The 72,089-nt window shown below is 33.4% G+C and overlaps 1 pseudogene; it reads left to right on the top strand.

Moving 5' to 3' along the window:
* The first annotated feature begins 39,356 nt into the window (after positions 1-39,356).
* LOC149529231 (uncharacterized) lies at positions 39,357-42,832 on the top strand (annotated as a pseudogene).
* Positions 42,833-72,089: the final 29,257 nt, after the last annotated feature.

The following is a 72,089-nucleotide window of genomic DNA, read 5'->3' as shown; positions in this document are numbered from 1 at the left end:
CTTAGAAAATCTCTCAATTAGAATGGTTGCATGTACTGCATATGGATTCTCAATATAGATTCATTTATATCATCTAGAATCACAAAAAAATCCTTAAGTCAGCCCAAAAATGGTTTACATAGAAGTTTATACCATTACAAACAACTATTTCCAAAACTGTTTACTTGGCACTTAAAGCCTCTGATGCTTGGCATCCACTACATCTTTAATGTTGTAACTCATCTCCTAAATGACTCGGCATCCACTATTCACTCCACATTTGAATCAATTAGCATAAGTTGACTTGGTTGGCAGTAACTATCTACTTGATACATGCTGGCGCTTGACACATACTATATATTCTGCTCAACTTGCATTATCTAACACCTTACATTCAACATACACTACTTACTTGGCATGCACTTTTAGAATATGACTAAGTGTGTAGTCACTCATATGTCAAACAAAACCAATTTGAGATTAATAATCTCCCCCTTTGAAATGGGTGGAAAAACACTTTGTCATGCATATATATACTTAAATTTAGCATAACTCAGATAATCTATGATCTTTACTCATCTTACATACAAAATTTTAAAACTTTGCAAAACTGATGACTTATCATTCATACCATAAAACTTCATAACTCCCTTTGAGTTGATTGTTTTGTGTTGTATTTGAATCTAATACTCCTGCTAAAGAAATTTGCTTCAAATGCTAGCTTGCTCTATTTCTTCTTGTACTCCCCCTTTGGATATGTTCACAATTTCTATCTCAATTCCCCCTTTTTTGGCACTTATGTCATGGGTGGTACATGAATAGTGTGTTTGTCTAAAACTGTTTGATGGACCTCCAGTATAATCTTTAGTGTTTTATCCCAATTTTTGCATGCCACTTGTAGAGATTGAATTTGTATATCTAAATCGATAGCAAGATCTAATAAGCCTTCATGAGTAGAAAGATGAGCATCTTTCTTCATCATTTTTTTTGCAAAGGATAGTTCCTTGTGCAACACCTCCATTTGTGGGGTCCAAATGGCTTGGATATTAATCAAGGTAGCCTTGGTATTTGCATCTTGTGAATATAATGTAGCTAGTTGACCTTGAGTAGATTAAAACTATAAAAGTGAGTCTGACTATGACCAGGAGACAACTAAAGAATATGACCTGTTGTCTTTAAGTCTCCCTGTAGCTAGTCAATAGTCCTATGTGCTTCTTGTGTGAAAAAGTTTACATCACAAATTTGTGTGTATAGAGAAAATATGTTCTCTAACACCTATTTCAAATTTTCCATTTTGGTTTCTAAGTCAACATGTTTGAGTGCAATGGCACTAGATATATTTTCATCAACATCAATTAAAAATCTCTTCTTAGACCATTCTAAAATTTGGTGTTTGTGTCTATGTTTGCATCACTGATCTTGTCCACCATATTTAGCAGTTGCTCAAGAATAGGTTTATTTGTATTAGGCTCTAGGAGGTTGAATGCTTTAAGAAATATATCCTTGATGTCATATAGAACTTATCTTTTCTTGTGCTCCCTCTTGAGTAACTCTTGATTTTTCTTCCTTGTTAGAGCCTTTTACAATATGCTCATTTATTCTATGGCAATTTTTTCTAAATAAAACTTTGGAAGTTCAATCACCTCATCTAGGTTGACATCTCCATAAGATGTACCTTCTCCAACCTTAGATGCATTAGGACTAGGCCTTGATTATTGTAATGATGTAGCATCTACACTTGGTCTTTGAAGAGTTTGACTAGGAATAGGAGACACAAACCTTGGTAGAGTTACCAATGTTTGGATTGCAATTTGTTAATCTTGTTTCATAGTCAAGACTAACTCTTCAGTCCTAGCCTTCTCCTTCTCTGTGGTTTCTTCACCTTGAATCTATCATTTAGGTGTAAGATTTCCTTCCTAACCTATTTGGACTTGTGTCCTAATCTTCTCAATTGTTAAAACTCCTTGTACTAAAGCATTTGGCACCAATGTGTTGACATTTGATGTCACTTGGTTCTTCCTTTGGTATACCACAATGGACATTGGAATATGAGTGTCAGATGTGACACCTTGTTCTTCTTCTAGACCTCTTATCTCTATAAGTGTAAGGGGCACACTAGATGTGTTAGTGTTCAATGTCTCCCCTACTAATGTTTTGTTAATTTCATCTGTACTAATTAATACAAGATTAGTGCAAAGTTTAGCAGCTAAATCTAAATCCTATAAAATCCTCTTCAAGTCATCCTTTATCAAAGGATTCATGTTCTACATGATAGTATTATCAGAAACATCCTTGATCTTTATGGTATCTTATTGACTAACTTGTTTGATATGAGGAGGACTGGCACTCGGCATGTGTACCTTAGGTACACCCTGATGCTACTGTTGCACTTCTTGAACTATTGCCTCTACCTATGTTTCCTTTTTTGTTCCTCCCTCATGACCATTCTTGATAGATCCATCCTTTGTAGCCTCAACTACCTCTATTATAAACAAATAATACTGAGAGGGTGGGGAGGGGGGAGTGATTCAGTATTCTACAAACTTTTGCCCACAACTAAATATTGTTAATTACTTTGTAACTTGTAGTGAAAGTAAACCAACAATGTTGAACAATAAATATAATCATGCATATAGTGAACTTAGAACACCATTATTTGTTAACTAGGGAAACCCTAGCCAAGAGAAAACCCCAGTGGGGATGATATCCACTAGATGATTCACTAAACAATAGGATCCTATTAAGGATATTAACCTTGTTAGGAATCTAAAAAGTAAATATAGTTTCTTGAGTCCCTATTAGGAGACTAGACCTTGTTAGAAGCCTCAAACTTGTTAAGAGTTTCTTCAACCCTATTAGTAGTTGGTAGAACAAATATAATGTATGCAAAAAGAGCCCACTACCCTAACATGCAATTATATAATTCAGTTCTTCACAAGAATAGATATACATGAAATACTTGTTGTCTATTGTACTTTGTACTTTTTTTCATCATACATAAAAATTCACATTACATAAGGATCACATATCTTTCCAATCATTCACACAATCATTCATATCTTGCTTCACATCTCTTCAATTACTACTCAATATTATAGCTTGCACATTTACAAAACTCTACTCAGTCGGCCTTCTTGTATTCACACACTTGACATAGTAATGTCCACATATTTGGCTTGTCATAACTTAGTAATTATTTTGTAACCAAAATAATTCCTAAGGTTGTACAATCCAATTCTTTGCTATACTTTGTTCTTCATTGTTAAATACCTACACTAGTATTTTAATCATAACTCATGTCATATTGTTTGTACATATATGTGCATTGGCATAGGTCATCATGATATTTTCATGAAGTTGTCCTTAACTATGTATAATCTAACTCTCAATGAGTCATCTATACACTTAACACATGTTTACTGTGTTTTTGTAAATTGTCTAACATTTAGACAATTTTCTAACTCTAAATGCATAAATGAAATGTTAAATGTATGTTGCCATAAATGACAACCATCAAGACATCTATCTGACCATATTTCCAACAATCTCCCCCTTTGGCATTGATGGCAACATTTGGGAAAAAAATTTAAGTCCCAAAATGATGTGATACATAACAAAAAGAAAACAAAAGTAACTACAAAAATTTCCTCCAAAACATAACAATTTTATTCATATTTTGATGGATCATTACATCCCTTATCACTCCTTTACATTGATACACACATAAGCTCCCCTTTACAATATTACTCCCCCTTTGTGTATAATTCTTCTTAGCACTTACAAACATACAATTTTCCTTACATATTACTCTCCCCCTTTGACATCAATGGCAAAGGTACCAAAACCTGTATACAAAAATTTGGGTGTTTTGTTGTTGATCAACCTATTAATCTGGAAAAATAATCTACATACACAAGCTTTAGTCATTCTATCTCTTTCTTCTAGTTGTCCTTTACTATCTCTAAGATGTTGATTAGTGCACAAACTTCATAGGATGCCACTTCAACTGCACTCAAGTTAGTATAGGAAAACTTGTCATAGGATGCCTTACTTGTCAGACATTTGTCAAGTTGCCTCTACAAAATCTTGAATTTTGATGAAAAAAATTCTTTAAGACTAGAGAATCTTCTTGTTGCTCTCTCTTTATCAAATTCCAAGTTTCTGATCATCTCATGTATCTTCTCCACTTTTACTCCATATTCTTCAATTCTAGATTCTGGGAGTTGTAACTTGATAGTGACTAATTCAAGCTCACTTACTTTACCTATTATCTGACTTTTAAAGTCTACAAGATAGTTGTATCACTACACAATATTTACATACACTCTTTTACCTTCATTAATATGCTTTCTTAGTCCTTTGATGTTTCCATCAAGTGCCTTCAGATCATTGTGCACATTGGTACATACTATCTTGAATAGTATTGCATCATGTGTTACCTAACCTTTCACTGAAGCTACTTCTGCTAAAGTTGTGAATTCCTTATCAAAGGTTTTCACCAACTTCATGGCCTTTGACTGAAAGTCTATAATAGCTACAATTGTAGTAACTGTCTTCTGAATTAGGTCCAAGACTTCAGTGAGAGTCTTCTCGAAAGACTTTACTGATTTTTTCTTCTCAAACAACTTACTCAATGTGCTCATCAAACCCTTCTGATCATCATCATCATTAGATGGTATTGGTACTACTTCTAATGTTGCTACTGATGTTGGAGCTATTGTAGGAATGAATGGAACTACCTTCAGTTCTACATTGTTCTTCTCTTCCTCGGCCTTCTTCTTTTCTTCGGCTATCATTTCTGCTTCTTCTTCTTTTCTTCTTCTTTATTTTTATGGTCTTCTTATCTATTCCTCCTTTTTTCTTCCTTTTTCTTTGTCTTGTTTTAACTTCTTTGCTTCCTCTTCTTTCATTTTCTTCTCTACCTATTCTCATTGTATCCTTTCCTTTTTCATTGCCTCTTCTTCTTTCTTCTTTTCTCCTTCCTCATCATCAGAGCTAGAGTAGGTAGTGATACTACCAACAATATTTGCACCATATCATGGGAAACGATTCTCCTTTATATCCACAATTATGCATGTACTATCCACTTGCATGGATTTAGTACCTATAATGTTGTGAGGTGGTGAGGGTGCTTGTTGTGTCTCCTCTTCTTCTTCATTTTCACTAGAAGGTGTATCTTCTTGTACATACATTGGACTATTAGCCTTTGTCTATGCACTCAGCTTAGGTACCAAGGACATATATTTTACTATAGCCTCCTCTATTTCTTGTTTAATTTCCTCATAATTGCCTCCCATCAAAATAATTCTTCTTCTTTTGTTCCTCGACAAGGGTTTAATACCCTTGAAAACTCTATCTAATTCCTCTTTAGATCCAACATCACATAGTTTATTTATTGTTGTGATCCTCATATTTGGATCCTCTTCCAACACTCTCTTCTTCCTATTAATCAATTTATTGTATGTCTTTAGGAATCTTATTTTGTATATTCTCAAATTTCTTCTTCTTCAATATCATATTTCTTATAATAGAATTCTCTAAGTTCCTTCTATCCATATTACTATACATACTATAATATTTATTCAATTGAACAAAATTATCATCATTTATTATCTACATACTCATATTCTCTACCTTGGGTTTCCAGGCTTTCTTTCCTGTTGTTGTTCTTACTTCCTACACATCTTGTTTAATAGGTTTATCTCCAGCTTCATCTTTAGAACTTTTTGAATTTCTTATCTACAATGTTTTTCTCCTCTTTCTTGGTCTGTTGACAATTTTCCTAACCCTTTTCTTGGCTTGTGGTGTAGGTTCTTGCTTAACCTTTACCAATCTCCCTGATTTCCTCTATGTAGTAGGTGCTTCCACCTCTTGGTTGCCTCCTAGTTTGTTCATGTCTTGCTCTCACTAGTTACACTTGCAAAACTGCTTCATAGGGTGTAATAGGAGCTTGCGCCCAAGATTGTGACACTATTACTCCTTCTAAAGGTCCAACCATAGCAATGGGATTTGTTGCCAACACCTTAGTTTGACCATTGGCTTTCATTTCTAGTGAAATTCCTTTAATCTCATTGAACTCTTATCTTGTCATGCCTAATTCCTTAAGAATGAAATCTATCTCCTTTTCAACCTTTTTCTTGCTTTCTTTGCTATATAGTCCAGACTAAACTATTTTTAATCTCTCCTCATAAGTTCCCCATCCAGGGCACTCTATGTCTTGCTTAGATTCAAGTATGATCTTTTCATAACCTTCTATGAGTTTTGTGCTCATCTTATAACCCATACGCTCAATAAATTTGACTCTAGGAATCACTGCTTCCATGTAGGTGTTGACTATCTCCACCATGAAGCATAAATCTTCCTTGTACTTATCTACCATAGAGGGAGGTATTCTATATCTCAATTTCATCTTTGATTGGAAAATTCTCATCATTCTATCAATTTTGTCATCTCTAACATTCTCTGGCTTAGATTTGTAGCATTGAGCCACCATCTTGATTGCACACTTGTTGCTAATCCAATTTATCAATCTAGGAAACTTCCTTGTAACATAAAAGAATATATGAGTCAACAAGGACTCAAATTTGAATACTACATTCTTAGTTTTCTTCAACCCTACAATGTTATCCAATAATTGCATTCTAATAATCTCGCATAAGTTAACCTTTCTTCCTTCAACTATCATTACATAAGCCTCATAAAGAATTCTAGTTGGTACTGAGTTAACCCTTGATCTATGGTTAAACTTGTACCCTAATACCTTGGTTAACAACTTTACTCCTTTATCCTGAATAGGTTCAACCTTCATGTTCCTTCTGTCAAACTTCATCTTTAGGTTCATCTCAACCATTTTCCTAACATTCTTCTCATTTTTAGGATTTGCTCAATCATGTGACCCTATGAATCAGGTCATTATCAATAATAATTGTCTCATCTCCTAGCCAAAACATCATTTACCCTACTTAGAATAATTCAGGTCCAGTCACAATTATCAAATTTGATGTAAAACATATACTTCACCAAATTCAAATTCTTTAGGTGTGCATACTCAGACTTTAAAGATAAGTCATTGTTGCACATCATTCTCAAATAGTCGTGAATTCATCATCACCTATGCTCTCAATATTGCAGTGAATGTAGCTTCTTATATCTTTGACATGTAATACATTTTCTTGATACAAACAATACAAATGGATGCTTCTTGAATTCATAACATGGTCTATCACTTATATCATGCACTTTCTAACTTTCCATTTGAATTGTAACTGAAATTACCAAACAAATTAGATTCAAGATAACAAAATACCTTAAAAACATGATTTAGGGCCTCTACAACTTTCTACTTTTCAAACTACACTTCACACTTTAATTTGCTATCAAAATGCTCTTTAATTCACTCAAGACACTTCAAATGAACAAATGGTACATAAAATCTTTTTTTAAATCCTTAAATCATTTTAAATCTCACTGCGCATTAAACATGTATCTACCATAGATTCAAATATTGTCTCTATTTACCAATAAGCTTGATTTCTCAATTCATGCTCACTACAATCATATCAAGACTTGAGAACTTGAACATAGCCTTCTTTCTATGTCCTTAACCTCTTGTTAACTGTGCAACTTCCAACTCTCTCACTAAAATCAGTTTTGACCAACTAATGCTCTGCTATTGCAAAAGCTACTTAATTCAGGTAGGATGAGTCACAAACAATCTATGAATTCAATGTCTTATTAGGTGCATCAAAAAATTGTTCCTCCAAAATTATATAAGAGCTTTCTAGATCTTTAGCTATCACAACTGCTTCCTTGAATTCATCAACATGTTCCTTAATTGCTTCCTTCTAACTATTGTTACTACCATTCTCATTCCTTCTATCATTTCTATTGTTGTTCCTTTTATTATTTGGATTCATGTTAAGATTCCTTCTGTCCATTCTACAATATCTTGTTGTGTGTCCAAATTTATTACATATCTAGCATATAAGTGCATTTCTTCTCTAATTAGTTCCATTCTAATTCTCAAGTGCTCTACAACTCCTTGCAATATGTCCAAGATTGTTACACTTCTAACACATGAACTAGTTCTTTTCTCCATTAGATGTCTCTCCATCATTAGATCTATTTTGTGATCTCCCTCTTTCATTACCTTTAGGGTTAGTATTCCTAGGCATTCTAATATTTGTATTATTACCATCAAACTTAGGCAATCTCTTTTGATGTGTCCAACTTCATTACAAATGAAGCATCTACCTCTAAACTCACATCTTACTTCCTTGGATGGTTCATCTTGCTTAGGTTTATCAACTTGCTCTAGTTTCTTAGGTTCGTTAGGTTTAGCTAATAAATTAATTAACTCAAATTCCTTTGATACTTTAGTAGATGTTCTTGATTCTACCTTACTCAGATTAGATTCCTTAGGGGATTCAATAACTAGATTTGATTCTCTTTTGATTTCAACTTTCTTGGCTGATTTCTCTCCAATCAGATATCCAATTCATGTCTTGTCATAAGAAGGTCTCTGATGAAATATATTTTGATTTATCTTTTCACTATTAGAATAAATTTTCTCTAATTTTTTCTTAGCTTGTTTCAATTCTCCTTTCACAATAATGTTGTACTTTTCTAACTTGGCATGTTCAATCTTGATAGTATCTAGTTTAGATGTAACTTGACTTAACTAGGATTTAAGGTCTACATTCTCAATTTTCTATTTTGGTTCATTCTTACCACTATTTTTCTTAAGACCTAACTTAAGCTCAACTATTTTCAGTTCATGTTTCAAGATCTCATTTTCCTTCTGAAGATCTCCTACTTCATCATTGTCACTAGTCTAGACAATTAGTTCCTTGCTAGATTCTAAATCATCAATCTTGTTTTTTAACTTGCCAATGTAAACTTTGGCATCTTCATACCTATCTTTCAGGTTATCTCTTTCTTTAGTAAGAAGGTCAATCTTCTCAAGAGCTTCTTCTAGGTTTTTCTTCAACTATTCCATATCTTTAGGAATCTCACTTAAGTTGTTAAACTTCTTCAAAGTAATTGTGCTCTAATACAAATTGTTAGCAATAGAGAGGGGTGAATCAACATTCTACAAACTTTTGCACACAACTGAATCTTGCTAATTACTTTATAAATTACATATGAAATTAAACCAAAAATGTTGAAAAATAAATATAACCGTGCACATAGTAAACTCATAACACCATTATTTGTTAACTAGGGAAAATTTGGCCAAGGGAAAACCCTAGTGGGGATGATACCTACTAGATGATTCACTAAACAATAGGATCCTATTAAGGATATTGACCTTGTTAGGAGTCTATGAAGTACATATAGTGTCTCGAGACCCTATTAGGAGACTAGGCCTTGTTAGAATCCTCAACCCTATTAATAGTTGCTTCAACTCTATTAAGAGTTGGTAGAATAAATATAATGTATGCAAGAAGAGCCCACTGCCCTAACATGCAATTATAGAATTCAGTTCTTCACAATAATAGATATACATAAAATAATTGTTGTCTATAGTACTTCAAACTTGTTTTGATCAAAAATTAGAATTCACATTACATAAGGATCACATATTTTTGAGATTATTCACACAATAATTCAGATCTTGCTTCACATCTCTTCAATTTCTATACAATATAAGATTTCTACTTATACCTTGCACATTTACAAAACTCTACTTAGTTTTCCTTCATATGCTCACATGCTTGACATAATAATGTCCACATAGTCAACTCATCATAACTTAGTAATTATCTTGTAACCAAAATAATTACTAACACCATAAAATTTAATTCTTTGCTATACTCTGTCCTACATTATTAAATGCCCACACTGGTATTTTAATCATAACTCATGTTGTATCATCCGTACATATATGTGCACTAGCACACATGATCATGATATTGTCATGAATTTTTTCTTAATTTTGCATGACCTAACTCTCAATGATTCATCCATACACTTAATTTTTTTTTATTATGTTATTACAAATTGTCTAACACTTAGACAATTTTCTAACTCTAAATACATAAATGAAATGTTGAATGTATGTTTCTATAAATGACAACCATCAAGACATCTATCTAACCATATTTCCAACAACCTCTTGGTCATTTTTTTCCTCACCTACCTCCTTAGGTGCTTTCCGAATAGCTTTTTTAGTCTGCAACCCATAGATAACCTTCCATATTTAGGTAAGCTATTTGACAACTTCCTCAATATAATTTTGCAAAATATTGAAAGCTATGTATTTGGGAGAAAATCTCCCGTTGTATTTATTAATGGCCTTAGTCATAGATGACTTATCTAATTCTAGCATTACTCTGGCTAGAGTAGTCTCCCTAATATTCCTTTCAGTATTTAAATTGAATTGCCATCTTTTCTCAACTTTGTCATATAAACTTTTGGGTAGAGAGTTGGCAAGCTCAATAGGGGTATTCTTGAATGTGGCCATCATTTTTGTAAGAATTTTCCTTAGGGTAGAATTCACCCAAGACCAAGGAACTCAAACACAAGAATAACTATAGACTAGAGAGAGTATGATCAAAATGATGATATATTCATTCAATATTCCATGTGAAAGTACACTAGGAGTGCCTGTATATAAAGGCCTTTGGAAAGCTTCTAGAATGAATAGAAGTCAAAATCATGATAAGTCTTATAACTAGGCACATGTCCATCAGATATGAGTTATCCTCCATTAAGCATGAGAGTAAGTGCAATGATGTGAGGATAAGCCTACAATGGTGCAGCATGCAAAATAATGTTTTAGACAACATGTGCTAAAATAGGAGTGCAAATAACTATGTTATCTACATGACAACTCATGAGAGTGTGCAAACTCCTAAGTGTATCACTTAAATAAATAATAAAATAATGCATTAACCTAAGTAAACTTAAGTAAAGTGTAAATAGTAAATACTTATTTACACCAACACCCCCCCTTAAGTGCAACTTAGGGGAATGCACTTAAGTTCACAAAATCTAGGATGAAATACATAATGAGTCTTGGCTACTAGGCCATGTTAGGTACCCATGTACATAATGAAATACAATCTCTCATAAAGTGGTGAAAGAGAGAAAACCTCATGGGAAAAACCTCCCCAAAAAAGAGAGATGAAAAATCTAGATGCATGGATGGATGGAGTAATCAAGACCCCCTGATTATGACATACATCAAGTATATACAATAGAGAAAAATGAGAAGAGGAAGAGAGATAGGATAGGCTCCCCACCAAAGAAGAATGTCGACCAATGACTGCTCTAATGTAGAAGCTAATCCAAGACTGTAGAATAGTGTTCCTCCCCTTTGGAAGAAACAATACCCTAGGTACAAATGAGATGTTTTTGTTGTGTGTGAAAAGAATCTTGATGATCATTGATGCCTTTGAAACTTGTTCAACTATCCCTATGAAGGAAGAATGTAGAACCTATCCCAAAGAACATATTGTCTCCTCGGCTGATAAAGAGACCTCCTACAACTACTATACATAAGTATCCACTATCACATCAACCTATGCAAATTGACCATGTAGAGAATGGACATGAGGGTCAGAGTGGGCCCTCACAACAACTGTAGAAGGATTTTCCCCATCAAAGAGAAGATGTACATCATCAATAAAGACTGCAAAATAATGTTCTTCCCCTTTGGAAGAAACAATACTTGAGGTACAAATGAGATGCTTTTGTTGTGTGTGGAAAGAATCTCGATGATAACTAATTCCTGTGAAACTTGTTTAGCTGTCCCTATGAAGGAAGAATGTAGAACCTGTCCCAAAGAACATAATATTTCCTCAGCTAATAAAGAGACCTCCTATAACTATTATACATAAGTATCCATAATCACATCAACTTATGCAGATTGATCATATAGAGAATAGACATGAGGGTCAGAGTGAGCCCTCGCAACAACTGTAGAAGGATCTTCCCCATCAAAGAGAAGATGTACATCATCAATGATGTCCCCCAAATCTACTATGTGTGACTCCACAAATAAAATTGAAATTTCTACTATGTAGTCATCACCTATTGCTGAAGCTGGAAGACAAAGTGTATCCTACTTTTTTGGACTTATCACTGTGGCGATATAGGCATGTGGAATGTGCTGATCTCATGACCTCTCACTACAATTGTCAATAGAACCCCACATATATAAAAATTTTGAAGCACTATTGCTTGTGTCACTATTAGTTTCCACAATTTATGATGTGTGGAGAGGATTAGAGGATAAGCTGGGTGAACTTTCCTCAAAACGAACATCCTTTTCCACAAAAAATTGATGTGTCTCAAGATCCATAAGTCTGTATGCCTTCACACTATCTTCATATCCAATGAAAGTACAAGGCCTAGATGATGGTTCCTTACATCCCTTGGAAGATATGTTCTCCCATGCTAGACAATTGAAGACTCTAAAGTGTGTCACAATTGGTTTTCTACCACACCATGTCTCAAAAGGAGTCTTTCTATCTATGGTAGGATGAGGAGACCTAGTAAGTATGTGATTAACACTTCTGATTGCTTCAACTTCAAGTGATGGATCTAGAGATTTGGCTTAAGAGTTTAGATCCTCAATGCTACACAATTTTTCTTGTGCAAACTAAATGCTGGTGGATTCTGAAGATCAATTCCCTCAAGTTTGTAAAAGTCTTTAAGTCTTTTGTACACATATATTCTTTCATTTTCCATCCTTAGAACTTTGATTGCTTTCCTTGATTTCTATTCAACATGAGTCTTGAAGTCTAGAAACTAGTCCAACACTTCATTCTTGTTATGAAGAAAGTAGACCCAAGTATACCTTGAAAAGTCATCAATGAAAGTAAGTATATAGCAAACCTAGCTAACTGATGTCACTACAAAAGGACATGCTAGTACCATGTAAACCAACTGAAGAACAAATAGTGCTCTTGAAGACTTCCCTTTATGTAACTTTTCCTCTAGATGCATATCTACTGAACCTATTGAACATTCACCTTGGGAAAATTTGATCATAGGTAGACCTTTGACCATTTTGTTTGAGCAAAGTTGTTGAAGATAGTGGAAGGCAAGATGACCAAACCACTCATACCATAATTTAATGTTTGAATTGGATTGAGTCAACAAGGCTTGTGAAGGAGACTTGGGCACAAAGTGGGAGAAAGAATACAACCTTTTGTCATGATTAACTTTCCCCACTACAACCACTAAATCATCTTTTAGACTATGAACCTTTACTAAGTTAGGAAGGAACTCAACTTTATGACTATCTCCAAGGTGAGTGATTTGGTAAATTGAGAGGAGATTAGAACTTAGGTTTGGAACATAGAGAACATCTTTGAACTCTCAATTTTCCATCTCTACATTTCCTTTCCCTTGAACTTCCATTTTTGTATCATCTCCTACAAAGATGTGTGGTACCTTTGACTGCTTCATTGAAGAAAAATCTTCCTTTGAGGAACCCATATGAAATGAGGCCCCTGAGTCAAGAATCCATTCCTTTGAAGAATTTGAATTTTCCATGAGTTCTTTCCCTTTGCCCTTTGAATATCAAGAAGATCCTTTCTCCTTATTAGCATTAGGTAGTGGAACATTATGTTTCTTCATGATAGAGGTCAACTCATCAATCTTTTTATGATAACACTCATGTTCTTCATGACCCAATTTCTTGCAATAAGCACACTTTTTCTTGTCCTTATTATTGTCTCCCTTCTTATTTGAATACTCACCTTGTTGATTTGATTGTGGTGTTGTCTTTTTTGCATCCTCTGATTTATTCTTCCACTTCTTATTCTTGCCCTTTCCTTTTTTTGAAGATTGACCAACTATATGTTGAGAACCCTCATTATTGGCCACCAATGCCTTTAACTTAGGTGAATTGAGAATACCCATTGATTTTAACTTATTTTCTTCTTTATCCAACAAATCAACATAATCATCAAAAGAGACTTTTTGATAGGTAGACCCTAATGTAGTCTTTGAGGTGTTACAAGTAGAAACAAATGTGGAGTACTCCAATGATAGCTTGTTATGAATGTGATAGATCAATCTGTCATTTTAATAGGACTCCCATAATTAGTAAGCTTTGTCCTTAGTTCATTCACCTTAATGATGAAATCTTGTATAAAATCTAATGACTTAGTATCTAAGGAGACAAGCTCATCTTCAATTTTGAAAACATACTCTTCAGACACTTTACCATATAGGTTTTGGAGGGTATTCCAAGCTTCCTTGGATGTATGAGACTTCTAAATCTGATACATGATCTTGTCATCAACCTCCAAACAAATATCACCTAGGGATTTTCTATCCATTGTTTTCCAATCAGTGATTTCACTGGTAGATACTTGATCACCTATTGGTTTAGGAAGGGTACTGTCTACGTATTAAGAAACTCCTTTATACATTAAATGACACCAAATTTTAATGGACCATGTAGCATGGTTATGTGGAGTTAATTTTGGAAACTTAAAATGTCCCATGATGTAGAAAATGAAAGAAAACTACTAAAAAAGAGAACACAACACCAAGAACACCCCCCTTTTCCACTAAATCAAGAAACCCCTCCAAAAAAGATGCTTTGGGCACTTTATATGTAGTGTGATTACAATGGCCACTTGCCAATTATGGCCTTAGTGGACTTATGATTTTTCTTTATACAACCTCCTTATGGAGTTTAAAACTGGAATATTATAATGTATCTTAGATATACAACAATTCTAAAGATATATCAAAGTATTACAATGCAGAAAAGGACCTAATTCTAAAAGTGACACTTTTGTCCACACAACCCTATAATCTAATTGTAAATTTGGAAAGTAGACAAAAAATAATGCACTTTAAAAAAAATGAAACTTATTTTTGTGTCTAGATGAGCCCATATGGAGCATTTGAAGTTGCAAAATGTAGGATTGTATAGGTATAGTCGCCAAAAAATGCAAATTCTAACAAATCCATGCACCAAAATTAGAAAAGAGTTGCACCACTAAAAAGTTTTGGAAATTCTACCCAATTTCAAAAATAATCGCACCTAATTTGGAGTCCAGATGATTAAGATATGGCCTCCTAAAGTTGGACTACAAAATCAAAAATCAATTTGGAGAGGGGTTGCATTAGCAAAAGAGGTGGTTAAATTTGATGGTCATACAACCATCACAATATTTCAAATTTGCTTTGGAATGACGGTCAGATGGTTATCAAATTTAGGCTAGTAGATTGATGATGTAAAAATACATGGGCCCCTTGGATGACATCAACATGATGTCAGCACCATACAGATGATAACACTACTTGTACAAACTGTATAGCATCATACAATTTTTTTTGATGTGTATGCTTTCGTGTCAATGTATAGATCTGATTAGGTGTGGTGACTATGCATCCACGTATGCACTGAGTGGATGATGCATTAGGTGCTAACATTGCAGACTTGTCACCCTGTGTCTCTGACTATGCGGGGTGACATGGATGAATGACAACATGGCAGAGTCTCTGTGAGTCACCTGTGGATGTATGGCACCTGTTGGAAAAGTCATGTGTTGTAGTGTGAGGAGGCCAGAGGTTAACCATTTTTGTGGGTGCCAAAAAGAGTACACACACTAGAAATGGAACTTTGTGGGTCATAGTTTTAAAACACATCACCAGGAGTGTGTGGGGTTTATCCCACATTCACCATGGGAAAGCCCTGTGTACCATTTTAAAATAAAACTCTCAAAAGTTAAAATAACAAATGCCACCGGTGGGTGTATCAAGCTGCCAGGTTGTTAGAATTGGCCACCAGTTGGGTCACACTCATCAAAATTGTGGACTAAGCTAGATTTTTATTAAAGTTGGAAATTGGTTGTGTACCCACTGAATGGAATAAGGAATATTTTGTTGAAGAAATATGAATATTCCTTATAGGGCCAGGGTTTCACTGTCTAGTTCTACAAAAAAAATTCTCTGCTAACCCGACTGGGTGAGAAAAATTCAAAAATAGAAAATTCAAAAAAGCAGAGAATTATTAGATCTAAAAAAATAATTATATAGATCTAAAAACGACCATACCCAATTCGTAAATCAATACCTTTGGGTGCTAGTTTACAAAAAAAAATTTCTTTGCGGTCAACTTTAGCCCAACGTAGGAAAATTTATAGTCAATCTTCACCAAATCGACATTCTAGATGCAATGGCTAGGTCAGATTTGGCTCTAGACACTCCCAATTCCTGTAAATTCTCCAGATTCAGGTCAGGGTGCTAAAGTATGAACGATCTTGAATGGCTATGTGTAGAGAATCTTCCTGAGCTCTAATAACATGTAATAATTTTCCTTAGAGCAAAATTCACCCAAGACCAAGGAACTCAAACATAAGCACAACTGTAGACCATAGAGAGTATGATTAGAATGACGATGTATTCATTCAATATTCCATGTGAAAGTACACTAGGAGTGATTGTATATAAAGGCTTCTAGAAAGCTTTTAGAATGCATAGAATTCAACATCATGATAAGTCATACAATTAGGCACATGTCCACCAAATATGGGTTATCCTCCATTAAGCCCGAGAGTAAGTGTGATGATGTGAGGATAAGCCTATAGTGGTGTAGCACACAAAATAATTTTGTAGACAACATGTGCTAAATATGAGTGTAAATAACTATGTTGTCTACATGATAACTTAGTGAATGATGCAAACTCTAGTGTTGTAGACACCATGTGTTGAATTAGAGTTGCTTACTCCAGTGTTGTCAACATGACAACTCATGAGAGTGCACAAATTCCTAAGTGTCTCACCTAAATAAATAATAAAATAATGCATTAACCTAAGAAAAGTTAAGTAAAGTATAAATAGTAAATACTTATTTACATCAACAATTTTGTATATAGATCCCTAAACATTATTCATTTCTACTTTACCAAGTTTATCAAACTCAACATGTGTGAAACCTGACAAATCTGTATTGTTCTTAATGTTATAACACAAGTTGTCTAAATCAAAAAAGGGACTATGGTTTACCACTTGAAATTGACTATTTTCATCTGACTCGGTCCTCTCCTCATCTTATTCATCTAGAGAAATATACTTTCTTCTCTTTGGTGGTTCTTGTTGACTCTACTCTATAGTAGCAGTTGATCTTTTACCTTTGGGTTTGTTAGCTTCCTATGTTTTCTTTACAGTAGCCCTTATGCTAGCCCTAGTGACATGTCCTATTAGTTTTTTTTGTGTTGGCTTCACAACCTTCTTAGGTTTCTTTGTTGCTCGCTCCTTGGCTTTTCTTTTCTTTTTCTTTGTAGGCTTAGGTGCTTCACTAGCTTCTTCTCCCTCAACACCTTCATCACATTCTACTTCCTCTTATTCTTGGTCCTCTCCTTGACCTTGTTTTAGTACAAGAGGGGCTTGATTAGGTTTCTCATCTTCTTCATCCTCTTCTCCCCCTTCGCCAAATCTTTCTTAAAGCTTCTTCACAATCTTATTTTTCTTTCTCACCATAGAAGTTGTCTTCAAATCTATTGTTATTTTGGATTTAGCTTCCTCATAGTTTCCAAATGAGGTTTCACCCTTGTCTACTTCCTTTTTAAGTAAAGTTGTGATGGTTTTTGATGCCTCATCCACATTGATTTCATAGGGAATTAGCCTGAGCAATCTAACCCTAAGAAAAACTACTTGTGCATAAGTAAAGTTAGCATCAACTAGAAAACAAATTACTTGTATCTAAGTAAAGTCAGCATCATAATATTTCTCTACTAGTGACACTAGTATCCTTAGTCTTTATTTCATAGACTTCTTAAAGTCTTGAAAGTAATTTTTCATGACTGAATCAAAATTGTCTCCAAGTTTCTCTATGAAATCTCCAATTTGAATTGCAATTGACCTATTGATTTTCTAAGAAACTTTACCAAATAAAGGAAATGTGTTTTGTAGATAGAAAAATATACAAACCAATAATGAACCAAATTTGCAATGTGCACTCTTAGTCTTTCTTATGGCTCCCAAGTTTTTTGATCAATGCTGGAGTTGTAACTCAAAAAGTCATAAGAGTTATCTTTCTTGACTATCTTGTAGCCCAAATCCATAGCCATACAAGATACATTGTTCAATTTGCTAGATTGAAAGAACTTGTGAGCAATAATTCTCACTACAAATACAATTAGGGGATCTGAAATTGTGTCAATTGTCATCACTCTTTTGTTACATACAGCCCTTGTATTTTTCTCAATTACTTCCTTCACATCACTACGCATGATCTTGGGTCTATCTAGGGTAGGATACCCTATTACATATTGAATGATCCTTTTAGTAATCTTGATAGGGCCATTTTCAACCCATACTAAGTGATCATGTATTCTACTCAACACTATTTTAATCCATTCTAACTTGAATACATTTAGAAAATCTAAGGCATGAGTTAAACCTTTTCTCTTAACAATCTTGTTTTCCTCCTTTAGCACTCCATCAACACATAGTTTTCCATACAAATCCATAATTTCCATGTCTCCAATACTTCCAACCTTACAAGTGTAACAACATCTTAAATCGTCAAAACTTGTGGTGGTATCATCGATAACACACCAGTTGGATCTCCCTTATATGCAATTTCAGGAATAGCTCACAAGGGTGGTTGTTTAATCTCATTGCTTATTAATCAAACATTTAAAACTTCTTTTCCTTCCTTCCTAATAGTAGTAGAACTAGATGTCATATCAAATAATGTAACTTGGCACATAATAAATACCTTATGAATTTGATGATTGGTGATGAGTAGCAATTGAATCCATTTCACAAACACTTGAATTCTTCTCTCCAATTTGTCTTATGCTCTTTGTGCTCTCATTGATCTCAAATGAATGCAAATGAGTCCAAAGTTGACCATATAGCCCTTAAAACTTGACAATAAATGCTTAGTGCTTACACGTCTATAAGCTTGACTATCATAACAATTTCAACTCATTCAACTTACACATGATTTCTTTTTACGCTCGACAACCACAATGAACCCAACTAATACTGTCACTTTTAATAGCTCAACATCGAATGAAATTTTTCATGCTTGGCAACAACATGAAAACTAACAAAACTTATAGATTTCTTCTAGTTTCTAACCAATACATGGCATCTTAATTCATGTATATATAATATTTTTAGAACTTATATTCTTGGAACTAATGTAAAATATATCAATGAAATTTTAGTCCCACATACCTTTTGATTGCCTAGTTGGAGGTGATGTAATCACCTGATCCATTGGATGAAGTGACCTCATCTAAACTTGATGTGTTTCAATCTTCCTTTTTCTTCCATGTCTTATTTATCTACACTTTGGCATTCTCAACATCACTCTTCCCTTTTCCTTTGTTGAATTCACTGCTAGGTTCTTTTGACCTTATTGGACAATTCATGCTAATGTGACTGGTCTTAAAATAGCTAAAGCATGTCATTTGACTCATCCATCTATGATAGTCACTTTTGAAATATGTTCTAATGCAATTTTTAGTGACATGTCTATACTCTTGACAATAGTGACAACTATACCTTGTATCGTAATCCCAATTGTATGGTTTTCCATTGTGTTATCCTTTTGTCTGCTTGTTTGATGTCCACATAGCATTAGATCTACATTCATATGCTCTATGTCTATACTTCTAACAATTATGTAAATGTCCTTCAAATATTTTTATTCTTGTAGTCTTAGTCCTACATTCATGTGCTTGATGTCCTTGCTTGTTGCACTTATGACAGCAACCCATAAACTTTTGCTTAGGGTTCTGATATAGATTGTTGCTCTTGCAAACATTTTTTGTATGACCTATCTTTCCACAATTATGACAAGTAGGTTTGTATTTATTACCTTTGTTTCTTCTTTATTCACCACTTTTAGATGATTCCCCTTCCTTAGTTATGGTGTATCCCAATCTAGTAGTATCATTGTTAGATCTAGGAGATCTCATCAAATTCTCAAAGTACTTGACAGCTTCATCAAGTCTATTGAAGCTTTCAGAAAAATATTTTTCTCTTTTTAGATCATTTTTTAGTTGTTCATTCCGTAACTTTAGGGTTGTGATCTCAATGTCCTTACCATTCAAATCATGATTGGAAATCATGACTTGATTCATTATTTCTAGTTGCATGCTAGCAATCCTATGAATCTCTAATGTCTTCTATTCTAGTCTATTAATCAGTATTCTTTTGTCATCTTCAATTATGACTCTATCTTCCTTAGCTTTATTTTTCTATTTGATCACCTCACATAGAAATACTAATTGGACTTCTTTTTCTATATTAATATTTATGATCTCTTTAGTTAGGGCATCATTCTTTTCCATCAGATCTGTAATTGTTGTATTAAATTTACTTGTGTTACCATCTACAAAAAATTTAGTAGTGTCATCATCTTGGTAATGTGTGTCTTTTTCCTCAATAGCTATCTCTTTCATTCTCTATAATGATAATTTCAAATTATCTCTTGCTTCATTCATCTAATGTAGGGAAAGTTGGATTTCAATATTCTAGTTCTCAATGACTTTTCCCAACTTGTAGACTTCCATCTTCAAGATCTTTCCTCAAAGATGTAAAGATTCCCTTTTTAGAGAACAAGGCTCTAATATAAATTTTGGGAAATAAAATAGAAAAATTAAACTCTAAGAGGGAGGAGGGGTGAATCAGTACTTCAAAACTTTATCCACTAAAACATTTGATGCAGAAGCATCTTAGGTTTTCTTGCAATCCTATATGTTTGGAGGGATTTTGGTTAAGTGTTGAGGAGCATTGAGCTTAGATTTTGGTGGATTTATGCTTTCATGTTTATCGATGTGTTAGAGACAAATTGGAGAAAATTTTCCTCGTGATTGCATAGAGATTGGATGAATTGAGTTAAAGTTTGAGTCATTTTTACCTTGTTGTTGGAACTATGTTTCTTGGTTTCTAGGTGCCTATTGTAGGCCATGTAACTAATTTTTTACAATGAATGAGAGAATTTTTATTTTAGGGATTGAAGAGGGCCTAGATTAATATCTATGATCCAAGGCAAAAATCCTAATTCATTATAAGTTGGGAGACATGGAAATTCTCCTAGAGTATCAATTTTTAGCAGTTTGTGTGACAGGTTTTTGTGTGTGACTTTCAAGATAGATGCATAGATATTATTAATGAATCAGAATTTGTGCATTTTAGAGGTTTTAGAGAACCTAAAGTGTTGTAACTTCAGTGGTAAAGTCTGCAAGGTGATTCTAGATGGTGGTAGTATGGATAACCTTGTTGATGAGGAGATGGTTTAGATACTTGATTTGAAGAGAGTGAGGCATCCTTATCCTTATATGATTGGCTAGTTGCAAGGTGAGAATGCTTTGGAAGTGAGGGAGCAATGCCTTATTTATTTCTAGATTGGGCAATATAGGGATCAAGTGTTGTGTGATATTATGGATATGAACAATTGTCATGTGTTACTTAGTAGACCTTGGTAGTATGATTACAAGGTTATGCATGATTATGTTAGGAATGCATTCACTATTGAGAAAGGTGGTAGGAAGTTTTCCCTAATTCCTTTTTAGAATGAAGAGTTTGTTAGGAGGAACCTAAGTATTGGTAGCCAATTTGAGTTGGTAGATTCTAAGAAGGTTGGAGATCAGCATGGAAAGCAAACCTATGGAACACCTATGGTGGATGTGAAGAAGAAGAAGAAAAACAAGGGAAAGAGTGTGCAATTTAAAGACATGGAGGAAATGTATGTGAAGAACCAATTTGGATTTATGTTCTAAATCCTAGAAGATGTTCTTCTAGTTAATAGAACATATTTTTGAACTTGGGGTGTTTGATGCAGGAGCATCTTGGGTTTGCTTGCAATCGTGCATGTTTGGAGGGATTTTAGTTAAGTGTTGAGGAGCATCGAGCTTGAATTTTTGTGGAGTTATTATTTAATGGTTAGGGATGTGTTGAAGACACATTGGAGAACCTTTCCTCATGATTTCATAGAGATTGGATGGATTGAGTTAAAGTTTGAGCCATTTTTACCTTGTTGCTGGAACTATGTTTTCTGGTTTTTGGGTGCCTGTTGCAGACTGTGTAACTAATTTTTTGAAATGACTGAGAGGGTAACCATTTAAAATATTTAAGAGAACCTAGATTAATATCTATGGTCCAAGGCACAATTCCTAATTCGTTATAGGTTGGCAGATATGGAAATTCTCCTTGAGTATCAATTTTTGGCAGTTTGCATGATAGGTTTCTATGCATGCCTTTCGGGATGGATGTGTTGATATTCTTAATCAATCAGCCTTTGGAAATTTCAAGGGTTTTAGGGGACCCAAACTTCTACCTTTAATTTGAATCATGAGTTCTAATTAAATCAGAGCTATGAGATATCATGATTTTTCTTGGATATCAATTTTTAGGCATTTAATTTATGTCGGAGGCTGACTTGTGGCTCTTCAAGTATTTAATGTTAAGGTTTATTTAATTTTTGCATTTTGGGCTGAATTTTGGGTTATATTGGTATAAGTAGGGGACTTGTGGAGTCTTTTAGTCATTCAGTTGGGGATGGAATGAAGGATAGAAGTGAATTTCAAGAGCTAGAGTTACAATTTAGGAACTAGAGGATCTCTTGGTGGACCTGAGGCTACAAGTGTGGATTCTTCTTGGTGTTCTTATCCAATTGTGTATCTAGACTAGCTAAGGTTGGTTTTGTAAGTTTTATCTTGTTGGATCTTATAGAACTAATTTTGTAATTACTATTTATATTTGACCCTAACCCAGAAGGCCTTACAATTGGGCATATTGCATATAATCAATTATATTTTATGAAAAAATTATTGTAATTTGGTATCAGATCTTGCATTGTTTCTTCTTCTTGTTGTGTTTCCACTATGAGGTTATATTGCTAGTGGCTAGGATATCTCCTTTGGGGATTCTCCTACCTTGCACTACATCAACATTCACCACACATCCATCTCATAATTTGCACATAAAGTGAAATACCAAACTAAGCATTTTCATCCATAGCATGAAAAAAAATAAACATTCATCACATAAACCCTCTAATGAGAAGGTAAAACTAGGGTGGGGATGACACCCAAAAATCTTCACTACTATAGTTATGAAGTTTATCCAATGAATATTACAATGTTTGATCATAGACTATGATCTACCCTGTGAAAGGTCTACCTTGTTAAAGTCTTACAAAGATTGTTAGATCTTACCTTGTTAAAGGATTTCAACACCCTGTTAGAAGGGTTTCTAGTTAAAGGACTTCAAATTACAATGAACTAAGCACTCGGTTAAGAGATTTACACAAAATTCAGCTAGAAGTCGAAACTTGTTAAGGCTACTTTCTTAAGATATTTTATTGATTCACCTATTAGAATGTCTCATCCTTGATCCTTCAGTGAGCACTACTTTGCTAGATAACATATCACATAGCATGTGTTGAGCACTAGTATGTGTGGAGCAAATAGTTAGTGTTGAATCATTCCAGTGTCGAGAAAGTTAGTTTATGCCGAGTGATTTAGATGCCAAGTAAACAATAGATGTTGATTCGTTCAAGAGATGAGTTACAACATTGAAGATACAGTAGATGTCGAGCATCAGAGGCTTTAAGTGTCGAGTAAATAGTTTTGGACATAGTTATTTGTAATGGCACAAAATTCTATGTAAACCATTTTGGGTTGACTTAAGGATTTTTTGTAATTCTAAATGATAAGAACTAATCTATATTGAGAATCCCTATGTAGTGCATGCAACCAATCAATACAAACTAACTTTTCTTTTTCAAAAATAAGGAGAGAAAGAACATAAGTTCATTATGATTTTTTATCCTTAGAAGAGGCATATAATTTGTGTTTTTGATTGACATCTCCTACTTAGAAAAATCCACCTTCTCCCTAGTCTTGGTTCAATATGGAACCTATTATGTATAGCTTGGATGGGGATTTTTTTGTTGAGTGTGTCATTGTGATTGTTCTAAATGTCACCTAGTCGATTTTGGTTCTCCTAAGCTCAGGGTGGGGCCTCACATCAAGGCCTTGGTTGGGAGGTGAGCTCTCCATGGTTATGATCAATCTTATTTGGAGGTTTTTGGATCCTTGTTTGATAGCTTGGGAGTCCTTGAACCTCCTATTTGATTTTTTTGCAGAGAAAAATTATTGTTGGAGAGCTCTCCATTTGCTCTCTTTGTTTTTGTATAATGCAATGAATTGAATGGGTATATTTCTATTCCATTTATAGATCTCCTTACATTTTATGTATCATTAATTTGGGATAAAAATATATTTTTTGATATGATTGATTAAATTATCTTGTGTGGATCAATCTCTTGTTTATTTTTGCATTCATGTAACAAGGAAGGAATTGCATCTTAAGTTTGATTATGAAATTGATCCAATATGGAAAATTGCATACCTATTAATAAGATAATATCATTCTATAAAGAAATATGCATTGTTTTATTGTATAGCATATCCCTTATAGTTTCATGACTGATTCTTGATTTTAAAAGAATGGAAAAAAATATTGGCTTGCATGTTGAAGCTTGCTTCCTAATTTACTTGATGTAAAAAGTTTCCAATCATGGAAGGAAAAAAAAGAATGTAAATTTCATGTTCTTATTGTTCTCATTTAGCTACTAAATACAACTATAGATAGGACCCTATGGTTCTTGATTAATCCAATGCTCATTCTAATAAATGTATTTAAATCTTCATTTTAAATTTAAACTTGGTGGAATACACCCACTTAGTAAACCCCTAAGTACAAGAAGACCTAAAAGAACTAATATATTTAATCCATGGATTTCCTATTTATTGAATTGATTATCTAATTCCTTGAAAATTAAATGGTGCATAATATGTTGGAAATATAAAGTAGGCAAGGTTACTGAGAGGGGAGGGGTGAATCAGGAACCAATAAAACTTTATCTTACTTCACCAATTAATCTTTCATATAATATTCTGATCTAATTACATGCATGAAAGAATGAAAGAAAATAAACATTCATAATAATTTGACACAAGATATGGTGATTTTTCTCACAAAATCTTGCACCCTCGTCCAAATTTTTTACCTAAGGACAACCTTGTGAAACATGGAAACAACCTCCAAGTTGTCAAACTTGAACTATGAGGTCGAGTCTTCGGGAAAGCTGGCTTCCTTTGCTATTAAGAAGCACCTAAACTACACTTGAAGAGAAAAAGGAAGTAGGTATACATGAAAGAAGCTACCTAATCTATTCTAAGGGGGTGATGCACCAAAATAGAGTGTTCAATCCCACCTCTGCCCATATATGCACACTTGAACTTTTATGATATCAAAGATATACGAATCCAAACTTGTTTAAATCTGACCATCATATGTAGATTAGACAACCAACATGAATAAAACAAGGAAGAAGAGAGTTCACTTATATATCATTCATAGGTTAAAAGAGATACAATCATGCAAATTACAAATAGCCACAAAACATTGAAGAGAGGCAAATAGATCTTGCACAATGCATTAATGGTTGAAAGAGATAAGGCAAAATATCATGAATAGCTTAGAGACAAAGGGAATTTACAATGTGCATGTCAAAATATACCAAGGAAAATAGAGAAGAATTGATTAGCACTAGTACATTTGAGGTCATTTTTCGACCAAAATTTTTAACCATTTATTAGATTGGTCAGACTATGGAAAGGGAAATTTTTTTTAAAAATTAATCTATGCCCATGTTGGTCAAAATTTTGACCAACACAAGCTTAATATGTAAGAAGGGAAAATGCCTCACATTTCATTGTATTCTATTTAGCTTCAATGCGTGCATGGGAGTTGAAGAACTAGGGCATCTCTTCTAATCAGTCTATTATTTTTTCCCCCTGTCGAATCTCATTTTGGATGGTGGAAAAATAGGCAAGACTAATAACTGTAGCATGTTGTGTAGGCGAAAATGCTTCCATTGAAAGTTTTCTTCCCTTGATCCCATTAGATATAGATGCGGGAAAACATTCTTTAACACTAACTTTCATGCTACCAACCATGCCTGAATGGTTGAGAGAGATGTATGGTTACTTTTTTGGCCCTTTTTAGAAGAGGGTGATAAATATTAGATGAAAATATATCTTTTATTTATGTAGAATGATCGATCTCAAGGGGTGGTGGGAGATAGATCCTCCATTTTTAACATTAGTTTTCTTCCACCCACTTAGATGCCTTTCATTAAAAACCATATATTGAGGGCATTTGGCAATGGGGCTACATTTAAAGCTTTTTATGTTGACAAATCAAGAGGGATTTTGTGTGTTATTTTTTTCATCCCAACAAAGGGACTCAATTTTCCACATTAAGCACTAGGTTTTTAATGGTGCTAATATGATTATGCAAGAATGGTCTCTTTATTTCCAATCTTTGAGTTTTAGTGATAGATTTGTGCCTTTCTAGATTTAGCTTCCTAACCTAGCATTGAAATAATGAGAACACGGGGTGATTGAGTTTATAACTTATCAAATAGACATCTATTTAAACTGGACTCTTTGTTCTACCATGACATGTAATTTCCAATTAGAGTGTGCTATGTTGGATACGAATTCCCCTATTTTGGAGAAAATCATATTATAATTTGAACTTGGCTTTTGGCATCAAACCATCTTTATTGAATCACATGTAAATGTTTGTCATAGTTGCCATTCTTAGGATATACAAATGATATATGCACTTATGGAGTTTCTGGCCAACCGACTAATTTGCAGTTCCATCTTAATGTTGTTATTCAGTAGATGGAGAAAAGTTCTATTAATTCTACACTTCCTCCATTTTTACTTGTGGATCAAAATATTTCTTTTTCTGTCAAGTTGTCTTTAGTTTCTATTTCTTCCCCTGTAAATATTTCTCCAAGAAGTTTAATTAAACTAATCATCACCACTTGGATTATTATTTTTTTCTATTGTCCATCTTCTATTAAGATCTCTAGTCATAACATGCACTCATTTCTTTATCTAGATTTTGTTTCTTTCTTATTTTCTAATCTTCATATAGTTGTGTTTTTTAAATCTCTCCCTTGATTTTCTCCCTTGGTTCTTATATATCTATGATTTTTAAGCCTTCCTCCCTTTTCTCCATGAAATAGAATGCTTTTCCAACCATACTTTCTTATTGTAGCAAACCTAGAGAAGTATTCTGGAGAAAAGTTCAATATGTTCACCTATTCTAAAGGTGGATTTGGGATGCCTAAATAATTTTTTGAAGGAGAGTTTTGATATTTCTAGGGAGGTACATTTTGAGCAACAAAATCCTCAAAGTAAAAAATTAAAAAATTATTCTCTTCTAGTGGAAGAGAGCTTCCTGTAATTCTGTCACATTCTATATACTTCCCAAGAGAGCTTCTTTTATTTGTATTTTTGTTCTTTGTACTCTTTCTCTGATCTTCCTATTGACATGCCTACCTTGGTGATATAGCTATTATTGCAGCACCACAAAATGTCTTATAGTATTTTTCATTTCCTTAAATAATAGGCAATTAGTTCATGACTTCATCATATCTTATAGTGGAACAACTCCAAGAATATTGGGTAAATTGCTTGCTCTAAGACTTTCTCGTATAGGTCACTCAATAATGTGGGCTAAGTGGTGGGCACAAAGAGGAACAAGAAAGGATCTCTACAAGTGCAGGGTGTAGTAGAATTCAAAAATGAAATTGAAGTGCTCTCATATATTCACCATAAGAATCTAGTTAGGCAAATTAGCTTTTGCTTTAGGGATGGAGAGAAAATACTTTCTTATGACTATGTGCCTAATCTAGCTGTGCTTCTCATTATTGTTTGTTACATTAATCATAAATTAATGTTATTTCAAATAACTACAAAGTTACTAAGAATTACATTCAAACAAATTTGTATGTAGTACTCAATTATGTAATATGGCTATTCTTCTCACTATTTTGAGTTACATTGATCAATAATTAATTTTATTTGAAATAAAATAAAGAATTACTTGAAATTACATTCAATTATAATTATTCGACATTTTAGAACTGATTTGTATGTGATATTCACTAGGTTGAAGCACCCCCCAAAAGTTGAGTTATAGAAAGCTGAAGCAACTGCATTATTCATTATATATATAAATAGCTATGAGATTGCCATGATGTCATGGCTTTTGGGACAAGCTCACAACAAGATGGAAGAGACTTCTAATTGAGAGGTATAATTTAGCTTAATAAAGATAAGGCTTTTTTGCATGACCATTCCTTTCTTTTCAGTGTCCACAGTTCATTTTTAGTAGTTACACTTGACAATGAAATTTTGGTCTAGAATATGAAAACTTCTTTTTTTTTAACTTTTTATTCTACTATTAATTAACTATCAATTTAGTCAAAGAGATTTGTAATTTTAATTAGTGGTAGAGACATATATCTCTTCATTGAATCCATGTCTAGGTTATGAGTATTTTTGTGCAATGGCATAAGCTTTGACACTACAACTTAAGAAGTTAATCCCAGTCAATCATAGGGCATTCAACAGTCATTCCTTTGTTGCACTTGCAGGCAAGTTTTTTCTTTAAAGATCTATTTTAAGTTTTTATCTTAACCAATGGAAGGCATCAGCTCCTTATGGAAATTTCCTTTTAGGTGCCTAACAAATATGGTATTATTCTTCAAAATGATGGGGCTCCTACACAAGAAGCATAATGATCTCTTTATGGGATATATTGGATTTTGCCCAAAAATAACAAGTCCCACAACACAAGTTATTTATAAATAGTATTCTATTTATAAAATATATAATTTCAATTCAATTTAGATAAAATTGTATCAAGGATTTATGATCATTATACAAATGATATTGAAAACAAAACACCCTAAATTCACTTGTATCCATTTCACTACATACTTCTAATAGCTGACCATATTAGGAATTCAGTGGAAAAGCTTGATAGGATTCTAGGAGAGTTGAGACTATCCTCCTCAACTAAACTCAAGGGCACATAATGAGTGTCCAAGTCATTTGGCCCCTTGGGCCACGAGAATGGCAGGATGTCTATCATCTTGTAGTTGTCGTATTTAATGACAGAACCAGTACTGGTGCATCTTTCTATCAAACATTTTCAAATTGATCCCAAATATGATGTTTGATGGAAATTACATAATGTTGGAATATTCAAATATGGAAAGAATACATATGAGAGGGGGGGGGTGAATCAGAAGTATTGTACTTTAACCAATAAAACCTTTTAACTGAAAGTAAATTGCATGCATGTAAATACATCAAGAAAATATGAAACTAAAACATGCACACACAACACATAACACTGGGATTTGGTAACCCAAAAACCCTCCAAGAATAAGAAGGTAAAACTAGGGTGGGGATGATACCCACAAAAATTACTGCAGCAATATTGTTCAACCACTTCTGATGGTCTGCCCTGTTAAAGGCCTACCCTGTTAAAGGCTTTACACTGTGTCAATAGTGACCTGGTTAAAGGATTTCAAACACTCAACTTGAAGTGTCACCCTATTAAATGATTTATTCACCTTTTGATAAGGATCTATAGATAGTTGTTAAGCCAACCTATCTACATAGGATTTCCTTTCTAATACACTGGTAAGAGAGTATTAGATATTATAAACCTGATTGTTTGCAATCCTTGTTTGCTAAATGCAGGTACTTGTTCTGGCTCTTTCTCTGATTTCGATCCTCTGAGATCTAATTTTTGGTTTTCTTCTTTGCTTTTTTCTGATCAACTGATTATTGAATTGCTGCTCTTATTTTCTATGTCTTCTTTCACTGAATTCCATTATGTTTTTCCTTTAACACTGCTCTACTTCTCTCTTTTCTTTTCTTTTTAATGAAACTTTCATCTTCCTTAAAAAGACTTCAAAGACTTAGGGTTTGATATGAATCTACGATCCACATTGATTCTTAATTTCCCACTCAATACTTGCCTTTTTCTGATTGGTTGCATGCCTTTCCAATTTTCAATTGGTTGCATGCAAATTGCATAGAAAATGTAAAAGATTCGTTCTTATCTCTATATCTTTCGAGATTTACCTTATGTCAGCTACAAAAATGGTTTACATCATAGTTTGTGCAATCACAAACTCTTATGCTGATATCCTAAGTTACTCGGCTCCTGAAACATTACTGATACTCGACACATGTTGTTTCTTGGATAGCTCAACACCTTAACAAAACTGTATCACTCAGAACTTTATGCTACTCGGAACTTATTAACACTTGGCACCTTATGTTGCTCGGCACTTGTCATTACTCGGCACCTTATGTTACTCGGCACTTGTTATTACTCAGCACCTTATATTACTCGACACTTGTTATTACTCAGCACCTCATGTTACTTGGCACTTGTTATTACTCGGCACCTACTGTTTGCTCGGCATGTATAGTGAAAAATGGTTAAGTGTATTGACACTTAGCTATCAAAATTATTCTTTAAACCAGCAATCTCCCCCTTTGACATGAGTGGCAAAAACACTTAACTAAGATCTTGGTATCTTTGTCATTAGTGCATGTATTTTTTTATTTGCTACAAAAGTTTTAGGAGTAAATAACAATATACCTTATGACTCCTTGTTAGTTGATCCTATATGTACACTCAGTGATTTCTATCCTGTTTCTTCATTTTGACTAATCAAAATTTGTCAAAAATTTGCTATCTCCCCCTTTTATCATACTTATCATTTCATTCCTGTACTTAACTCACCCATACTTAATCTTTTCTTATCACTCCCCCATACTTATTCTCCCCCTTTTTGACACTTATGTCAAAGGTTCTAGAGGGAAATTCCATACTTAGCCAAAAATGTACTATTTCCTTCAAGGAGTACCTTCAGAGTTGCATCCCAATTTGCTAGTGCAACATCCAATGACTTATGCTAGATGGAAATCTCTGCTGCTAGGTGTACAAGTCCATCAGATGTAGAAAGATTGGGGTCTTTCTTGAGGACTGTCTCTACATTTATCTGCTCCTTGTGAAGTAATTCCAAATGAGGAGTAATTGAAGATTGAATTTGCATCAATTTAGCTTTTGTGGTTGCCTCCTCTACTGCTAAGACAGCTAACTCTCTTTGTGTGTGAAGCGATTGGGAAAAATGCTTCTCACTCTGAGCTGGATTTGTGGGGAGTTGCATGCTAGAAATCTTTAGATTTTTCTCCAAGTTCAGTATCTTCTGGCTAGTGTCCTATGTGAATGTGGAAAAATCACACAACTTGTTGTACAGGGAAAAGATGTTTCCTACTACAGTTTTAACTGTTTCAATTTTCTTTGCTAGTTCCACTTGTGATAGTGCTATATCACCGAATATTTTATTATTTACCTTTCCTTGGAACTTTCTTTCTGAACATTCCAGCAATTTGGCGTTTGTTTCCTGGTCTTCACTAGTCACCTGGTCAACTATATTAGATAGTTGCTCTATAATTGGTCTTGACTCATCTGGAGACTGTAAGTAGAAAGCTTCTGTGAATATTTCTTTGATTTCATTCAAGGTGATCTTATGCTTGTGTTCTCTTCTTAGTGCTTCTTGTCTCTTTCTTCTATCCAATGCACTCTAAATTTCATTGATCTTCTCTTTAGTGAGAGTTCTAGATTCATAATATGGAATCTTTATTTCTTCATCAAGTTCAGGAACTCCATAGTGAAGTTTCTTGACTACCTTTGATGAGCTCGAGCCTGGTGTCCTAATTTGTAATTGCAACCTATCAGTGCTCGGCTTCTGAAGAGTCTGTATTGGAGTACCAAATTTTGGTAATGCAACTAGTGTTTGTATTGCAGACTCCTCCTTCTTCTTTGTTTCATCTTTTTCTTTAGCTTGCATATCCTTTTGATGATCACAAGGTGGGGTTGAACTTACTGGTTGTTCATATGTTTCTTTTATTTTCCTTGCTGTTGTACTCGGCATTTGAAGTGTATAGGAGACTACACTTGGTGGAGGTGGTGGTGGAAGAAATATAATACCAGTAGTTTGTATGGTCGAAGGTGGCACTTGTGTTTTCACCTTGACTATCTTTGTTTTAACTTCTAGATTCTGTAATTCATCAACACTGACCAATATAGGATTTGAACTTAATTTTTCTACTAGTGATGATTGGTCAAGGATTTCTAAATCCTCTGCAGTTAATGGATTGATGTTTGGGTTTGAAGTGTTTGTAACATCCTTGATTTTTATAATCTCTGCAGGTGTGATGGTGGCATGAGGAGGACTAGGAGGGGATACATGTGTGTCTTGCACACTTTAATCTTGTGGCTCAGCTATATCTTTCTCTTCCTCTTTCTCCTCAGTATGTGCCTTTTCTTTCTTTTCTTCTTCAACCTTCTTCTCCACTTGTTCCTTCTCTTTTTCTTTGATTCTTGATGCCTTCTTTTCCTTTATCTTGGCACTTGCCTCTGCCTTATATTCTTCATTATACACATCATCTATTTTCTTGTAAACTATTTTCCACAATCTTGTGGATTTTGTAACTACCTCTTCAATTTTGTTCTGTCGAATGTTGAATGCTCTATGCTTGGGAGTGAATCTATTGTTATGCCTTTTTACTGCATTTGCTACTTGATCTCTAGACAAATCAGGCAACAATCTAGCTAATTTTGACTCCCTTATCTCCCTTTCCATTTGTAAACAAAAATGCCATTTATCCTCTACAATTTTGTACAATTCTTTAGGCATTGATTCATCTAATTCAAGAGGTGTGTGCTTATATTCAGCCATCATAGCATTCACGGGTTCCTCTAATTTATGTTGCTCTTCTTTGGTGAGCTTAGAAAAATTTAGGTTCTTTAAACCTTTCAAATCATCATTCCTAATTTTTGAACATAATTTATCAACAACAGTTTGAGGTTTGTGTCTTACCACTTGAAATTGGCTATTGTCCTCTGACTCTGTCTTCTCCTAATCTATTTCAGGTTGGGCAACAAATTTTCTTTTCTTCTTAGACTCAGCAACAATCTTCTTTGGATTTTTCTTCTTCTCTTTTGCCTCCTCTTGGGCTTTTTGTGCTGCAGCCCTTGTAGTCGGTCTCTTTTGTGCAGGAGCAGCTACTTTCTTTCCTTTGGGTTGAGGAGCAGGAGGAGTTGTGGCCTTTCTTTTTATGACCTTGGGTTCAACTTGTGCTTCCTCAGCTTCTTCTTCTTAGCACTTTCCTCTTTGTCTTCTCCTAACCCTTGAGTCAGACCTTGTGGTTCATCTCCCTTATCTTCAATGTCTTATTCTTCCTCTTCTATTGTTCCTTCACCTTCAACACCAAATTTTCTCTTGATTTTTCTCACCATCTTTTCTTTCTTCTTTACTACTGAGGTAGTCTTCAAATCTATGATCACCCTTGATTTAACAACATCGTAAGTTCCAAAGGCTTTTGCATTCTTATCAACTTCTTTTGCAAGAAGGGTTGTTATTGTTGCAGAAGCTTGATCAATATCAAGTTCATAACCTAGTGGCCTAAGCCATCTTACTTTAGGTATGACTACTTGTATATAGGTATAATCAATATCTACAAGAAAACAAATATCTTTTTCATATTTCTCAATCAATGAAACTGGAATCCTCATTCTTTGTTTCATGGACTGTTTAAAGTTCTCAAAGTAACTAGTCATTTGGGCATCAAAATTTTCACCCATCTATTCAATATATCCATTGATTTGTTCAACAATTGTTTTTTCTAGACTCCATCTTACCTTACCCACTGAAGGGAATTCTTTCATCAAATAGAAAAATATGCATACCAAAACTGATCCAAATTTGCACTGAGCTCCCTTGCTTTTCCTTATAGCTCCCAAGTTTTCATTAATTTGTTGAAACATGAGCTCTGCTAGATCATAGGTATGATCCTTTTTAACTATCTTATATGCAACATCAACTGCTATACAAGGCACACTGTTCAATCTTCTTGATTGATAGAATTTGTGTGAAATGATTCTCACAGCAAAATCTAGTAGAGGATCTATGACTGTATCAATAGTCATTCCTCTATTATTCCATTTAGCACCTATTTTTTTTCTCTATTACTTCCCTTTTGTCACTTCGCAGGGTCTTTGGCCGATCTAGGGTTGGAATACTAGTAACCCTATGGACAATTTTCTTGGTGAATTTTACTGGCCCTGACTCTAACCAAAAGGCTCCATCATGTATTCTGCTCAAAACTATCCATACCCATTCAATTTTGAAAACAATAAAAAATTCTAGGGTTTTGGTTAATCCTTTTCTTTCTACTATTGAAAACTCATCTTTCAATATCTTGTTCTCACATAGCTTGTCATATGCATTGTAAATCTCTAAATCTCCTATGGCTCCAATTTTGTAGTTATAACATCTGCAAACATCTTGGACCATAACAACTTTATCAGGAATAACTAATAATGCACCTACGGTATCATTCTTGTATGCTACTTCTAGAATGGGTTTGAATTCAAGTTGTTTTACTTCATTACTAACCAGCTGTATTTCATGACTCTCTTTACCCTTAGTAGTTCTTGACCCAGATGCCATTGTTTGCCAAACTAGGGTTTAAAATTTAAACAAGTTTATAAACTCTACGTAGCTCGACACTTAAGTAAAATACCTCAAATCGATGAAACTTGTGTTGAATCGCTGTTGAAATCTTCACAAATGGTTTATGAGCTGACCTTGATCTTTTTCGCTCTTCTCAGCTTTGCTTTGCGTTTGAATGGTGGGAAATAACCAAAAATTGAATTATGTACCCTTCAAAATAGAGTAATTAATGCTTAGTGCACTGACAACTGTCTACTTAGCACTTGAAAGATTTTGACATAACTCGGCACTTATTTTATTTTCACTTTGCTCGGCTCCCATTAGTATTTCACAACTCGGCATCATCTATCAACTCAGTCGCTCTTAGTAACTCGGCATCTGAAGACAATTTTGACAAATTTTGTAAGACTCCCAATTTTGACTTGGCATCTCTGCTTATGCTGATTTCTTCTTTGCAGTTATTAAATCTTTTGGGACTGATGTTTGGTGTACCTTAGTTTATCAATCCCACACACCTATGCTTTTTTAATTTGATGAAGTGTGATCACTTAACCTATTAGGTGAAGTGATCTCTGCACTTGATGTGCTACTTTCATCTTTCTTCTTCCATGTCTTATTCATTTCACTTCTGATGTGTTCAACATTTGTCTTTGTCTTTCTATTGCTAAACTCAGAACTTGGTGCCTTTGACCTTGTTGGGCAATTTCTGCTGACATGACCACTTTTTAAGTAACTAAAACATGTAATTTGACTCAACCATCTTTTATAGTTTCCCTTGAAATGGTTTCTTATGCAATTTTGGGGTGTATGTCCATATTCTTGACAATAGTGACAACTGTACCTAGTGTTGTAATCCCAAAATTCATGGTTTGATGTCCTTGCTGGTTGATTTGATGTCCACATAGGCTTTGATCTACATTCAAAAGCTCTATGTCCATATTTCTTGCAATTATGACAGTGACCCTCAAATCTTGATGTCTTAATAGTCTTGGTTCTGCATTCATATGCTTGATGACCTTGCTTCTTGCACTTATGACAATGGTTCATACTTTTAGGTTTATCATGCTGATGGGAATTCTTGCTTCTACATACATTAGATGTATGACCTTTCTTTCCATAGAAATGACATGTAGGTTTGACATTTTTACCTTTGTCGCTTCTTTGTTTTGTACTCTTTGATGATTCTCCAACTTCAGTGTTGTTGTATCCAAGTCCTGATGTATCATGGGTTGATCTTGGGGATTTTAGTAATTGCTCAAAATACTTGATGGCTTCATTGGGTTTATTGAAATTTTCTAAAATTTCCTTCTCTCTTCTTAGGTCATTCTGCAATTTTTCATTCTGCATCTTCAGTGTAGAGATCTCAATGTCTTTCACATTAAGTTCATGATGAAGGTTCATCATTTGGGCAAGTGTATACATCTGCATGTTTGAGATCCTTGTCAATTCAGTACATTTTTCTTCAAGCCTATTTGCAAGATTCCTTTTTTCATTTTCCATCATGAATTTATCTTCAACTACTCTTTTCTTTTGTTCAGTGATTTCACATAACATTATAGCCTGTGATTCATGTTCCATTCTAAGAGATCTTATCTCATCTGCTTGAACTTTTTTTTTCTCCATCAGTTCTGCAATTGCTACATCAAACTCTTTAGTATCTCCATTGGGAAATATATTTGTGGTATCAATCTCCTTGTAGTTTATCTCATTTTCAGCTATGGCTAGATCCTTCCTCTTTTTTAATGAGTTTCTCAACTTGTTTCTAAATTCCTCCAAGCTATGCAAAGCAAGTTGCACATCTATCACCTAATTTTCAATGATCTTTCCAAGTTTGAAACCTTGCATCTTTAGATTTTTTCCTCCAAGCTGTTAGAATTTTTCTTGTGAGAACCTAACTAGGCTCTGATACCAATTATTAGAATATTCAAATATGGAAAGAATACTTATGAGGGGGTGGGGGGGTGTGAATCAGAAGTATTGTACTTTAACCAATAAAACCTTTTAACTGAAAGTAAATTGCATGCATGTAAATACATCAAGAAAATATGAAACTAAAACATGCATTCACAACACATAACATTGGGATTTGGTAACCCAGAAACCCTCCAGGAATAAGAAGGTAAAACTGGGGTGGGGATGATACCCACAAAAATTACTGCAGCAGTATTGTTCAACCACTTCTGATGGTCTACCCTGTTAAAGGCTTTACACTGTGTCAATAGTGACCTGGTTAAAGGATTTCAAACACTCAACATGAAGTGTCACCCTGTTAAAGGATTTATTCACCTTTTGATAAGGATCTACAGATAGTTTTTAAGCCAACCTATCTACATAGGATTTCCTTTCTAATACACTTGTAAGAGAGTATTAGATATTATAAACCTAATTGTTTGCAATCCTTGTTTGCTGAATGCAGGTACTTGTTCTGGCTCTTTCTCTGATTTCGATCCTCTAAGATCTAATTTCTGGTTTTCTTCTTTGCTTTGTTCTGATCAACTAATTATTGAATTGCTGCTCTTATTTTCTATGTCTTCTTTCACTGAATTCCATTATGTTTTTCCTTTAACATTGCTCTACTTCTCTCTTTTCTTTTTTTTAAATGAAACTTTCATCTTCCTTAAAAAGTCTTCGAAGACTTAGGGTTTGATATGAATCTACGATCCACATTGACTCTTAATTTCTCGCTCAGTACTAGCCTTTTGCTGATTGGTTGCATGCCTTTCCAATTTTCCAATTGGTTGCATGCAGATTGCATAGAAAATGTAAAAGATTCATTCTTATCTCTATATCTTTCAAGATTTATCTTATGTCGGCTACAAAAATAGTTTACATCATAGTTTGTGCAATCACAAACTCTTATGCTGATATCCTAAGTTACTCGGCTCCTCAAGCATTACTGATACTCGACACATGTTGTTTCCTGGATAGCTCGACACCTTAACAAAACTATATCACTCGGCACTTTATGCTACTCGGCACTTATTAACACTCGGCACCTTATGTTTCTCGGCACTTGTCATTACTCGGCACCTTATGGTACTCGGCACTTGTTATTACTCAGCACCTTATATTACTCGGCACTTGTTATTACTCGGCACCTCCTGTTACTCAGCACTTGTTATTACTCAGCACCTACTCTTTTCTCGGCATGTATAGTGAAAAATGGTTAAGTGTATTGACACTCAGCTGTCAAAATTTTTCTTTAAACCAAAACATAAATAACTATTAATTTTATGTTCCTTGTTAGGAGGATCAGAGATATTCTTCCTCAACCAAGGCCAAGGGCATAGAATGAGCCTCTGAATAGAACCTTTAGTCCATCCATCTCGTGATTGACATAGTTGACAAAGGAAGACCATTATTGATACATCTTCTTAACAAATTTATATTTAGATTAATAGAAGAGTACTTGCATACTAGTTACTTTCTGTTATATTCTTTATTGTTGATATTTTACACATGGATTATTTTCTAATTCAAACTTGATAGTTTGATTTCCTTAATTAATATTCATTCTTATTTGTGCTCCATTCATGTCCTTGTTGATTAGATTTATTATTCTTCAATTCTACTTGATGCTATCTACAAATGAACCACCTCTCTTTTTGTATCCTTGATTGTGGGGAATATTACATTTTTCACTAGCATCATCTCATTTTGAAGGATGCATCTCCTTATGATCAGGCATTGCCTTTGAATATTGTCTATTTAATCTTAATCATAGTTCATGAGGGATCATAGCTTGTAGATGCATTTAAGTAGTAGTTGATAATTATATTTTGTTTAAACTAGTAGCTGGCATTAATGTACCATTTAGTTGTAGTTGGCCCTTGTTAGAATTTTACTTAGCCTTTCAAACTAGCATCTACCCTTTTCCCTTTTGTTAGTAGGGGCTAGCCTCTTACAATGGATTGCTATTAAATTTAATTGCAATGCCTAGTTTTTATATAATTATAAGTCTACAATTTATAGCAGGGGCTTGACAAGAAACTCTTGATTATGGTCCTAATCTTCCTCAACACCTTACTTGTCAAAAGGTGATTAAGGGTTTCCTCAATGCAAAATTAGCTAGTATAAATGGGTTTGTTGGTAGCAGACAAGTTTTCTCAATTTCCTTCACAACCAAATATCTGAAATTAACAAGTTCAACTCAATTCCTAGAATAGTAACTAAACCAAGGACTATTGACATTTGTGTCTGAACTATCCAACTAGCTTGAAGGCTTCCTTCCCTGCAAAGGTATTGTGCAAAATTGCAAAGATTGAAATTAAAACTGGATGACCATAAATGTTAGAACATGCCCTCTCCATTTACACCTATTTATCTTTGAGTACCAAACTATGCAAGTTGAAATCCCATTGAACAGATGCCCACTAGAGATGATAAGTCAAGCTTAAATCAAAGTGTTCAATCAAGTTTTATAAAAAATCTTTGAAAGATTAGATACCTTGGATCATATTACTAGTATATCTTCACAAGTCCAATCTATCAGTTTGAATGCTAAATATCATAACTTAAATTAAATTGCAAGTCTCTCTTTAGTTCTCTCAGATGCTTAGCCTACTATTATAAATTAGAGTTAATTTACAAGTTTCTCTTATTCTCTTGGATAGTTAGCTAGATAAATTTGCAACTAATTTACTAAGTTTCATGTTAAGACTGAATTCCTTATAGTTGTTATGCTACTCAAAGTCTCTACTTCAATCCTAAGCATATTTTTCCAGTTGCATGGTGTTTTTCTTGAGGGTTCCTTTTGTAGATGTTTTCCATTTAATATATGTTGCAATATTTGGGAGCATATTTTACTTTTTGTACTTTATAATATGAGGGTAGATTTTTAGATTAAATATCAACATAATGATTTTTAGGGACATAAAAAAAAATTAATACGTTGATACATGCATTAGTAGTATTGAAGCTATTTTACAAGGCTTAGTTTTGTAATTGGAATAGCTACAATATGCAAAGTCTAAAGCAGGAAGTGATTATAGATCTTGTTGGACAATGTTGTACTTACAAGCAGCATGTGATGCATCTTGTCAATACAACTTCGTAAGTTACATTTTGTATTTATGATTTTCATTTGGAATCCTTTGTTTTAGTTCTATGATGAATTTTCTAAAATTCTTTTTGAATTGAGTGAAAACTCTAAAATATTGGGATGTCCTTTGTAAGTTATTATGTTGAAACATTGTAATCATTTTAAGTACTAACTTTCATCAGAGACACCAATTCTAGTCTAGGTAACAAGGTCTAGTAGATAGATTTGTTAAAAAATTCTGATTGAATTCATTTTGGATTCTACATAATTTCATATGACAAATTAAATTGCTGTGAAAAAAATGCTACCTCAATGTGAATGCCAAACTTATTGTAATGATAGATATTTATTGTGCAATGTTTAAACAATAAAATTAGTAATCATCATCATATGGGTCTTTAGAAGATTATCATGGGTAAAATGATATTTTCCTTAATGTTTAAAATATTTTGCTTTCAGTAAAAACTTTATTATACTTGATTGAGCGTATGTGGTGCACTCTACTCTTATTCTTATGTTTGATTTACCATCTAACTTTTAAAGTTCATTGCTCTACTATATTTGTATTGTTGTGTAGAGGGGTGTTTGTTATAATTTTGTATTGTTTCCTTATACCTTTCACCTTTTTTTGCCTAAACTATCAAGCCAGAATAAATAAATAAATAAAATGTCAAATTAAAATTTGGCACAAGAGATTTTACATAATTAACATTGAAAAAACTAATTTATTGTTAAGGTAATCAATCTGCAAAAAGGTCATTTAATCTGACAAGCTATAAGCATTTCAAATTCCATAGAGTAACTAATTTTCATAGTTATGCTTGATGGCAATACAAGACATAGTTTGGTTGCTTTGGTGTAACAGCCTCAAAAATTGAGGTAGTGTCGAATGTGTGTGTGTTGTGAGTTTTACACTACTTTTGGATGGGGTTGTTTAAACCAACACCACCAAAGTGGCAGAAGATGCCATAGATGTGGAAGAAATCCTAGAAGGCAACCAAACCAAGGTTTCAACCACTATCTTCAAAATAGGTTTCTTTAGTGTAGAAGGCACCAAAAACTGGTACATAGGCATCTTCTATGCCAATTTCCTTAGGAGGCAGTTGCTTGGATAGTCAATGTTGACCACCCATTGAGGTTTGTAGAATAGAGGGGTTGTCTGATATGACCCATTTGATAGGACCCTTAGAATCTCCATGGTTGAACTAACCCAGAATCTAGGTGTGCAGGCTAACATACCATTAACATAGTTTTTAATGCTTCTCACTAGCAATAAAGCATGTTTTATTAGCCCATTATCTAGCTGGTTCACCTTTATTTTAGATTTAATGCAGGGAAAAGGAGCTTCTTGCTCAGGGTCTTGCATTGAATGATGAATTGGATCGTGTGCTAGGGAAACATGACTCCATTACTACAGGGTCTCCTATTACGTAAAAAAGAACATCAACTCATGCGGCTCCTCTTGTCAGTGTCAACCATGAGGAAGATGAGATTGCAGATAATTTAACACAACTAGCTCGCAGGTAGCTTATCTGTGGATGGCTAGTTCTTATAGAAATGTAATTGTTGATTTAAACAATTGGTAATTTAGTATTTTGTAAAGTGTCTACAAAAGCTTTGCCAAGATTTTTCTTACACATGCCATGGCTTTGTGTAATTTTTAAATAATGTAGTTACTCATCAAATTCTTTCAACTAGTTCCTTTCATCTACTAAATACATGTACTATGATTTGATAGGCTTCTATAGAGAAAAATCAAAAGAGAAATAATAGTATTTTATGCATTGTAGGTCAGGATCTAGTGCACAAGCTCATCAGAGAGTTGATAACATTAAAAAGAATCAATCAACAGGTCAACCCCCATTGATACCTCCACCACCAGGACTTTAATGTATTGATGCTCATGGCTAGAAAACTGAGTAGACAATGGATTTCCTCAGTGGTGATGCTTACGAGTCACCAACTGTTGCAACTCCACCAACAGCTAGCATAGTCAATTAGAAATACACACATTCACCACCAATATCTCTTTCTTAGAAAACTTTTCCATATCCTTTGAATTTACAATCAAATTCTCCATATCAAAATGGAGGTTACTCTTCAGGGATGTCATCAACACAACAAAATGAATACCAGAAGTTTCCACACCATGGCTCAGAGTCATATTTTGACAAATCTATCCAAGGTTTGCAATGGTCAAATCTAGCAAGGGAGTCTCGTAGTCCACAACAATCAATTTTGTTATATGGGCCACAATCACAAAATTTGAAGGCATCAACACAAAAGACTCCTAAAATCCTTCCTCTCACTCCTTGAGAAGTAGAGCAATCACAAAATACATCACAAGGTGTAGATAATATACAAGGACCTCCCATATATGATAGCTGTAAGGAAAATTGGCAATAAAGAATATAACCGTTTCCACATAACCCATAATAAATCTAAAATAAACATGGAATTAAAATCCACATGCAAGAGAATAGACAACATACCCACAAAATTGTGACACAAGATATACCCTGGGAAACCCTCATTAAGGGAAAAAAAACCAGCCTCCAAAAGCATCCATCATCATGTATTATTCAGCAAAAATACCATTTTCATACAACCATGGAAGCCTTCATGGCCATAGCCACAACCGAGCAAACTATGTGAACAAGCATGAATCCACACATCCCATGCCATGCTTTCAACCTTCACAAATGCTCCCTTGGCTAACCTGTCAAGCCTTGTCCCGCTCGACTCTTGTCTTTTTCTTCTCCTTGTCACTCTCTCTTCTCTATACAACAACTACCCTTGTGGCTGCTTATATAGTAGCAAGTCCCACAAAACCAAGTGGTATTACATAAACCATGTGCTAAAACCATGTGCTACCTAACCCACTGACCCCACATTTAATATTGGGCATTTAATTCTTTTTCCCAATATTAAAGAATTACATGAAATATTATCACAATGTTACAATACAACTCATCAAGAATATTCCATGGGAATATTTACATGTTGCACGTCCATCTAGGCACAACATAAAATAAAATAATAAAATAACAATATTATGCAATGTGTGCAACACCCATTATCTCAACAATAGCAATGTTAGAATAGTTATTCCCCCTTCTCTAGCAAAGCACAATCAAAGACAATAGTTTTTTCAGCAGCAACAAGCTTTGTGTTCTAGCCAGTCTACACATGGTTACAATTAATCAACACATGATGAGTTGATATCAAGAATACAAAACATCTTCATTCATGGTGGAACTTACAATGATGCATATCCACAACAATCGTTAACTTCCAGCAAACAAGTTAAACTTGAAGATAAGTTGTTTGAAGACCTGGTTCACTTTGCCAAGACAAAAAGTAAAACTTCACCCAGCAAAAACGAAAGTTTTTAAAAATTAGAGGTTGTTCTTTGGGATGATTTGTACTACATATCTTCAAGTAGCTTGCTACAAGTGATGGTTTAGGTGTAGCATCAGTTTTATTGAAGCCACTGTATAGTCTTTTGTTTAATTGAGGTTTAGTACTCATTATGTGCTATATTATTCCTAGTGCATTGCATTTTAATTTATTTTTTGTTACTTTTGTTTCCTGATATGAAATTCCTTTTGAAGATTTGTATATTGAAACAAACTTATGTTCTTACCTAGAAGGTAAACAATTTTAGTAATAGTGCCAAAAGATCCATATATATATTGCAATGTATTGTTGAAGCTTGTTCTATTTCAAATCTTAAGTAGTGTGTGAGCATTATCTTTTCTTATCATAGTATTTGTGGAAGTAATTGCATGTGTGGCCTTGCATTATTCTCTAGTTCACAATTTGATTGTGGCATTTTGTTCGAAGCAAAGCTTTATAATCACAAATCTAGGATATTTTAATAGATTGTTTACTTGTGTGAGGGGATAAAACCCATTTTGGTGCCCTAAAATAAGATAACTATATATAGAAACTCAATCATTAAGACATTTAGTATGGACTTGAACTATCTTGATGGAACTATTTCTGATAAGAGTAGGAAAGAATGGTCATGAGGTTATAGGGGGTGGAAGGGTATTAATAATATATCCAGTAGTTTAGGTGGTTAAGTCTAGGTAGAAATTTAGGAATTGTTGGGTTCCAAAATGTGTGTTTATTATGGAATGTATTTGCTCACTCAAAATATTGTTGTAACTATTATGACTCTGGGAATTATTGATTCACAATGTCTATTTGGTTGGTTGAAATTATTAGTATTCTGTCAGTGGAAATGCCATACTAATTTGGCATCTCTTGATTGTTTTATGTAGGCACAATTCTCACAAATGCGAAATCTGGTTGGCATGGCACAAGCTATGCCAACTCATCTTCCTATATACCCTCCTAGTGGTCCAGGTCTAAGCCAACCAATTTTCTATGGATAGGGCCACCCACACTCATGCCACCTCAAGTAAATATGATATATATTCATATTTTTTGATATATTTGTTGTTGATGCTATTAATCTGTGCTAATCAATTCAAAGTTAATTTTGATACCTTGCAAATGGCTCTATGCTCATCTTGAAGAAAAGGATGTGTCAACTTTTTCTTTGTGACTGATCTGAAATGAAAAGCTCAATGTTCATCAACTTTTATTTGTTATGTTCTTATATAAGAACAAATTACCCTTTTTAGCATGTCATGCTTGGAAAATTATTCCAATTTTTTGCAAGTTCTTTAGTCAGCATTTTTTTCATTGGTAGTTTATGATCTAATGCCAATTTTGTTGTAGGCTAGTGGATTTGGTTATCAGTAGTAGCTTGTCCTTGGTATTACACCAGGAAATGCATATATTCCAAATTTCTATCTTCCTCTAGTTTAGCCACAACAAGGACATCAATCTAATGTTAGGTGGTCTGGAGCTGCATCCATTCAACAATAGCAATAGCAGTAGCAAATGCCACTTATACCTCAATAGACAAAGCACACTTTATCTGTATTTTTTAATTTTTGTACATCAATCTTGGTTCTTAACTATCTTCCTTACATGTTCAATTCTTCATTGTAGAAGTCAATTGCTATAATGCTTTTCTTTATTTTGTACTTCAAGTGATTGCTATTATTAACATTTCTCCTATTGTTGAAATGTTCTAGAATGTAGATTTGAGCCTCCAAATGAAAGTTTGATTCTTCGTGACCTAAATGACAGGGTTCTTTTAAAAACACCATTAGACTTCATAAAAATGGAACAAATATATAAACATAGAGGTGTGGAAAGTATCTCCTTCTGGTTGCCTCAAGCTCCTCCTAGATATGTTTCTCTAGGATGCATTGCAAGTAAATCTCCCCCAAAACTAGGTGAATTCAAATCATTGTGAATAATCATTGCATTGTATTCGTAATGATTTAGTAATTGGAGCTCAGTTCCCTAATAATAGTATTTGGGACACAACTGAAATTAAATAGACAAGAGAAGACTTTAGCATATGGATGCTAGATAGTGAGGTATAATCTATTGATCACTTTTGCAGAAGGATAATTGAGAATCTTTTTTTATTTTCTTGGAATCTGACCATGTGAGGCAATTTACAGGCTGGTACATTCCTTGTAAGAACTAGAATAAAAAAGCCACCAAAAAGGCCCTAAGACTAGCAGATCAGACCAATTCCCATGAACCAGATGACTTAGTGATTGATGCCTAAGTACAAAGGATTTCAACAACACTTTTTGATGATTTTGGGGGTCTAGTAAGCATTTCATGGGTAGGAATGTTGTGATGTGACACTTCACTTGCATGTAATCTCACAATTTAGTGATGACAATGGCTATGTAAATCTTATATCTCAATAGTTTTGATCTATATGATGATTTTTAAATCGTTGAATCCATCAGTAGTTTGACATTGGTTTTCTCTTTTCATTTGTCCATGTAGATGGTTCCATTGTTGAACATTTGTTTCACTGGCATCATGGCTACTTTACATGGAAGACTCGATCACTTAAATTCAATAGTAAATCTATCATTAGTGACAAGGTCATACAATGAAAAGCATGACTTTTGGGAACCTCTCATTGAACCTGTGGATGGGTTTTTGAGGTATGAATTATCTATCAAGAATGAAAAAAATTATTTAATCATCTTGCTTGCATCTCCTTAGAAGCCTTTTTCACCTTGAGCTATAATTTCTACCATTAGAGGACTATGTTCCCTATTATTTACCAATGAAATAAATGGTTTTCATTTTAGTTTTGAATTATTTTTCTTTCCTTCATAGTGCAGATTCTGAGGAGTTCCTTATAAATTCATAGAATGAATTGCAGAAAAATATCAAACAACACCATATTTGCAAAATATGGGAAGTACATGCTCTCCTAAGATAAATTGTAGCTACAAATTCCTAACTATAAAGAAAGAGTACTCAAACAATGGTGGTTCTATCTATTGCATTTTGAAAAGAAGAGATGTATTTTTTGAAACTAGGGCTATAGGCTAGAAAACAAGTATAATGTTATTTTGTGTCTAGGCACACAACATGTCCTTTTCCTTAAAGAGACTCATCCTCAAAGCTAGTAAAAGTCAAAATGTTGAGTAACAATTTTAATATACAACTTCACAAATGTATAAAATAGGCCTTCTTTTTTAAAATACTGCCTCACATGAATTTTTTGCCACAATTTTTGAAGTCTTGGTAAATAATTCATAATTGAGTACTAGATCATCTATTGCAATCGCTTTTACTTCACCTTCCAAAATCAAATTGTTATCTTTAGCATTAGTTTTGCCTCTTTGGTAGCAATCCTTCTAGGTTTTAATATAACTATACATTATACATTTGTTACTGGGATTTGCTTCTAATTTACTATGTTCCAACCTCTTGTAGACTTGCCTAGGAAGACACCATGGATTCTCTATACTACCCCACCAAGGAACACTCAGAACATAGGGTCAAACATGCATGAAAAACTATTTTCTTTTCTTTTAAATGGGAGAATTTTTTTTGTCTTTAATTGGGATTTTTGTTTGGAGATTGTAGTGTGGAAGAGTGTGCTCGTTACTTGGAGACAATCAAAACATATGAGAACAAGCCAACTGACAGTATTCTAGAGCGTACTGACAATGACTATCTATCTCGAGTATTCTTCATACCTCTATTGAATAAAAGTTGTGCACTGTTCATGTAGATTCAAAACTTAGAAATATTCATTTCTTTTAGCTAGGAATAATAAAGATAAAATGACTAAAAGAAGAAATAGATTTAGAAGAAACTCTTTAAATGAATATAAGACATTTGTGTTAAATTGTTTTCTATTTTGTCTAATTTTTATTATATTTTTGAATGATCAATGGAAAATATTTCTTATATCTGCATAATTAAGTGAGGATCGCCATTGTATAGGACATGTCTCATGTCCCTTCATTTCGTTTGCTAATCACACCTTTTCGTTACAAGTCTTCTAACAATAAGATCAGTTAGTATAACATTTTTTAATAATGAAGATTGTATCCCTTCATGATCATTTCTAGATGCACCTTTTCCTTGTTAGATTTGCATCCTTTCATTCAATAATTAATCAGCCTTTAGTTATTGATTATAATATTCTCCTTATTGGATGCCAATAGTAATAATCTCACTAGTCACTGTGCATGAGCTAGTTTAATAATATGGTTCATTGGTTCAATAGATCTCAAAGTTTGTCATTTTTTCACTTAATCATTATCATAACATAATTGTTGTTCCTCCATATCGGTATCGGTTATGAGTGATGTATGCTTATTATTGCTCAGTCATATGTTGATTGATGTCCTCTTGATTGTTTATGTTTATTTATGCAACTTCTCCTAATTTGTGTATCATCCTATTACATAGTAATCATGGACCATCATTGGATATACATATGATTATTGATCAATTATCACTTGGTTTTTGGTCTTCATAGTAGCTATCATACTTATTAGCACTTGGGAACCAGAATACCCATTACAGATTCCTCATTTGCTATTGTGTATCAATCCATATTGATTTAGTAATTAGTTCATTAACCAAATCACTTCTTATCATGATGTTGATGTGTATTTCCTGCTCTTCAACTTCTTCCATGTATGATGTAGATTGGTATCTTAGCTACTAGTGAAAATAGTTCTAAATGATGATTTATCCATAGTTGTGATTATCTAATATGATGATTTATCCATAGTTGTGATTTATCCTAATGGTATCTATAGACCATTCAATTGTACTATGTATTTTTTGTACCCTTCCTCCAGGAGGAGGATTCAATTGAACTATTTGTCTAGGATTACACATTTTGCATGCATGTCTACCAGGGAAGTTGCAACTTAAACAAATATATTCTCTCAATATATCTATTTTGTGCATATCCAACAACCATGGCTTTTGATGGCCACATTACGTTCAGGCACCCTATCAAATAGTTCACATGACTTATCTATGCTTCCATTTTGCAAGCATGTCTCCCAAGGAAAATGCTACTATGTCATCTACACCGTCTGAAAAAATCCTTTATGCTTTGATGGATTCTTACAGCTTATTCCAAATCTCTCATTCATCAATTATGAGATGATGAATCAAGAGGAAATAGTTGAGAGCTTAGAGTGACACAATTTTCAGATGATCATATGAAATAAAATGCACGTGTGAGTAGAAAGAAACTAGAAAGACATTATCTATAGATGAAGGCATGAAATGGATGATTTTGGAGCACTCAACATAGACACTTAGCATTTAGTACATCATCATTCAAGATCAAATGGGAGTGTAGGATTATACGCATAGTGAATAATAAAGGAGGGAATTGAACTCTCCTTGAGGCTCACATTTGTTGAGGTCCACTTAAGCAATGGCCCTTCCTATGAAATTGTTGTCTAAAACCTTTCTAATGAGATAATATGTTACGAGCTCTTCATTAGTGGGATGGAATATGAATCTATGAGGTAGTTGTGCATCACCCATATCATGACTGTAACTAAAGTTAAGAGCCTCTATTATTGAATTTTCTTCCCTATTTCCCATAGCAAAGGAAATGAATATGGGTGATACACAACTACCTCCTGGATTCACGTTCCATCCCACTGATGAAGAGATCATAACACATTATCTCATTAGAAAGGTTTTAGATAGTAATTTCATAGGAAGGGCCATTGCTGAAGTGGACCTCAACAAGTGTGAGCATCAAAAAAAATTTGATGATTCTACCAAGAATTGGTCAAAATTTTGACCAATGCTTGGTAGTTTTTGACCAAAAATTGGTCAAAATTTTGGCCATTTCTATGTAGTTTTCTCCCATCATTGGTTGAAATTTTGACCAATGCTTGGCAAAACTGGGGCCAACATGTTTGAAAGTTTTCAACCAATGTATTGGTCAAAATTTTTCCCAACCAGTAGGTTGGTCAAAATTTCAACGAGAAAAACTTCAACCAACAAGTTGATCGAATTTGGTCAAATTTTGGTCTAAAATTGGGTCAAAATTTTGACCAATTTTGGTCAAAAAATGACCTCAAATGTACTAGTACAGGCTAAGGGAAGTTACAAAATGTGCTTTTATAGCTTAAGCATAACTAGATATTTTAGACTAAGAGTCACTTCACAACCACTACATCCAACCACTATTGCAAATCTAGAAAATATCTAATCATGGTATAAAATTGGATACTAAAAATTCACTTATCCACCAAACAAAGCTCTGAGAGGTCAGAAATGGTGGCCATTAACTTTTGACTGAGTAGATGGATCAGCATGTAGTAATGGAGTGTTCTTTTGCATTTATCAGACTTGAGGAATGATGAAAGTGGTTGCAGAAGATCAAAAAGATTGGATCTACCATCAAAGAGTTACTTCCTTTGTCATAAGTATGCCAAATCAGCTATGTAATTGGTCAACTAGAGTCAAAATTCATGCCTTGCCACATGGACCAATCATCCCTTATCACTCTGCCACTATGCCAGCATTCAACCTTATGTTTCATATTTGACCGCACGTGGTCATAGCTTTGCCACCACCTTTCTTCATTAACAGTTATCACTTGCAAAATCATGACCAACTATCTATCATTGCTTCGTAGCTTATCTTCAACATTTCCTATTGACTTTCATAACCTTGCAAAACTAATATCCTAACCACACTCGCACCACCACTGCTCTAACCCAAGGTTCATCTCTCATTTTTGTAACCAAGCAAAACAAAGGAAATTTCTTGATCACAACTTTAACTGTAGTTCCTTCCTAATATGCTATGATAATGCACTAGTCATAGATTTGAAAGATCTAATGGTGTGAAATGCATCTTCAAAACACTAAATATTTTTCCCTCATCACACTACTATAACTTAAATCATGGTCCATAAAATCAACCCTAAAACTACGAGAAACAAAGGAAATAGCTCTGTTGAGACCCTGACCCTAGTTGAGACAACTAACTCTATGATGATGCAAACACAATGTTATCATGCCTTCACCACTTGAACTCTAGTCAGTGCTTACCAAGCTACGACTGTGTGAACCAAAGGGTGATTGCATGGCCACAACTTAAAATGTTTCAAAGGCATAACATGCAAATAAGGCCACAAGACTTAAGATAAAAAGATATGGCTAAATTTTTAAATAGATCCTTGTATAACATTTGATCATTTGAATATTTTAAAAAAAGTATGGCCATTGGACATATGTTAACCTATTAAGGCTTACAATTGACCACTTATGGTGATCTACCCTATTAGGAGCAATAAGGATTGTGAGGTCCACCTTGTTAAAGGATTTACAAATAAAAAATGAAGTATGCACTTGGTTAAGAGATTTAACAAAGACTGTCAATTCTACCCTGTTAAAAGATTTGGTTGATGCACCTATTAGGATGAACCAATGGCTAATCTCTAATTTGCAACTCTGATTTATTGGTTGAGATTCCTTGTATTGCAATAATCACTTGACTATGATAGATAAAACTCTATTTTCTATTATACTTCTTGTAGCCTTCTTTAATTCACACTTCTTCTCATCACATTCTCTTCACATACATTCTTGGGTATGATAAAAATGCATTACATACATAGCAATCCAAATCATAATTTACTAGAGTAAGCTACAATACCAATTTCATCATAATCCACAAAGTTGGCCCAACTGTTGTAACTCAGGTTTTGAAGAAAAACTCAATTATATTCTATACATGACAAACACTATCAACACTCAAAAATCTTTGGCACTCGATTGAACTTGATGCTCAGTCCATACTAATCACTTCCAAGTTGCTTGAACTCGATCAACACTATGTGACTCGATGAACTCTAAGAAACTCAATAGCAATTGGATCACTAGGTTGACACTGCATGACTTAGTCAACACTAGATCCACTTCGTTAACCTCATAAGCTTGGTAGATACTATAGAGCTTGATTAATACTATGATCTTATTCACTTCCATTGACTATCTTGGTACCCTCTACTATGCTCAGTTTGCATTGAACTTATTCTTTGAAGCACGATAAATGTTGTGTACCTTGGCAAACACTACAAACTGACTTAAGTACTCAATAGACACTAAATTCTAACTACTTAGCTCGGGAACAACTAAATCACTTGATTAATATTGCAAACAGAATGATAAGCTTGATAGAAATTGTAGAGCTTGGTAGCAATGTAACCAATTTGACTAAGTGTTGAGTCATTGATAGACAAATTGACCTTAGTCTCAACAATCTCCCCCTTTGGAATTAGTGAAAAAAACACTTATCAAAACAAAAATATAATCATTCAAAACTATAATTCAAAACTTCTTTTGCCATTATTTTATGTCTTTAACTCAGTTTTGACTTCCATCTATTGTGGCTCGATAACATACTCTTTTTTTTTTTTTTTTCAAAAATTTATTTTGTAAAGGTATTTTCTTCTTATCCATACTACACTATATTGCTCCCCCATACATACGTCTCCCTTATATACATACAAATGGAGTATAGTATATTTCTCCTCCTTTACATATTACTTCTCCCCCATTTTTATTCATATAATATACACTTCTCATTTCTCTCTCTTTTGGACATAAATATCAACGGTGTATAATAACTATATGTTAATACCAAAATGTGACAAGAATTTAGAATGTACCTTCAGAATAAGTACCATTTTCTTGTCCCAATTTTCTTGTAGCACCTTGCTTGCATGCAATGCAATCTAAACTTCTACTGATAACTCCATCATGTGATCAGCTATGGAGAAGTTGTTATCATGGATGAGTGTCTTTGAATGTGCAATATGTTTCTACAATGCATCCATGTTATGCCTTGGATTTCTACAAGAATAGCCCTAATCCTAACTTTGTCCTTTAATAATTCTTCCTATAGCTTTGTCAGATACCTGATCTTTGAATAATGTGCAGAACTATGGCTTGGGTCAAGTGATAGCTAGTGTGTAATTGTCTTTATGTCTTCATCTATCTTGAATAATTTATCCTTTATCTCTCATGTGAAGATAGATGTGTCGCTCAACTTGAAAAATAATGATACAACATTATTAACAAATACTTCCAGTGTACCAAGAATAGCAGCTAACTCTACTTGATCTATTGCAATTCTTTTTGCAACTTGTTCTAATACTTTATTTTCAAACTTAATTTCTACTCTCTAAAGTAGTTTCTCCTATCCATTCAAGTCTTCATTGAATTTGCCAATAATTTCTGCTAACTGATCAAGAATAGGTTGAGTACCATCAACCTTAATACTTAGATCATCAACAACTAGGCTCTTTATGTCTTCAAAATTTTGATTTCCTTTCTGCTTTTCTTCTCTAAGATTTTGCTACTTAGCTCTCTTCTTCAATAGTTCTCCCATGGTATTCATTTGACCAGGGGTGAGGGTAGAGATATCCCAATTTGGAATAACTATATCCTCATCCATATCAATAGCTTCTATTTCTTTGCCATTTTTTTCAAAATCATGGAAACAATTTGTTTTCCCTTATCTAGGACTTCAGTACTTAGTTGAGACTCTTTCTCAATTGTCATTGTACTTGCTATAGATACATTTGGAATGGAAACAATTGTGAAAACTGATGGACTAGCAACAAATGTTGAAACAACATTAACAATAGAAATACCTTATTGTTGCTCAGTTAAGCTTGATGATGGAGGACCTTGTTGCTCAATAGATGAAGTGTTGAGCACTTATGTCAATGTAACATTCAACTGAACATATTTAGAACTTGGTTGGGTGCTTGGTATAGTAGTTGTAACCACAACCAACTCAGTTCAAGATATCTCATAGCTAGATTGCACTAAGGCTATGCTTGGAGAATGAGGAAATGAGGCCATAACTACTGCTACAATTTTCTTTGCATCAGTTTCCTCAATACCTTGTATCTTTGGAAGACTTCCTCTAGTAGCTTCCTATTCCTCCTTCTCATCATCTAGATTGACATCATCAAGTTCATCATATTTTATTTCTATGTCCTCTTCCTCATCTTCATCATCTTTGTCATTAACATGAACAACAAAGTCACTCAGTTGATGCAACTTGTAAATGTTCTTCCATGTTGTTGTAGCTTCCTTCACTACATATTCAATGTCCTTAAGAAGTATCATACAAGTGTTCATCTTGAGAGTGAACTTCTTTTCATTTTTCTTCAAGGAATCTTTGACCTCCTTTTTATTAAGATTAGGCATGAGTTGCTTTAATGTCTACTCAAAGATGTCCTTGGCTATCTTCTTTGCATGCTCCCATCTAGGCTTTATTGCCTAAATAAGCTCATGAGGAATCTTCTATGGGTAAAAGCACAAACCTGTGTCACCTTTTATAAAGGAGAAGTGATATCAAAATTTAAAGTCTTCAACTTTAACGAAATAAAAGTGGCATTTGTGCTTAGAATTTGAAGATGATGTAAACTAATGAAATGTGTAAAATTGGATGAAGTTTATGTCTATAATTTTTTTTAAAAAAATTGAGTGAAAATTTTCATTATTTTTGAATTTTTGAAGTGTATTTTTTTATTTTTTAAAAATACTAAAAATATAGAGTTTTTTTCCCGTCAAAAAAATATGTGCAAATTTTCATATTTTGGTTTGATTTTGGAATATGTTAGAGTTAACATGTATACCTGGTGCACCGAAAAAGAAAAATTGAAATTCGGCTAATATTTTTGAAGTTATAACTGGTCAAAGTCAAAGTTATCAGAAATAGACAATTTTTTTCTCCCGTCAAACTTTTTCCATCAAATCTACATATTTTTTTTTTTAAATTACATATTCTTGAAGAAGACTCTCTCCTCTAGTGCACCATAAAAAATAAAAAATAAATTAACATGATTTACTATTTTTTTCTTATTTTTGAATAGACATCTTCTTGAATCTTAAGATACCTACTTGTAATATTTTTAAATTATAACATATTATTCATAATCAAAACTTTAAAAAAATTATACAATCATAATCGTGACTCCGAGAACTACAAAAGTATATTTTTAGTTTTAAAAAATACTTCAATTTAGTAGGTCAAATTGGCCTTCAAACTGAGATGTTTACAGAAGTTCTAATTTTTGCTTGTTTGGCTGCCACATAGACTGTTATGGCCGAAACTGTTTCGATCGTAACTGTGTCGGCCGAAACAGTTCTGGCTAAAACCCCCAGTCGGCTTGAGAAACCGCTAGCGGTTAGTGTGACTTTTTGATATATAAAAATATTGTTTTATCTTTTTTAAATAATTAAATATACAAGGACAGCAAAATTTGGAAGAAGATTTGCAAAAAACAATTAATTTTGAAGCAATTTTCAACAACTGTTTTGCAGATTTAATCAATATTGCAAAGGATTGAATATTTTGAAGGTGCTTTTTTTCTCTTCTAATTATTTTTATTTTTATGTATTATATATTGAACCATTAGCTGATATTTAGTGAAATCAAAATTTATTTATTTATTTTTTCTATAGGTTGAATTATTCAATGGGTAGTAAAAGGAAAAGATCAAGGAAATATGATAGAAAAAGAGATGACAAAATGAAAGGCCATACAAAACATGCTCAAAACCAACCTACTAAAATTCCTGAACATGATGAGATTCATGAAGAAAATGAAAGTAATGAAGAGGAAGAAATTGGCAGTTCTATTGATAGAGACAAATTAGAAAGCATAAAAAATTTGATGGATTTGGATGAAGAACTACTTTTTAACCAAATTCCATCTAAAGCTATGATAAATGATAACACTATCAAAAAGCATTGTCAGAACATGTGGGATGAATATTTCAAGGATAAAAGTATATTTGGACAGGCACAATTATTTGTCAAGTTATTTAGGAGAAGAGATATGAGACCTATCTTAGAATTGTTGGGTGTTGATAACAGGAAAAGCCATGCTCATAATATTAATAAAACAATAGTTGAAAATTTGCAAAATTCTTATAACAAAATTGACAACACAACTCAAGGAGGTGATTTGAGTAATGCACATAGAGCATTGATGACTACTATATCTAGTAGAAAATTGACACATAGAAAATAGGTACGTGCAATTTCTAATGTACTACATATATCTAGAAGAACTGTCCAGAGATACATCAAGAGGAGAAATATGCTAGATGATAACATTGAGAATAACTGGGTGACTATTTGTAGAGTTCCTCGAAAAGATAGGATTTCTGAAGAAGTAAAAAGACAAGTTATTGAATTTTGGACCACACATTCTCGTGTTTCTTCCAAAAGGCATGATACTATACAAATTAAAGATCAAGAAACAGGGGGCCAAAATTGAACATCCAAAACATTTCATAGATATAACTCAAAGTGAACTTTTTGAAGCATTCAAACAAGAATTTTCAAATGTCAAAATATGTCAGAGAATGTTTGAGAGTTTACGTCCTTCCTTTGTACGCATAAATAAGATGCGAGAAACTTGTTGTTGTAGAAATCATGTTGAATTTGGTCTACACTTGCAATCATTTAAAAAAGTTATGGCAATACTTGATCCTAATTTGGTCATCCCTAGCAGTACAACACAATTTGTGAGGTCCATATTATGTGATAAATTAGAAGATTCAGATGAATTCAAAGTGCAATGCATTAAAAATCAGTGTGAATTTTGTGTAGATTTACACAAATTTTCTCAAATTATGCAAGTTGAGAATATTAATGAATCCACACCAATTTCATGGATGAGATATGAATATGAGACATACCAAAATAATAGAGGGGATGAATCCAGAAAAATTGTATTGAAGGAGAGTGAATTGCATTATGATGAGTTCATGGCCAAGTTCCGTCCATTGATATATCCACTTATCCAACATTATCATGGTGCACGATGACAAGCTAAACAGTTTCGTGATTCCAAAAATTGTTTTCCACCTGGTTGTATACTTTCAATTGTAGATTTTTTTGAGAATTATACATTTGCACCTTATACAGAGCTCCAAAGCCAATATTATCATTCTAAACAAGTTGCAATATTTGTGCAAGTGACTTATAGACATGCACAATTTGAGGTAGATTAGATAGAAAGATTGGATGAAAATGAATGCATCATCATCAAAGAGATTCATTTCTATATTAGTGATGATAAAGTTCATGACAGGAGTTATGTGGCTCATTGTTTTGCAATGTTCTCTGAAGATCTCAGAAATCGTGGAATAAATGTTTCAGAGCACTGGATTTGGTCTGATGGATGTGCAGGTTAGTATACATGAAATAGTTACACATTTATTTAAATTTATTTTAACTTGTATTTATTTGGACATGTCTATTTCTATTTAATATATGTACTTGGATAATTGTAGATACTTATCATGTTTCACATTCACAAGACAATTCAAATCTGCAAAAGCATTTAATTGGTTAGCAATGCAACATGCTAGAACCAATGTTAAGTTTTTATGGAATTTCTTTCAAAGTGGACACGAAAAAGTGGAGCATGATGGAGCAGGAGCATGTATAAAACGTGTGCTTCGACAACATGAACTTGCAGGTAAAATATATGCATTTTTTAAATGTACATGTTTAATACTCTAATAGCATATATTTTAAATTTTATATATACATGCATATTTTATGTACATACAGGGAATAGGATAGAGAGTGCAAATCAAATTTTTGAATGGTGCAAAGTTCATTTTGCTACTCGAGATACTGAATACAATAAGTGTTACTTTTGGGAGGTGAAAGGTGAACTAAGTTATATTTATTTTTAATGTCTTTTTCAAATCAAGTTGAGTTTTTAATTAAATATTTATTTTGAAATATGACAATTAGTTTTTGTATTTGTAACAGATATAGATCGATCTAATCCTTACAATTGTCAAACGATTCCTAGAATTAGAAGTTTACATCAAGTTATGACTATAGGAAACCATAAACCTCCAGTACTTAAAGTAAGAGAGAAAACATGTTTTTGTGATGACTGCATTAAGGACAATGTAGTGAGTGCATGTGAAAATATTGAGAATGGATATGTTTCACATTGGTATTTGAAGGAGATAGTTAGAAAGCCTCCTTTTGAAGATGTTGACATTGACATTGACATTCATGATCCTGTATATTCAGCTGATTATGAGCGCATTTATGATTTAGTTGTGGCAGGTTTGTGTGCATATATACATATATATAAATTAATATACATGTATATTTGTTTTAAAATTAATTTATATTTCTCTTTTTATATACATGCAGGAGATATTTTTGCAGTTCAAGCCTTACTAGATAATGCAGAAAATGTGGACTATTATCTTTTAAGATGCACAAAAGCAAAACACAAGTTGCTAAAGGAACTATAGACGCTGATGAACAATCATATCCAATTGGATCAATTTTTATTGAAGGAACATATTATCAACAAACAAGGGTAATTGGTAGTGGTATTGAATTTATTGAATACAAGCCTGGAGAAAAGGTTTTACACTATAGTAACCATGTTATAGCAACCAAATTACAATTTGAAGTAGTACAAAGAAAAGGACATCGTGGAAATCAAAAGTGGAAATTGCCTATTGAAGAATATGAAAAACTTCTAGAGATAATAAAAAGTAGAGAGGATCCTAACAATACATTGTTTGCGGAGCTCTAGTTTACCTATGTACTTATTGTGGAGCTCTAGTTGAGTTATGCCTATATAGCTCTTATACTTTCATATTTAATATTGATAGGATATTTGTTTTATATAAATTTGTGTACATTGGATCATTTATCTTGCATATGCAAAATTAGACATGTATTGTTATTTTTATTTAAATTCGACATGGATATCTCATTTAAGACCAGGTCTCTTAGGACCTCCCCTTAAGACAACCTTTTTAGTATTTGTATGTATTTGTATGTACATATAATCTTTATATGTTCTTATATGATACATTCTTTATGTTTGTATATAATCATTATGTTAAGATTACATGTATATGTTATATGAACTATGTTACATATAATTACATGTACATTATATTTTATTAATTAAATGTTGTTAATTATAGTTAATTAAGAATGTATGTCATTAAATATAGTTAATTAAGTCATTAAATAGAGTTAATTATTAAGACATTAAATATAATTAGATTAAATATAGTTAATTTAAAGGTTAAATATAGTTAATTAAGGCATGTCATTAAATAGAGTTAATTAAGTCATTAAATAGAGTTAATTATTAAGACATTAAATATAATTAGATTAAATATAGTTAGTTATAGTTAATTAGGTTAAATATAGTTAATTATAGTTAATTAAGGCATGTCATTAAATAGAGTTAATTAAGTCATTAAATAGACTTAATTATTAAGACATTAAATATAATTAGATTTAATATAGTTAATTATAGTTAATTAAAGCATGTCATTAAATATAGCTAATACATGATCTACATTAAATATAATTAGACTAAATATAGTTAATTATACAATTAATTAAGACATGTCATTAAATATATGTTATATTGTTATGTACATCGACCATTAAAATTATATAGTTAATTACACTTAGATTAAGGCATTAAGATGAATAACTATACATATACATGTAAACTTGAATATTGAAAATATGAATAACATATAGAAACATGTGCATAACACATACATAAGTTACATAAAAGATGAAGACATCAAAAGATCAATAAAATAGACGTCTACATTAAAAGATCAATAACATACATGTGCATATATCTGGAGAATATAATGTACCCATGTTAAATGTATAAAAATAGATCATGTAGATCAAATGTCTAGAAATAACATATATAAAACATCAAAATCTTCATATAAGCATGTATCTCGAAATAACATATAAAACGTCATTTAGTGTCCATGATATAAACACGTATCTAGAAATAACATATAAAACATCAAAGTGTCCATATAAACCATGTATCTGAAAATAACATATAAGAAATCAAAGTGTCTGGATATAAAATGTATGCATATGGAAATAACATATAAAACATCAAACTATCCATATAAATATGTATCTAGACATAACATGTGTGTAACAAAATAAAAGGCCACATATGATCTAATCAGCTACATCCCCCCTCCTGATCCTAGGCCTTGTCCCTAAAAAGGTCTATCAGCTGCATCTGAACCCTGTGTCAAATGATAACAAGTGAGCCATTTAATTATGTGTATATAAAAATTATATCAAGATCTACATGTATATAAATCAAATATATATATATAAATTGTAACATACCTGGGACTCACAACGTGTAGGATCTGTCGGTGTCTGCAGATCAGCAAAACGTAACATACTATCACTCAAACCCTATAACACATACACAAACACACACATATACATTAATTTAAACATATAGACATATTATTTACTATAATAAAAATAAATCTAAAAATATAGAGATATTTACTGTAGCATTATGTAATGCTCTGCCGATCTGGCTGATATCTGAATCATGTAATGAAAAAATAGTATCAGCATCCAAGTTAGTAGTGTGGCCCTGATCTGAAAGCATGGAAGTAAATAGACCAAGCTGTATGGTGCCACTAAGATCTTGAGTAGGGGGGGGGTTCTATAGGGTCCTGAGTAGCTGGGGCTGGTGTTGTAGCCTAGGCCTGTGTAGCAGTAGGAGTAGTAGAAGGTGCAGGAATGTCCTCCTGCCTCTGTGAATCCTCTGGGACTGTTGTACGTGACAAAATATGTCTAATCTGAGAGCTCATCTCACGAAGTGGAATCCCTGAGAGTGTAGATAATGCTCGATATGCATCTAAAAGATCAGATGCTAAATATGATGCCAAATGATGCAATGCATCCACCTCTAAGACTGCAGAAATGTCTATAGGAGAAGGTATGTCTGCAACTCCATAATCATCATCAACAGGTGTGCTAGATGATTCAGCTGTGGGAGCGGTACCTCGAGACCGTAGCATATATCGACTACATCGATCAGAAGAAATCTTGTGTAACTATGTGGCGATGGTGGCAATGCTTGAAAAAATTTGTGTCCTAATTGTGTCATCAGGAACACTCTCACCTGCAGTAGCCATCTGTGGACCTCTCAGCATAACCAAAAGGTTTGGACCCACCATTGCCCGTTTGTTAATGGGCGCAAGAGTGTCTGCGGGTCTAAATCTATCAGAAAGTCTCCCCTGACCCTACCCAACATGCCCTGGATAATCTGTATAGTCAACATCATAGTGTAAATGAAATTCTGCAAACAATTGTTTGCAAAAATATAGGGGGAACTCATCCTTCTGTGGCCATCTATGATGAGTAGCCAACCAACGAGGATACATCAATGGTGTGACGAGTGGATCAGTACACTTCATCGCAGAGTAGCCTCTGACTCTATGACGATCTGCATAAGATGGAAACATGGTTTTCACCATGCTGGTGGAAACCTCAGTATCAATCTGTGTGTACTTCACAGTGCCAGTGACACTGTGAGATAAAGAAGAATAAAATGTCTCAATGCTCATATCATCAAAAGAATTGTATGATTCAACCATCTGAATCATACGAAATAACTCCTCTCGCATCGCTATGACCTTCTCCCTATTAGGGAGGGTGGTAGAAGAGGAAAGAAAGCTATCCAAAACTTGCATAGCATGAGATAATCTCACCACTGTATCTCTAAATAACTGTTGTCTATCATGGGTGGAGGTCGATCTACATGCTATACCAAACTCAGCGCTCTGACCCCCACCATGAACACTGGCATCCCCTGAGGATGCAGGAGCACGATCCCCAGAATCGGATGCCATAATGTATATATGAAAATAAATATGAGAATATGAATGTGAAGCTACAATCTGAGTGATAAATATCTAGAGATCTACACATGCATATATATACAAATATAAACATACAAGTCTATTTAAATTAAAATAACTAAAAGTTAAATTTAATTTGAAACACATGTACATATAAATACACAACATTAAATGTATGGTGCTAAATGAACAATCATGTAACATACATATGTATTTTAAAACAAATTATCTTAGAGACCATATCTAATGTACATTGTAACGTGCTCATGCAAATGTGAAAAATAAATATTCGTACATGTACATGTATATGCAATAAAAATAAAATAACATTTCTTGATTAAATGATAACTAAGTGCACACATGTACATACATGCAATAAAAAAATATAATTCTTGACTAAAATCTAAATTTTGATGTAAATGCTTTGATGATTATGGGGAGTGTAGATGAGAGTTAGGACATAGGGATAGAAAAATTTGTTACTAGATAAGTAAATGAGTTTAGTTAGCAAATGTTAATTTACAATTTAGAACTCATGACTTAATTTAGTAGTTTGAATTAGAGTTAAGAATGTTAATAAAATAAATGAGATATAGTTTTATTAAGGTTGATAGTAAGGTCAGTCTATTATGTGCTAGTTTAAACATATGAATACCTATTACAACCTATAATAGATGTAATGACCTAGTAGGAGTCCCTAGGTCCCCTTAACATATATATGGATAAAAATACCTAGAAATGTATCATGAGGTCCTATTACAACTCCTATGTCCCCTTAAGACACACATGTATGGATAACGTATTGAAAAATGCAGTTGACATAAGTGATCAAGTAATGTGTTGTTTGGTAATGTAAGACTCATTATTACTTGACAATACCTATTATGTGCTAGTAAACATATGAATACCTATTACAACCTATAACATACGTAATGACCTAGTAGGAGTCCCTAGGTCTCCTTAACATATGTATGGATAAAAATACCTAAAAATGTATCATGAGGTCGTTATGTGTCATTTGGTAATGTAAGAATCATCATTACCTAATAAGACCTAGTATATCCTAATAATACATATTAAGATTTATTAGAACCTATAAAAAATAGTATGACCTATTACGACTCCTATGTCCCCTTAAGACACACGTGTATGGATAACATATTGAAAAATGCAATTGACATAAGTGATCAAGTAATGTGTTGTTTGGTAATGTAAGACTCATTATTACCTGACAATACCTATTATGTGCTAGTAAACATATGAATACCTATTACAACCTATAACAGACGTAATGACCTAGTAGGAGTCCCTAGGTCCCCTTAACATATATATGGATAAAAATACCTTAAAATGTATCATGAGGTCGTTATGTGTCATTTGGTAATGTAAGAATCATCATTACCTAATAAGACCTATTATATCCTAATAATACATATTAAGATTTATTAGAACCTATAAAAAATAGTATGACCTATTTCGACTCCTATGTCCCCTTAAGACACACATGTATGGATAACGTATTGAAAAACGTAGTTGACATAAGTGATCAAGTAATGTGTTGTTTGGTAATGTAAGACTCATTATTACCTGACAATACCTATTATGTGCTAGTAAACATATGAATACCTATTACAACCTATAATAGACGTAATGACCTAGTAGGAGTCCCTAGGTCCCCTTACCATATATATGGATAAAAATACCTTAAAATGTATCATGAGGTCGTTATGTGTCATTTGGTAATGTAAGAATCATAATTACCTAATAAGACCTATTATATCCTAATAATACATATTAAGATTTATTAGAACCTATAAAAAATAGTATGACCTATTACGACTCCTATGTCCCCTTAAGACACACATGTATGGATAACATATTGAAAAATGCAGTTGACATAAGTGATCAAGTAATGTGTTGTTTGGTAATGTAAGACTCATTATTACCTGACAATACCTATTATGTGCTAGTAAACATATGAATACCTATTACAACCTATAACAGACATAATGACCTAGTAGGATTCCCTAGGTCCCCTTAACATATATATGGATAAAAATACCTAAAAATGTATCATGAGGTCGTTATGTGTCATTTGGTAATGTAAGAATCATCATTACCTAATAAGACCTATTATATCCTAATAATACATATTAAGATTTATTAGAACCTATAAAAAATAGTATGACCTATTACGACTCCTATGTCCCCTTAAGACACACATGTATGGATAACGTATTGAAAAATGCAATTGACATAAGTGATCAAGTAATGTGTTGTTTGGTAATGTAAGACTCATTATTACCTGAAAATACCTATTATGTGATAGTAAACATATGAATACCTATTACAACCTATAACAGACGTAATGACCTAGTAGGAGTCCCCAGGTCCCCTTAACATATATATGGATAAAAATACCTAAAAATGTATCATGAGGTCATTATGTGTCATTTGGTAATGTAAGAATCATCATTACTTAATAAGACCTATTATATCCTAATAATACATATAAAGATTTATTAGAACCTATAAAAAATAGTATGACCTATTACGACTCCTATGTCCCCTTAAGACACACATGTATGGATAACGTATTGAAAAACGCAGTTGACATAAGTGATCAAGTAATGTATTGTTTGGTAATGTAAGACTCATTATTACTTGAAAATACCTATTATGTGCTAGTAAACATATGAATACCTATTACAACCTATAACAGACGTAATGACCTAGTAGGAGTCCCTAGGTCCCGTTAACATATATATGGATAAAAATACCTAAAAATGTATCATGAGGTCATTATGTGTCATATGGTAATGTAAGAATCACCATTACCTAATAAGACCTATTATATCCTAATAATACATATTAAGATTTATTAGAACCTATAAAAAATATTATGACCTATTACGACTCCTATGTCCCCTTAAGACACACATGTATGGATAACATATTGTAAAACACAGTTGACATAAGTGATCAAGTAATGTGTTGTTTGGTAATGTAAGACTCATTATTACCTGACAATACCTATTATGTGCTAGTAAACATATGAATACCTATTACAACCTATAACAGACGTAATGACCTAGTAGGAGTCCCTAGGTCCCCTTAACATATATATGGACAAAAATACCTAGAAATGTATCATGAGGTCGTTATGTGTCATTTGTTAATGTAAGAATCATTATTACCTAACAATAACTAGTTGTTAAAATGAACATCATCAATATCTAAGTGTGGTTCATTCGGTTAGTAGAGGGCCTATGTTATGGTTAGAATGTGGTATGGGTTATGATTGTAGTTAATATAAGGTTATGTTAGAAGGTGTATTTAATGTCAAAATTAATTTCACCATAAGATATTAGTGTTTCACCTCTAGATCCATCAGGTTATGTTAGAAACTGAATAATGTTCCCTAAAAGTTTGCTACATTTTTTACTAATATTTTTTTACATGTTTACCTCATAACCTAATATTTTTCTATATTTTAACCTAATTTTTTTCCTAATGTTTTTCTATATTTTAACCTAATTTTTTTCTATATTTTAACCTAATGTTTTTCTACACTTTTAACTAATGTTTTTCTATATTTTACCCTAATGTTTTTCCTAATATTTTTCTACACTTTTAATTAATTTTTTTCTACGTTTTTATCTCATGTTTAACTACATTTTTGCTAACAAATTAATTTAAATACCATTCTAAAATAATCTAAAATAATTTAAATAATTTAAACATATTAAAAAATAAATAATTTAAAGCATTTCACTCACAAAATACGTAAAAAAACTATTTTAAGTACGATTAACATCTATTAATCAAAAAATATGTTTAAAAACTATTTAAAAATAGGGAGGAAAAAACCACCAACCAGTTACAGCTGAAACCCTTAACCCGCTCTCCAAACATTAAGGAACCGCAACAGTAACAATGATAGCCGCTAGAGGTTTGTGCTGAGTTTTATTCCAGCTCAGAGTTTCGGCCAAAATAGTACGCGCCACGTAGGTGCGCAAAATTGCCACGTGTGTATGGTCGGACCTGTTACGGCCGAAAGGGTTTTGGCCGAAATGGTACAAGATATCACAAAAGGTGACACAAGTTTGTGCTTTTACCCCTATGCAAACTCATCTTGAGAGTGCTTCCATTTACCTAGCTAGGTCATAGTAGCATCCTCAATCTACCTTTTCTCATCATCATTCCTTGTTTCATACTTGAGGAATTAAAAATTTTCCATGCTAGCTCCTTCCATTTTCTTTAATCTTTCTTAAAGTGTAGGTGTAGATCTCTTGAAGATTATCTACTCATCTTCATCTTCACCTAACTTCAATTTCTTCCTTTCCTTGGTTGCCCTTCTTGTGAATACAATAGGGGATGACTTGGTAGGTCTAGTTATGATGACCTTTCCTTTCTTTCTTAGAGGTTCTTCTTCCTCAGATTTTGCTTCTTCTTCTTCATCCTCTACTTCAATATAATCACCTTTTCCCTTGGTAAGCATTAGAGGGGAACCTTCTTGTTTTGTGTCTTTCAGTAGCTTCTCTACTCTTTCCCTTCCTTTATTTATTGCTTGAGATAGCTTAATCCCAAGCTCTATTCTTGACTTAGCCTGATCATATGTGTTGAAGTATGAAGCTTTGGGATCCATAGACTCATTTAGAAAAGCCTTTATGATATTCTTGGTGTCATCAATGTTAACCTCATACTCTAGAGTCTTAACCCATGCCACTCTAGGTTTGACTACCTGAATGTAAACTTTCTCACAGTCCATCATGAAACAAATATCATCTTCATAATATTCTACAAGTTTCTTGGGGATCCTATATCTATTATTCATCTTATCCTTGAATGTTTCAAAGTAGTTATCCATGATGCTATCAAAATTTTCACCCATCTCTGCTATATACTCATTAATTTGATATAAAATAAGAACATCTTTCCTCCATACTATTGTACATTCGGAAGGGAAGAATTTCTGAATGAAGAAGAATAAACATGTTAAAAGAGATCCAAACTTACATGGATTATTATTTGATCCTCTGATGCTCTCCATATTTTTGTTGAATTGATTCAACAACAACTCAGCAAGGTTGAAGGATAGGTTATTCTTCACAACCTTGTATGTGAGATCAACATCTTTAGATGACACACTATTTAATATGCTCGAACTATAAATCTTATGTGTAATGACATGAATGTCAAACTTTAGTTCCATGTTAGTTGCACTACTTATCTTCATTCCTCTTCCATCCCACTCAAAAAGAGTTCACTTTTCCAGTTTGACCTGACCTAGGGTTTTGGTTGTCTTCTCTTTATTAAGCATTGGGAACCTAGTGATTCTATGAATCATTTTCTTAGCTATCTGAATAGGTTGTTCTACCCATAACTACCCATTATGTACATGGATTATAATTTATCTCATACATTTGACCTTTAAGTCTCTTGGCATATGAGAGATATGTGTCAATCCCTTGGTTTCCAAATGTTGATGTTTAGGTTTCAATGCACCATCCACACACAATTCCCTAAATGCTTCATTCATCTCTAGGATTTTAAGTTCCTCAATTGAATAGTGATAGAAGAAATTAATTTCATGCATGAGTAATACCTTAGGTAGAATTTGTCACTTTGCACTAGCTGGGTCGAGTGCCTCTACAATCATTGGACTCAACTTAAAATTTGGTGCCTTGCAGTCAACTCCATGAATCAATAGTTCAAAATATTTCTTGATTTTGCTAGCTAGAAGATTCCATTGCTAAGTAGGGTTACTAAAAACTTCAAAAATCTTTCAACAACAAACACTTAAATCATTCAGAGGCTCTGAATTCGCTCTTTACAAATAGTTCTGGAAATTCACGGTGAAATAATGCCTTTGATTTCTTCCTTTTAATGAATTTCCAACTTCCAATTGCCATTAATGCTTTGCACTTCATACTTGTTCAGTGATAGGTTTTCTTCCACTTAGTTTAGTCTTTAATGCTTGGAAGACATCTACAACTCGATAGAGTCACCATCACTCAGTAGGAACTACCAACTTGAGTCTTCAACAATATGTAACCCAACCTTGCTTAGTAAGGTCTTGCAACCCAGCCTTGCTTGTTAAGGTTTCTTTCTTTCTATTATGCTTTGTGTTCCCTATGCATCTTGAATGCTAAATGAATTATTCTACTTGCTTGCTAGAACCAGTGTTATATTACTTCTTTTCAGTCACAGTTCTAATGATCTCTGTAAGGAACTAAGTTGAAGTGTTTGAACCACCCAACTCATTGACTTGGGTGTCATTCACTTCATGATCTTGATGTCATGCTCAAAATTTGAGCAAAACACACCAACAAATTTATTTTTTTTTTGAAGGAATACTACTCATTTTTTATTATTGAACTACCTGATTCAAAGGCTCTGTAGGGAAAGAACCAAAAAGAAAACCCAACATCATTTCCATTTCAACAATAAGTTTAAATAACATTTTTACATAGGGTTCCAATCCCAAGGAGAAATCTCCCAACATAACTGAAATCCATTAAACATCTTGAATTTCCTTCTTGGACCTTAACAAGGGATCCATTACGCATTTTTCAATACATCATGGTGATCATGGAGAGAACAAAAATTGACAGGGAGACAACCAATCATAACATGAAGACAAAATCAGACATTCACTCCCATTCCAATTTTATAGAAAATGTTTGACATTGAACTAGACTAGGGAGAAGGTGGATTTTTCCAATAGGAGACGTCGACCATAACACCATAACATATGCCCTTTCAAGGCTAAAATCTCAATAACTTCCATTCTTCCATAGATGCCCTTTCAAGGCGTATATCACAAGGACTTTTGATCTTTCACTTCTCAAATTCCAAAACTCAAAACATGGTTTGTGCTGACGAGTAGGGGCCCATAACACCCTACTCTCTTTCTCTCTTCTCACCCTAAGAAGAGAGTCTACACTGTTGGAGTCCAACTAAAGACCTCCTCCCATACATGGCCACTTCTACCCTATCTGAGGGTGAGTAATGCCAATACAACCCATACAATCCCTTCAAAAATCAAAGCAAAATTCAAAGAAAAAGTATTCAAGAAAACCTATTTCAATCCCTCCCAAACATACTCAACACACACACACATGAACATATAGATGCAATAAAATTGAAACATGAAGACAATATGAACAAAATGAGGTGAAGTATTCCTACCTTTAAAATTGGGTTATGGAAATTGAACAAATTTGATATGAGCATTCCCTTCCTTCTCCTTCTCCTTCAATCTTGAATTGCACTCTAAACAATTATTATTATTTTTTTAAATGTTGGTGTGTTTTGCCTGAATTTTGGGCATGACACCTGGTTTGCATTCTCAGGAGATTTTGGTACTCATTGCTACCTCATTTTCTTTCTAATATTGTTAGCTTTGGCTTTCTTTTCATCTTCAATTCTACCTCTATTCATACATTTCTTAGCAAGATGTCCAAGTTCTATAGAAATAAAACACCTTTTTGTAGTATCTCTTTTTCTCATGTGATGTTTCACACAATTTTCTCCAATGTGCCCAAATTCACCACAGTAGTGACATCTACACCATGTATTGTAATTCCATCCAAATATTGCTTTCACAAATTGTTTTGTTGGGTTCCACTTCTTGGTTTTGCACTCTAAAGATTTGTGTCCTTATTTCTTGCAATTGTGGCATTTACCTTCAAACTTAGGTTTCTCTTTACATTCACTTGCTCTATGACCATGCTTATTGCAACTGTAACACTTTGCATTGAATTTTGCTTTACCTTTACCCCAACATTTGTTTGATTTGTGACCTATCTTACCGCAATGATTGCAAGTAGGTCTTTGATTCTTTTGAGCTCATTGTTGAGATGATTCACCTTATTTTGTGTATCCTATTCCAACTTTTCCTTTATGTCTATACTGATTTTTTTCATTCAATTGATTCATGCTTTCCTGATATTTCATCATTATTTCATTGGTTTACTTTTCAATGTTGAGATCATTCTGCAGTCTTTCATTCTCTAATCTTAGATTCATAAGTTCTTCATTTGCATTAGTGAGTTGATCAATGAAGTCTACTTGTTGAAGGGATAGTTGTTGGATTTCATTGTTTTTTTTTTCTATCTCTTCTTTGGCTTTGTCTTTTTCTTCCATGACTTCACATAATCTGACTGATTGAATTTCTTGTTCTATTTTCATCTTTCTAACTTCTTCTTGAAGATTAGAATTATTTTCTAGTAAATCTTTAATTCCTTCATTAGCTTCATCTAAATTTCTTTCAAGATAAATATCTTCAATTATTTCTTTAGTGTAGAGATTTTCATTCATTTGTTCTGCAAGATCTTTCCTTCTTTTTAGTGATTAAGAGAGTTGCTCCTTTATTTTCTTGAGTTTCCCAATAGCCAATTCAAGATCTATTTTTTCATTGTCAATAGCCTTATCTAGCTTGTATACCTCCATTTCCTTTAATCTTTTCTCAAGCCATTAAACTTCTGATGTGAGAACCAAAGAAACTGTGATACCAATTGTTGAAAATATAAGGTAGGAAAGGTTACTAAGAGGGGAGAGGTGAATCAAGAACCCATAAAAGTTTATCTTACTTCACCGATTAATCCTTCATATAATATTCTTATCCAATTGCATGCATGAAAGAATTAACGCAAATACATATTCATAACAATTTGACACAAGATATGCTGACCCAGAAAGCTTCCAATTAAAAAGTAAAACTAGGGTGGGGATGATACCCACAAGCTTTAGTGCTGCAATATAAAACTAACCTGTTAAGGCTTACAATTGACCACTTCTAGTGATATGCTTGTTAGAAGCAATAAGGACTGTAAGGTCCACCTTTTTAAAGGATTTACAAACATATAATGAAGTATGCACTCAGTTAAGAGATTTAGCAAAGGCTGTCAAGTCTACCCTATTAAAAGGATTTGGCTGATGCACCTATTAGGATGAACCAATGGTTGATCTCTAATCAACAACTCTGATTTGCTAGTTGAGATTCCTTGTATTGCAATAATCACCTAACTATGATAGATAAAACTCTATTGTCCCTTATATTGCTTGTAGCCTTCTTTAATTCACACTTCTTCTCATCACATTCTCTTCACATACATTTTTGGATATGATATAATGCATTACATAAATACCAATCCAAATTATAACTTACTAGAATTGGCTACAATACCAATTCCATCATAATCCACAAAGTCAACCCAAGTGTTGTAACTTAGGTTCTGAAGACAAACTTAGTGATGTTATGATACACAATAAACACTGTCAATGCTCAACAATCTTTGGCACTCGGTTGAACTTGAAGCTCAGTCCATACTAATCAATTCCAAGTAGCTTGAACTCGGTCAACACTGTGTGACTTGGTGAACTCTGAGAAACTTGGTAGGAACTAGATCACTAGGTTGACACTGCACGACTCAGTCAACACTAGATCCACTTTGTCAACCTTGTGAACTTGGTAGATACTATAGAGCTCGGTTAACACTACGATCTTTTTCACTTCCACTGACTAGCTCGATAACCTCTACTATGCTCAATTTGCACTAAACTTAGTCTTTGAAGCATAGTAAACACTATGTAGCTCAGCAAACATTGAAAACTGACAGAGGTGCTTGTTAGACACTAAATTCTAACTACTTAGCTTGGGAGCAACTGAATCACTTGTTTAACACTACAAACGGAATGATAAGCTTGGTAGCAACATAACCAGTTTGACTAAGTGTTGAGTCACTGATAGAAAAATTGACCTTAATGTCAACATAGTAAAATTCTATTATCCTTATGCCCTTCTCTATACTTACAAATCCAAAAGTTTATGACAATGCTACCTAGGAAAGAAGACAAAGAAAGCAAGAGAAAGCCCCTCAAAATGCATATTTCCCATACATTTCCTGGGAGAGCACATTTGTTCTCTGGAAAATGTATGGGCAAATATTAATGCCATCAATAGTAAAATCATAGAATATCATTTGAAATATCCTCTTTCAAATTTAAAATAAAAATAAATTGGGGAATAAAATTAAGATAGACATAAAAGTCCTTATCGCACTCATTGCCTTCTTACTTATCCTTTTGACTGAATATGTTCTTTGAGCAACTAGAAGAAGGGGGATGGAATAGCACGTGGTCCCCACCCATAAATCTCCTCTTTTTTTCTACTCAAGTTGGGCGCAGGTCTTAATGGGTAACGGTTATCCAGGCAGTTCGTTCGACTACCCGGATGCCTAAGTTCCTTCAACACGGATGGCCATAGCTTGTCAGTCTCGTTGGGTCGTACAATTAACATGTGTGTGTGCACAGTCATGTAATTTTGCTTTACTATTTTCAAATTTCCCTTGAGCTGGCATAAATGTGTGAAATTATTCTCCTCGTTTATCTAATCCTATCATTGTTTTTCTTTTTTCTTTTTACTTTCAATTTAGTTTTTTTTTAAAATGTTTTCATGTTTCTTCTTTTAAATGAACATCAGAAACTATTCTTTTCGCTTATCTAATTATTTCACTATTTTTAAATTTCAATTTAAATTTAATATTATAATTTTTTTCAAAATTATTTTATACATGAGTAAAATTTATTTTAGTTTAGTCAATTATGTTGCTCTTTTTTAATTTCAATTGATTTTTTTTTTAAAAAAAATTATAAATATAAGAAAATAATCTTTTATTTTAACCAATTATATCACTATTATTAAGTTTTCAATTGTAAGTTTTTTAAGAGAATAAATGTAGAAAATTATTCTTTAAGTTTAACCAATCACATCACTATTTCTCAATTTTCATTCAAGTTTTGTGAAGTGGATATATTTAGAAAATTTCCTTTTGTTTAACTAGTGATGACTCTATTTTTGATACTTCAAATCAATTAAAGATTAAATAACCGTTGAGACAATTTTCAAAATATCTAAAAGTAAAGACGCAAGTGGAAAAAACAAAGAAGAAATGTTTTAAAAACAAATAGCTATTGGAGAGGGCACTGGCTATACAAGGGCCAAAATACACCCCACCATTGTCGGCTTCGCATGGCCATGGGATGATGGCATGGGAGATTCCATCCGTTTTTCACTACCAAACTCTCTGCCAATTCCTCTTTGCCAGCGGTAACAAGTGGATTAAAATAGCATTAATTTTTTGCGCCAAATGCCCACTCCTTTCCTGCATTAAATCCAATGTTCTATATATTATCGTGTGAAGACATGGTTTTACATAATATTTTTTTTCAATGGTCTTTTTTTAACTATTTTTTTGGGTTGATATAAATTCAGAGCTTGTGAATACCCTTTGACATTGAAGTCATCATTTATCTTTAAAAATATAGTTTTGAGCAGTAGTTCTGAGAGGTTTTTCTTGGGAGTAGCAAGTGTATTTCATATCGGTCAAAGTAGATCAACAGCCCTGAATTGTTTTGTTAATTGTTTTTTTGGTTTATTTCATTCTGCAACCTTCTAGCATGGATTATCAAATTTTCTTCGGATAGGTATG

Source organism: Cupressus sempervirens, chromosome 11 (genome assembly GCF_028749045.1).
Source record: "Cupressus sempervirens isolate cs-2001-9-10 chromosome 11, ASM2874904v1, whole genome shotgun sequence".
Classification (NCBI taxonomy): domain Eukaryota; kingdom Viridiplantae; phylum Streptophyta; class Pinopsida; order Cupressales; family Cupressaceae; genus Cupressus; species Cupressus sempervirens.
This window is presented reverse-complemented; position numbering and strand designations above follow the sequence as displayed.